This window comes from Salvelinus namaycush, chromosome 3 (genome assembly GCF_016432855.1).
Source record: "Salvelinus namaycush isolate Seneca chromosome 3, SaNama_1.0, whole genome shotgun sequence".
NCBI classification, from domain to species: Eukaryota; Metazoa; Chordata; class Actinopteri; order Salmoniformes; family Salmonidae; genus Salvelinus; species Salvelinus namaycush.
This window is the reverse complement of record NC_052309.1, coordinates 72,085,530-72,146,972: the sequence shown is the minus strand read 5'-3', so window position 1 is coordinate 72,146,972 and position 61,443 is coordinate 72,085,530. Positions and strand designations below refer to the sequence as shown.

Below are 61,443 nucleotides of genomic sequence, written 5' to 3'. Positions count from 1 at the left end.
GTTAGCAAAATGAACTGCAGTGCCATCGACAAAATACAGGCCATCGCACACTCACAGAAGCAATCACACCCCTCCCTCTACTCAATGTCTGCATGCAGGTGCACGTGGATACAACTGGTTCCAAGCAGAAGCACCCCTTTAACTCAATTATATTAAATAAACTGTCATTACAACTGTCATTACAAATTCTCTCCCTCTCCTTCTGCATCTCTCTCACACATTCTCACACACACACACACACTCTCCTTCTGCATCTCTCTCACACATTCTCACACACACACACACACTCTCCTTCTGCATCTCTCTCACACACACACACACACACACACACACACACACACACTCTCCTTCTGCATCTCTCTCTCTCACACACACACACACACACACACACACACACACACACACACACACACACACACACACACACACACACACACACACACACACACACACACACTCTCCTTCTGCATCTCTCTCACACACACACACACTCTCCTTCTGCATCTCTCTCACACACACACACACACACACACTCTCCTTCTGCATCTCTCTCACACATTCTCACACACACACACACACACTCTCCTTCTGCATCTCTCTCTCTCACACACACACACACACACACTCATTCTGCATCTCTCTCTCTCTCTCTCACACACACACACACACACACACACACACTCTCCTTCTGCATCTCTCTCACACATTCTCACACACACACACACACTCTCTCACACATTCTCACACACACACACACACACACACTCTCTCACACATTCTCACACACACACACTCTCTCACACATTCTCACACGCACACACACTCTCTCACACATTCCCACACACTGTCAACCAAATAGCTGACAGGCTGAGGTCGAACCAACAAACAGGGGCCAGTCAGTCCGTCCTTCAGTCTGTCAGTGCAGGTGGGATGAGGTGACGGACGAACGGTCCCCCTGGGTTGTGTGTGTAAAAGACTTTGCAGTTGGTTTCTCCGCTTCCTTTATTTGTGTCTGGGGTGACCTTGGACTAAAGACTAGAGTGTGGGATATCAGCAAACCGGTTGGCAATCGTTAGAGCAATAACTATGAAAACATGGGGTCACATGGAGCATTATGTGCTTTGTGTTTACAACCCTCCACCAGACCGCAGAGGTACAAAGACGCTAAGAAGACAACGTCACTTCCTGTTGAATCTGCAGACGTGTTGCTGTGCGTTTTGTTGCTGTGCGTTTTGCTGCTAACTTTACTTTACTTTGCTAGCTGACAACTTTACGTTTTTTTGTTTTGTTTTTGTTTTTAATTACCGTTTATATTTTTAGTTTTTCCATCGCAACTTTTTTCCCTCATTCAACTTTTTCACTCCGGACGCTTTATCTGGACATGGTTCGTCAACACCTTCAACAGCCGAAGCTAAGTAGTAACATTAACATGATGTCTTCTAATTGCAGTCGCTGTACTCATAATATACAGGAGAACGATCGCCTTACGGCGAGAATAGCTGTGCTACAAGCCCAGCTTCAGACGCAATCGTTAGGCAAGGGTAATTTCAGTGTAGGAAAGGATGAAACAGCGTCTGTGCCACCAGTAAGTACAGATAGTAACGTTAGTATAAATCCCCTCGCACAGTCCCCGCAGCCGGACAACTTTCTCATGGCTTCTGGAGGGAAATGCTGTTGGAATGCTCAACCGGTGTCGCTCATTCAGCCGACAGAAACTTTCAACCGGTTCTCCCCATTATGTAGCGAGTCGGAGTCTGAGTCTGAGTCTTCTCTTGTCTCTACTCCTCCCGTTACGGGGTCTGAGACGCCGAAGGCTCCCACCATTAGCTCTGACAAATTGAAAACCCTAGTCATTGGCGACTCCATTACCCGCAGTATTAGACTTAAAACGAATCACCCAGCGATCATACACTGTTTACCAGGGGGCAGGGCTACCGACGTTAAGGCTAATCTAAAGATGGTGCTGGCTAAAGCTAAATCTGGCGAGTGTAGAGAGTATAGAGATATTGTTATCCACGTCGGCACCAACGATGTTAGAATGAAACAGTCAGAGGTCACCAAGTGCAACATAGCTTCAGCGTGTAAATCAGCTAGAAAGATGTGTCGGCATCGAGTAATTGTCTCTGGCCCCCTCCCAGTTAGGGGGAGTGACGAGCTCTACAGCAGAGTCTCAGCACTCAATCGCTGGTTGAAAACTGTTTTCTGCCCCTCCCAAAAGATAGAATTTGTAGATAATTGGCCCTCTTTCTGGGACTCACCCACAAACAGGACCAAGCCTGACCTGCTGAGGAGTGACGGACTCCATCCTAGCTGGAGGGGTGCTCTCATCTTATCTACCAACATAGATAGGGCTCTAACTCCTCTAGCTCCACAATGAAATAGGGTGCAGGCCAGGCAGCAGGCTGTTAGCCAACCTGCCAGCTTAGTGGAGTCTGCCAATAGCACAGTCAGTGTAGTCAGCTCAGCCATACCCATTGAGACTGTGTCTGTGCCTCGACCTAGGTTGGGCAAAACTAAACATGGCGGTGTTCGCCTTAGCAATCTTATTAGGATAAAGACCTCCTCCATTCCTGCCATTATTGAAAGAGATCGTGATACCTCACATCTCAAAATAGGGTTACTTAATGTTAGATCCCTCACTTCAAAGGCAGTCATAGTCAATGAACTAATCACTGATCATAATCTTGATGTGATTGGCCTGACTGAAACATGGCTTAAGCCTGATGAATTTACTGTGTTAAATGAGGCCTCACCTCCTGGTTACACTAGTGACCATATCCCCCGTGCATCCCGCAAAGGCGGAGGTGTTGCTAACATTTACGATAGCAAATTTCAATTTACAAAAAAAAAAATGGCGTTTTCGTCTTTTGAGCTTCTAGTCATGAAATCTATGCAGCCTACTCAATCACTTTTTATAGCTACTGTTTACAGGCCTCCTGGGCCATATACAGCATTCCTCTCTGAGTTTCCTGAATTCCTATCAGACCTTGTAGTCATAGCAGATCATATTCTAATTTTTGGTGATTTTAATATTCACATGGAGAAGTCCACAGACCCACTCCAAAAGTCTTTCGGAGCCATCATCGACTCAGTGGGTTTTGTCCAACATGTCTCTGGACCTACTCACTGCCACAGTCATACTCTGGACCTAGTTTTGTCCCATGGAATAAATGTTGTAGATCTTAATGTTTTTCCACATAATCCTGGACTATCGGACCACCATTTTATTACGTTTGCAATCGCAACAAATAATCTGCTCAGACCGCAACCAAGAAGCATCAAAAGTCGTGCTATAAATTCTCAGACAACACAAAAATTCCTTGATGCCCTTCCAGACTCCTTCTGCCTACCCAAGGACGTCAGAGGACAAAAATCAGTTAACCACTTAACTGAGGAATTCAATTTAACCTTGCGCAATACCCTAGATGCAGTTGCACCCCTAAAAACGAAAAACATTTGTCATAAGAAACTAGCTCCCTGGTATACAGAAAATACCCGAGCTTTGAAGCAAGCTTCCAGGAAATTGGAACGGAAATGGCGCCACACCAAACTGGAAGTCTTCCGACTAGCTTGGAAAGACAGTACCGTGCAGTACCGAAGAGCCCTCACTGCTGCTCGATCATCCTACTTTTCCAACTTAATCGAGGAAAATAAGAACAATCCAAAATTTCTTTTTGATACTGTTGCAAAGCTAACTAAAAAGCAGCATTCCCCAAGAGAGGATGGCTTTCACTTCAGCAGTAATAAATTCATGAACTTCTTTGAGGAAAAGATCATGACCATTAGAAAGCAAATTACGGACTCCTCTTTGAATCTGCGTATTCCTCCAGGGCTTAGCTGTCCTGGATCTGCACAGCTCTGCGAGGGCCTGGGATCGGGAGAGACACTTAAGTGTTTTAGTACTATATCTCTTGACACAATGATGAAAATAATCATGGCCTCAACCTTCAAGCTGCATACTGGATCCTATTCCTACTAAACTGCTGAAGGAGCTGCTTCCTGTGCTTGGCCCTCCTATGTTGAACATAATAAACAGCTCTCTATCCACTGGATGTGTACCAAACTCACTAAAAGTGGCAGTGATAAAGCCTCTCTTGAAAAAGCCAAACCTTGACCAGGAAAATATAAAAAACTATCGGCCTATATCGAATCTTCCATTCCTCTCAAAAATTTTAGAAAAAGCTGTTGCGCAGCAACTCACTGCCTTTCTGAAGACAAACAATGTATACGAAATGCTTCAGTCTGGTTTTAGACCCCATCATAGCACTGAGACTGCACTTGTGAAGGTGGTAAATTACCTTTTAATGGCGTCAGACCGAGGCTCTGCATCTGTCCTCGTGCTACTAGACCTTAGTGCTGCCTTTGACACCATCGATCACCACATTCTTTTGGAGAGACTGGAAACCCAAATTGGTCTACACGGACAAGTTCTGGCCTGGTTTAGATCTTACCTGTCGGAAAGATATCAGTTTGTCTCTGTGAATGGTCTGTCCTCTGACAAATCAACTGTACATTTCGGTGTTCCTCAAGGTTCCGTTTTAGGACCACTATTGTTTTCACTATATATTTTACCTCTTGGGGATGTTATTCGAAAACATAATGTTAACTTTCACTGCTATGCGGATGACACACAGCTGTACATTTCAATGAAACATGGTGAAGCCCCAAAATTGCCCTCGCTAGAAGCCTGTGTTTCAGACATAAGGAAGTGGATGGCTGAAAACTTTCTACTTTTAAACTCGGACAAAACAGAGATGCTTGTTCTAGGTCCCAAGAAACAAAGAGATCTTCTGTTAAATCTGACAATTCATCTTGATGGTTGTAAAGTCGTCTCAAATAAAACTGTGAAGGACCTCGGCGTTACTCTTGACCCTGATCTCTCTTTTGACGAACATATCAAGACTGTTTCAAGGACAGCTTTTTTCCATCTACGTAACATTGCAAAAATCAGAAATTTTCTGTCCAAAAATGATGCAGAAAAATTAATCCATGCATTTGTTACTTCTAGGTTAGACTACTGCAATGCTCTACTTTCCGGCTACCCGGATAAAGCACTAAATAAACTTCAGTTAGTGCTAAATACGGCTGCTAGAATCCTGACTAGAACCAAGAAATTTGATCATATTACTCCAGTGCTAGCTTCCCTACACTGGCTTCCTGTTAAGGCAAGGGCTGATTTCAAGGTTTTACTGTTAACCTATAAAGCGTTACATGGGCTTGCTCCTACCTATCTTTCCGAGTTGGTCCTGCCGTACATACCAATACGTACGCTACGGTCACAAGACGCAGGCCTCCTAATTGTCCCTAGAATTTCTAAGCAAACAGCGGGAGGCAGGGCTTTCTCCTATAGATCTCCATTTTTATGGAACAGTCTGCCTACCCATGTGAGAGACGCAGACTCGGTCTCAACCTTTAAGTCTTTACTGAAGACTTATCTCTTCAGTAGGTCATATGATTGAGTGTAGTCTGGCCCAGGAGTGTGAAGGTGAACGGAAAGGCTCTGGAGCAACGAACCGCCCTTGCTGTTTCTGCCAGGCCGGTTCCCCTCTCTCCACTGGGATTCTCTGCCTCTAACCCTGTTACAGGGGCTGAGTCACTGGCTTGCTGGTGCTCTTTCATGCCGTCCCTAGGAGGGGTGCGTCACTTGAGTGGGTTGAGTTACTGACGTGATCTTCCTGTCTGGGTTGGCGCCCCCCCTTGGTTTGTGCTGTGGTGGAGATCTTTGTGGGCTATACTCGGCCTTGTCTCAGGATTGTAAGTTGGTGGTTGAGGATATCCCTCTAGTGGTGCGGGGGCTGTGCTTTGGCAAAGTGGGTGGGGTTATATCCTTCCTGTTTGGCCCTGTCCGGGGGTTTCTTCGGATGGGGCCACAGTGTCTCCTGACCGCTCCTGTCTCCAGCCTCCAGTATTTATGCTGCAGTAGTTTATGTGTCGGGGGGCTAGGGTCAGTTGGTTATACCTGGAGTACTTCTCCTGTCTTATCCAGTGTCCTGTGTGAATTTAAGTATGCTCTCTCTAATTCTCTCGTTCTCTCTTTCTCTCTGAGAACCTGAGCCCTAGGACCATACGTCAGGACTACCGGGCATGATGACACCTTGCTGTCCCCAGTCCGCCTGGCCTTGCTGCTATTCCAGTTTCAACTGTTCTGCCTGCGGTTACGGAACCCCTACCTGTCCCAGACCTGCTGTTTTCAACTCTTAATGATCGGCTATGAAAAGCCAACTGAGATTTATTCCTGATTATTATTTGACCATGCTTGTCATTTATGAACATTTTGAAAATCTTGGCTCTCTCTAATTTTCTCCTTCTCTCTTTCTTTCTCTCGGAGGACCTGAGCCCTAGGACCATACGTCGGGACTACCGGCCGTGGTGACTCCTTGCTGTCCCCAGTCCGCCTGGCCTTGCTGCTATTCCAGTTTCAACTGTTCTGCCTGCGGTTATGGAACCCCTACCTGTCCCAGACCTGCTGTTTTCAACTCTTAATGATCGGCTATGAAAAGCCAACTGAGATTTATTCCTGATTATTATTTGACCATGCTTGTCATTTATGAACATTTTGAAAATCTTGGCTCTCTCTAATTTTCTCCTTCTCTCTTTCTTTCTCTCGGAGGACCTGGGCCCTAGGACCATGCGTCGGGACTGCCGCCCGTGGTGACTCCTTGCTGTCCCCAGTCCGCCTGGCCTTGCTGCTATTCCAGTTTCAGCTGTTCTGCCTGCGGTTATGGAACCGCCACCTGTCCCAGACCTGTTGTTTTTCAACTCTTAATGATCAGCTATGAAAAGCCAACTGAAAATTATTCATGATTATTATTTGACCATGCTTGTCACTTATGAACATTTTTGAACATCTTGGCATAGTTCTGTTATAATCTCCACCCGGCACAGCCAGAAGAGGACTGGCCACCCCTCATAGCCTGGTTCCTCTCTAGGTTTCTTCCTAGGTTTTGGCCTTTCTAGGGAGTTTTTCCTAGCCACCGTGCTTCTACACCTGCATTACTAGCTGTTTGGGGTTTTAGGCTGGGTTTCTGTACAGCACTTCGAGATATTAGCTGATGTACGAAGGGCTATATAAAATAAAATTGATTGATTGATTGATTGATGAGGAGGAAAAGGGAAAACAGAGAGAAAACGGAAGAATAGAAAAAGAGGGGGAGCGAGGAGGAATGGAGGGAGAGAGAGTGGGATAGAACGTCTGCAGAGACAGCAGGTGGAGAGGGGGACCTACTCTATGCAGTGGTTGGTAAGTGGGAGAGAGGAGGAGACTGGGGAGGAATACCAAAAAGAGAGGAGTGTGGAGAAGAGGGGAACATAGTGCAGCACACAAGCTAAAAGCAGTGAAGAGAGGAAGAAGAATGTCCCTGGTTGTCTTCTCCCTCACCATGCATTTCTCTCCCTACTGTTATAACCTTCATCTAAATTCAAACATTCTATTTCAATGTTCTGAGGCATGAACTTTCCCCTCTTCTCCTCTTCCAGCCCACATATCAGTGTGTACAGGTGCAGCTAGCCTGGCGGCAGGTAGGGATGGCTGTTCTGAGTGCAGGTTGATAAGCAGCCAGGGCCGGAGGAGGTGGAGGAGGTCACTGCATTGAGACGTACCGCTGATCAACTCCATTTCCTCAAGGACACATCCCAGTACTGCAATCTGAGCATTTCATATATCAGCTAACTGCTCTAGGCCCTTTATCTCACCAGGGGAAGAGGGGAGAGGAAGGGGAGTGGTGGGAGGGGATAGGGAGAGGGAGAGATGTGGGGGGGGGGGGGGGGGGGGGGGGGGGGGGGGGGGGGGGGGGGGGGGGGGGCGGGGGGGGAGGGGGGGGGGGGGGGGGGGGGGGGGGGGGGGGGGGGGGGGGGGGGGGGGGGGGGGGGGGGGGGGGGGGGGGGGGGGGGGGGGGGGGGGGGGGGGGGGGGGGGGGGGGGGGGGGGGGGGGGGGGGGGGGGGGGGGGGGGGGGGGGGGGGGGGGGGGGGGGGGGGGGGGGGGGGGGGGGGGGGGGGGGGGGGGGGGGGGGGGGGGGGGGGGGGGGGGGGGGGGGGGTGGGGGGGGGGGGGGGGGGGGGGGGGGGGGGGGGGGGAGGGTGGGAGGGGGAGAGGGAGAGAGGAGGGGGAGAGGGGAGGGGGAGGAAGGGGAGTGGGGGGAGGAGGGAGTGGGGGAGGGGGGGGAGGGGAGTGGGGAAAGTGGGGTGGGGAAGGAGAGGAGAGGAAGAGAGGAGGGGAGTGGGGGAGAGGGAGGGGGAGGGGGGGGAGAGGAGGGGGAGAGGGGAGAGAGGAGGGGGACTGGGGGAAAGGATGGGAGGGGGAGAAGGGGAGAGCAAGGATCTGCAATGGGCTGGAAAATCTTAATTTCCTGTTTCTGCGATTGTAACCACTGATTAAACTGCTGCGTCACCTCAAGAGAGAGCAAAGGGGGAGGGTCTGGGAACATCAGAGAACACTTTCACAAACAAAGGACTCTGGGAGAATGAGGCTGTAGCACTCCATGACTGAGAGAGAGACAGAGAGAGAGAGAGAGAAAGAGAGAGAGAGAGAGAGAGCGATGGCAATGACAGGAGAGCAGGACCCCTGTGGTTACCCGTCATCCAGGAACAAAATGAAAGATTTATCGTCCTGGCCTACTTGTAGCAAACACAGCCAAGCATTTCCTTGTTATTTTAACGGCTCCAGTTAAATTTTTAATGCGGGCATATGGTCACACGAAATTCAACCCTCTTGCTCACTTTCTCTTTCACTGTACACACAATTTCTGTCTCCGCCTCCCCCTCTATCTCTCTGTCCTTCTCTTTTTTTCTCTTTTTTTTTCTTTTTTCTTTTCTCTCTAAAAGTTGTTCATGTAGAGTTGCTGCTAGTGCCACGCCTGCTTCCGCTCTCCCTCCCTGACGCTCGAGGGCGCCAGGCTGCCCTACATTACCCACTCCTGCCACCATCATTACGCACACCTGCTTCCCTCGTCACGCGCATCAGCGATTCATTGCACTCACCTGGACTCAATCCCTGTATTATTACCTCCGCTATATCTGTCTGTTCCCCAACTCTGCCCCCACTTCTGCATTCATTGTCATATGTCCTTGTCTTACCCGGTTCTGATGCTGTTCCTCTCCTGTTCCATGTCTGTGCTACATTAAATGTTCAACTCTCCGTACCTGCTTCTCATCTCCAGCTTCGATTCTGACAGCTGGGCTTTGATTAGGCCGCCTGTAGCAATGGCAGTAGTGTGCTGATCATTCAACTTGTGACTAGCCCATTATCAAGGCCTGGAATGAAAAACAGAACAGTGATGACGGGTCAGAGAGAGAGAGAGAGACGTGAGCAACACATGCAGTTGGAACAAAACAAGTGTATTTCTCTCCCTGTGGTGAAGACTTGACAAAGAGGAGAAAATCAATGTACAATCCACATAACTACTTCTACAACTGCTATCAAACTGTACTGCCCATAATAATCACGCCAGGGTTTATTGATGTTGCAAATGGAATGCTAATAGAACATGAACATTGGTGCAGTCATTTGGTTGATTAATGAATCAGGTGCATACAGCGGTTTATGTGCTTGTTGCATAATCAATACTTGGAGAGTTTTGGCAGCCCACGCAGACAAGCCATGCAAGCCAATGAAGAAGCTCAAATGAACGTGTGTTTGGATGGAGTGAATGTAGGACTGGGAAAGTGGAGGAGGGGCTAGGAGGGACGGATAAAGAAACGAGCGAATGTTGAAAAGAGGGAAGAAAGGTAATGATGAGCGGCCCTGCGGAAGAGAAGAGAGGTTGATGAAATGATTGCAGGGTTTATAGAGGTAGAGAAATAGAAGAGATGGACTCGCAGTGAAAGAACCACAGCTCTTTAGGAAATCACTCTTTTCACTCACTAATTTCCTTCTATTCAACAGTTGGACCGCTGGTGCAGGACAACATCGATACTACTCAAGCAAATGGCAAGAATATGTTATCATAAGCATCTTTTTCAAACACACACAGACACACACATTATGATTAGTGAAGTTCACCCAACAAAAAGCCAGCTGGGGAGTTGGAAGACATAAGGCCTGTGGTTACTATGGAGATCTAGCATGGATCACTGATAGGATGGCAGGCGCAGGCAGTGGGGTTAGAGGTAATGCTTTATTATATTTCTCAGACAACTGTCATCCCCTTGCTCTGACTCACAGAGTTCACACCACGTCACTCAGTGTGTGTGTGTGTGTGTGTCCATGTGTGTGTGTGCGTAGGTCAGACAGGAGGGAATTTATGCAGAACTGTGTGTACCTGGTTGCATGGAGTGTGTGCCTTGTGTAGGAATTGAGAGAGGGAGAAAGAGAAGGAGGGAGAGAGAGGGGGAAGGAAAGAGGGGGAGAGAGAAGGAAGGAAGGAAGGAAGGAAGGAAGGAAGGAAGGAAGGAAGGAAGGAAGGAAGGAAGGAAGGAAGGAAGGAAGGAAGGAAGGAAGGAGGGAGGGAGGGAGGAAGAAGGAAGGAGGAGAGAGAGAAGAGAGGAGAGAGAGAGAGAGAGAGAGAGGAGAGAGAGAGAGAGAGAGAGAGAGAGAGAGAGAGAGAGAGGAGAGAGAGAGAGAGAGAGAGAGAGAGAGAGAGAGAGAGAGAGAGAGAGAGAGAGAGAGAAGGAAGATAGAGACGGAGAGAGAGGCAGCCAGACTCTAACAATGTCACTCAGATATATCCTCTAGAGGTTTATTACCCAGACAGTAACAACAACTCAGCCATGAGAAAGCAAACATTCTGCACAGGTTTTTCTCCCTTGCCTCACTTCAACCTACCTCCTCCTCTCCTTCCCCCTCTTCTTCTCCCTCCCTTCCTCCTACTGCATCCCACCATCTTTCTCCCCCCACCTACCATCCCTCCCTCCCTCCCTCATCCTCCCCCTCCCTAGCCTGTAGAGTTTTCTCCCGTGTTGTCAGTGCTGCTGTAACCCAGTAAGGGTCACTGCTCAGAGGATGAACCACAAACCTCTGTCAGCCTGGCTGACAGGTGAAGGGAGAGAGGGGAGAGAAAGGGAGAGAGAGGGAGAGGACGAGCTAGCGATCCTTCTTGCCCAGCAGGAGATGGAGATAGAGGAGGAAGAAGGGAGGGAGGAGGAGGGCAGCATGGTGTCTGACAGCGGGTTTTATACTCTGAGGTCTTCACAGAGACAGAGTCTGAGTTCCTACAGTACTGTACACATTAATAGCAGATTTTTACTCTGTCACAATCCTCTGCTTCACTGAAATACTGTACTGACTACAACTGACAAGAACTACAGACATGTGTATGTGTTTAGTGTGTGTACATATCATGCATGAAATATGGTTTACAGACCTTACTAGGCTAAGTATGTCTCACATGTTACTTCGGTCATCATGCTATGGTTTGAATTAGGGTGTGTCCATATGATTTTGTTTGTGTTTGTCCATGTGTAAAGGGCGTCACACTGCCTGCTTAGCTCATACCGCTTCCCCCTGATTCAGCTCATACCCGAGACTCCAACTATACCCATTTGTAGGAATCTGAAGGTGATATTATCCAAACACTGCCGTGGAGGTGTGAAGTGTGTGAGCACAGTAGACATGACAATGGGAAGGTGTCCCGGTGCTGTGGCTGAGTGAGAGATTGAGGTCGTTCTGCCTCCTGATCTTCAGGAGACGGAAGGAAGGAGGCTGTCAAAGCCTGCCACACGCACACACACATGCACATGCACATGCGTACGCGCACGCGCACACACATTATTATCTATGCATAGTCACTTTGATAACTCTACCTACGTGTACATATTACCTCGACTAACCGGTGCCCCCGCACATTGACTCTGTACCGGTACCCCCCGTATATAGTCTCACTATTGTTATTTTACAGCTGCTCTTTAATTACTTGTTACTTTTGCTCTTATTCTATTTGTATTATTTTTTTTAACTGCATTGTTGGTTAGGGGCTCGTAAGTAAGCAGGTTGGTTTACTGGTTTACTAGTCAGATACACACTCACTGGTATGGGAGGAACAACTACATTACTGTAGTATCATCAGAACTATGGCAACATGATACACAGTGATTCTTTTAAAATTAAAATGTAATATATGCATCCACGCACACACAAATGCCCTGAGGTCTCTACACTTGTATTCGGCGCATGTGACTAATAAAATTTGATTTTATTTTATTTGACACACACAACCATGCACACATGTACACACATGCACTCACGCACAGATAAACACACAGCAAACCATCTAATCATCCTCTCCCCCACACGTCTGAACACTGAAAGGAGATGACATTACTGGGACAGATTCCAATGAAAACAGTTTAATATATAAAGACCTTTTTAATCCTGTTTATCTGACACACCCAGGGGTGAAAAACAACAAACGATGTTTCAATCATATATAGCTATTTGAATTCTCTACATAAACTTTACTCTCCACTGCCACTGGCTGCCATCTCCATGTCATTAACTTTGTCAGTTGTGTAATGCAATGAAGTAATGTGAAGACGGAGGCCGATAGAACAAGTCCTAATAGGAAGTATTTATTCATTATCTCCTGATCAATGAGTCTGCTGTGTGTAAAGTTGGCGCTTAAAGATCCAGGTCTGGGTCACAGCACAAGGTTGTTCTGGGCTAAAGGGGGAGAATTAAATGATGTGTCGAACTCAGCTTCTGTCCCTGAGGGAGTTCAGAGGGGCAAAGCTGTGATTTAAACATGAGCAGCCACTTACATCTGCTTACTGTAGTCATTTACATAGAGTCCAGCACTAAGCAGGTCTGAGACCTGTTGGTACCTGCTGTACAGCACCGAAAAGGGCTGGTTTACTAGTCAGATACACACTCACTGGTATGGGAGGAACAACTACATTACTGTAGTATCATCAGAACTATGGCAACATGATACACAGTGATTATTTTAAAATTAAAATGTAATATATGCATCCACGCACGCACACACACATGCCCTGAGTGGCGCCGGTCTCCAGTAATGCAGTAATGGATGACAGGTATGCTAGATTTCAGAGTGCCTCCCGGGACGCAGGAAGCTAATTAACCTCCCAGCTGGCCTGTTCCCTCCACGCACATCAGCCGCTACACACCAATATATATAAATATATCTAAAACACGGGCGTACAGGCTGCCGCTCTTAAAGACACCTTCATGGAGAATAAATGACACGCATGGGCTTCTGGATGTCAGCACAATAGAGCTCACTGTTCCTGTTGGGGACAATATAGAACAACATGCAGGACAGCACAAGGGCCCTATCCTGATCTCATTTCCTTTGTGGTTAGCTGATATGAGGAGACTGATACACACACAATAGTAGAACAGTCCACATTCCATTACTGTCCACCAGCAACGATCAACACCAAATGAAAATGGGAATGTTAGGAAATATTGTTAGGTCATATATCTTTCTCCTCCCTCTTCACTTAGAGAAGCCAGCAAGTGTATCAGCCTGAGACATTATGGAAAAGAACCTACAGCCTTTTCCCCAGCTACAGTACAGAGCATATTGCTCTCTACTTCCACACACATGATTAGAAATCATAGTAGCACCAGTTATTGATGATAGCCATTTGTATTTGTGCTCCTGTGAGCAGCCAGCTAGCAGCACATGCCTCCTCGCATGCAGGCAGGTGATTCTAATTGATTCTGCTTATAAATTATAGATAAGAGCTTTCTAATTATTCCGGTTTGTTCCATTCTTTATAGGACCACAATTGAATTGAATGGAAATGGGACATTTCATCAGGAGTTTGAGTTAGGGCGCTTCGCCACAGGCACCGAGGAGAATAGGGATACCAACAGAACCTACCAGAGAATACATCTCTCCAGACCTGGTGTTGGTAGATAGAGATATTGAGGCAGAATAGTAGCCAAAGACTACCTGATCACTCCTTAGAGGTGATGATACCTTATTGTTCAGTTTTGAAACAACCATCCACTGGCCCATATTCATGTTTCAGTCAGTACTGGGACGCTGGCCTGGCTCACTGCAACTGATGTGATGTGTGTTAATGTCAGCAGTGGGGATGGAGAAAGGGAATAGGGAAATAGTCATATGCAAATGCAAAGGGAGTCTTTATGGGAGTTTGAATGGAGTAGGTGCTTGGCCAATAGGACAGCAAAGCAAGAGCTAACATCAATTTTCCATCTCGTCTCTCATCTCATCTAAACTTTGTGTTTCTAAATCTCTTAAAATAATTTGGCAACAGCACACTGTTTGTTGTGTGTACCAATGCACCTTATTTTAATTCAAATTTGGGGCGAACAAAGGGAGAGCAAGGAAGGCAATACGAGTAGCTGTAGCGAGAGGAGTGAGAGAGAGAGAGAGGAGAGAGAGAAGGAGAGAAAGATGGAGAGAGAGAGAGAGAGAGAGAGAGAGAGAGAGAGAGAGAGAGATAGAGAGAGGAGAGAGAGAGATAGAGAGAGGAGAGAGAGAGAGAGAGAGAGAGAGAGGGAGAGAAAGATGGAGAGAGAGAGAGAGAGAGAGAGGAGAGAGAGAGAGATAGAGAGAGAGAGGGAGAGAAAGATGGAGAGAGAGAGAGAAAGATGGAGAGAGAGAGAGAGATAGAGAGAGAGGGAGAGAGAGAGGAGAGAGAGGGAGAGAAAGATGGAGAGAGAGAGAAAGATGGAGAGAGAGAGAGAGAGAGAGAGATAGAGAGAGGAGAGAGAGAGAGAGAGAGAGAGAGAGAGGAGAGAGAGAGAGAGAGAGAGAGGGAGAGAGAGAGAGGGAGAGAAAGATGGAGAGAGAGAGAGAGACAGAGAGGAGAGAGAGAGAGAGAGATAGAGAGAGGAGAGAGAGAGAGAGAGGGAGAGAGAGAGAGATAGGAGGGTAAGGGCGCAGCAGCAGCAACAAGTCCAATCAGTCACAGAAGAGAGTAATTTGTCTCAGTCAGAGAGGCACTCATTCAATTATTCTGTAACTGTTTACTTTGGTGGAAACAGAGATGCGCCAGCAAGGCACCTATTGATTAATTAGATTTTTATACGCTGCTAGACTAGGACCAAGCTGGCGTGAATAAACAGTTCACACCTAAGACAGTTTGCAACAAGAGAGTGCCCTTAGATGTGGACAATATATGAATATATGGCTAGTAGGTGTAAGTTGAAAGTAAATGAGAGACAGAGCGAGAGAGAGAGAGGGAGAGAGAAAGAGAGGGAGAGAGAAAGAATGAGAGAAGGAGAGAGAGAGAAAGCGAGAGAGAGAGAGAGTCTCTGTTTCCTCTGCGTGCATGAGTCATACACTGACTGTACAAAACATTAGGAACACCTTTTCTTTCCATGACATAGACTGACCAGGTGAATCCAGGTGAAAGCTATGATCCCTTATTGACATCACTTGTTAAATCCACTTCAATCAATGTTGATGAAGGGGAGGAAACAGGTTAAAGAATGATTTTTAAGCCTTGATACAATGGAGACATGGATTGTGTATGTGTGAAATTCAGAGGGTGAATGGGCAAGACAACATATGTAAGTGCCTCTGAAAGGGGTATGGTAGTAGTTTGCCAAGAACTGCAACACTGCTGGGTTTTTCACACTCAATAGTTTCCCGTGTGTATCAAGAATGGGGGGGGTGAGGTGCAACTCAATATTAGGAAGGTATTCCCAATGTTTAGTATATTCAGTGTATACAATATTGTAAATGTGCATTGTCAAGAGGTACATAATGATGCTATCTGTGTGTTTATGAGAGAGAGCGAGAGAGAGAGAGTTGGGAGATAGAGGGATAGCAAGGGATTGCAGTAAATCGTTAACTTTGAGTACACAGTAAATTGCTGACTCATGGAAAGAACAGGAGCCCAATTACACCCTAGGAATGCCTGGCGCCCCTCCGCCCCTCTGGTGATTGAATTGCTGCTTGGACTTCTCACAGCCATTTGTTATTTCAAGGATTTTTTTGACGTGTACAAACCCAAAGCAAAACGTGGTCGGTTGTGATGCAGAAAGTAGTGCCGTGACAACCGGCATTTACAGTCCAAATGAAGTCCTCGCTCAGGTTGGCAGTTCTGTGTTTTCTTTGTGTTTGTGCCCTTGTGTTATCTACAAGCTTTTCCATCACATATTCCTCTCTGCAGTAAATAGGTCTCCATCCAAAGCGCCCAACTCGCAAGGTATAACAACTGTAATAATTTAGAAGGCCAGTGCTGGGGAAAGACGACAGAAGCCATTTATTGTGAAAATGGGGACTCCAGTATCGAGATCCCTAATAGCAGGAGAAGGACAGGGAGGAGACTTAAAGTGTAGGAGTGACTGATGACCTTGGAGAAAGGGTTTGTGTCGGGTGAAAAGACCAAAATGTCTGTTTGAGAGAAACATGCTAATTGTATATATTTTTGATCCTTTCCAACAGTGGGGAAGCACGCCAGCTAAAAGTGAAGCAGAATTAGTAGCAAAAGAGGAATAATTGAGTTTTTATGTTTAGTTTTACAAAGGGGAGTGCTGATTTCAATGGAGAGGCTCCTGTGCTGAGATGACAGGTTGGAGGGAGTGGAAGCGTAGGAAAGTAGGTTTGTTCTATGCCAAAAGGAATAAAGAGAGATAGAGGAGAGGATATGGATTTAAAGTGGCTGAATGGGGTATACAGATTGGTCCCACTTTGACACAAACAAAATACTAGTTCTGTATTCATCCACAATGATAACTCCATGCCTGAAATTCAGAAACTGCTAGGGTGTGAAAGCTGTGAGTGAGCCCAGATAAGAGCATTGGCTAAAGTCCTTTAAGATGGAGAGTAATGTAATCTGTTGAATGGGACAAAGCCTTAACCTAAAACTAATTTCTCCCTCCATGGCATTGTGCTTTGTCTGCAGAAAAGAGGATTTGTAGTGAGTTCCCGGACACTATGAGCTAGTGGTGAAGATGAGAGCTATAATTCACATCACACCAGATGCCCAGCCCAGTCAACACACACGCACGCACGCACGCACGCACGCACGCACGCACACACACACACACACACACACACACACACACAGGCTGAACCTCAAATCACCCCCTTCACCATTTGCACAAGTGTCCCAAAGCTGAGGGAGTGAAAATTATCAAGGGTGTAGGGGCTAATTAACCCCCCAGATAGACATGAACCAGCAAGGCTGCAGGCTTCAGAGCGAAGTACTATCCTGACATGCACTGCGATATGTTTGGAGTTTATTCAATGACATTTTTTAAAATTGAGAGGCGTGCCTCTCGATTATATTCCACATGTGTTTGTTTATGTCTGATTTCGAAACTTGACACAAATACCTCCCAAATTAAATATTTAACTCTTACTGAGGTTTATATCTTGTAAAACGACAGGAGGGATTTGTTCATTTGACTTTCATGCTTGTTTTATTATTTAAAAGTGGAACATGAATTGCATCATTCAAGTCAGGAGTGTGTCCAGAAGTTGATGGGTTTATTCATCTCCTCGCCACTCTCTGGAAGTCACCCTCAGAGTTTCATCAGCAACACGTGACAACGGAGCGAGTTGGTAGGGGGAAGGGGGTTGTTTGGGATTCTCCGTCACACCAAGAGGTCCCTCACCTCTGGTCTACTTCCTCATTAATTGCTCTTCAGCTGCTGCTCCATATCAGTTTCTTTAGGACACCCAGTGCAGCTCTTAGGTAGTATGGTTACAAGTGGCACAGACCTTGCTGTATGTTCAGAGACACAGGAACAGTGGAGGAGGTAGGGAGAAGGGAGTAGTTAGTTAGGCAGTGGGTAGACACAGTCTTCATGATTCACTGACTCAAGACCAGACCACTGAGAACACAGACAGAATGGAAGCAGAACAGAACAGTTAAAGCCAGACTATCAAGGACAACTGGACTAAAGCCTCATACGGTCTAGGCTGTAAGCTGCCTTAAATACATACTGCTATTATATAATTGTACTTTTCACTATTGAGAATAAATGTGTAATTACATGTATCCACACAGTACAGGGTAATGGAACAATAATAGGTAGGAAATGAGAAGGACGGCCACATTCATGAACTTGCTAATAACTTCCTGACCTCTCAGCAGCAGAAATAACATATACAGTGGTTCTGTCCTTCCTCCATCCCTGAGGAACAAAGGAGGTGTGCGTGCGTGCGTGCGTGCGTGCGTGCGTGCGTGCGTGCGTGCGTGCGTGCGTGCGTGCGTGCGTGCGTGCGCCTGGGTCCTGGAAGTGTAGTGGAAGGTGGACATAAATTATAGGACATTTGATCAGAAGTGATGGAATGCTGAATATGAGATGAATCATTAATGTTTTAAAGGACTCTAATGAAACATTCCAATTATTAATAGTAGCTATTGCTGAAAAGTTCAAAGCATGACGAGGAAATATTAAACTTTCATTTGGATTTTGGTATTTGGTAATCCATGTAATCATCAGGTTTACTGCAGCAGGTATTTGCTTAATGAATGTATAGCTGTTTCCAGATGTGCTTAATAATGAAACAATAATGTCATTTCAGATAGCCCTTTCTGTCAGACTTCAGTCCTAGCCCTGAGGCTTAGGGGACTCACCACCCCTTATACAAAACTGAGCATTAGGCTATGCATATTCTGAGCAGAGGCAATAGCAGCCACATCACTGTGGAAACCAGACTTGGCTGGGAGGGGATCTATCAGCATGGAAACCAGACTTGGCTGGGAGGGGATCTATCAGCATGGAAACCAGACTTGGCTGGGAGGGGATCTATCAGCATGGGAGCAGGGGAGGAAAACAAACTCATATGCAAAACAGAGGCGGGCAGAAATAAATATAAAAAGTCACAGCCAGTAAATCTTTGATGAGTCTCAAACTATTCCTCTTTCGGCAGGAAGGCTTTGGGTTATTTTAACCAGTGTGTTGTTGTTGTTTTTCCGTCTTGGTGAAGGCCTGGGTTGATTTACTTTATTAGATGATGGGAAAATGAAAAGAATGAATAGAAGAGTTTGGAGGCAGAGGAACTGAGGGAACAAGGGGATGTGTAGGGGAGAATCATTCACAGCAGGAGACAGACGCAAAGTGTGTGATCACGTGGGTCTGCATATCTCTTCTCTCTCCCCCCCCCCCCCCCCCCCCTCACCCCCCCGTAACATGATGGAGCTCATTGGCAAGGTAAAGTGGCAGCCATGTTTAATTTCTGCGTATTAACTGAAAATTGAACACAGTGAGAATGGAGAGCGACATGGCTTTCATCAAGAGCCCCAGACAAATAAACACAGTAGAGCTAATATACTACAGCAAGACTCAGACACATTCTGTTTTCTCTGGCAGCTACGCCCCATAAACTCTACATGGAATCTTATACAACAATGTGAACTGCAATAAGTATAGAAATGTCTTGAATCTGTCACGTTCCTGACCTGTTTTCCTTTGTCTTGTATTTATTTTAGTTGGTCAGGGCGTGAGTTGGGTGGGTTTGTCTATGGTTGATTTTCTATGTTGGGATTTTTGTGTTCGGCCGGGTATGATTCTCAATCAGAGGCAGCTGTCAATCGTTGTCCCTGATTGAGAATCATACTTAGGCAGCCTGGGTTTCACGTGTGTTTGGTGGGTGTTTGTTTCCGTGTTTGTGTTTTCACCACACGGTACTGTATAGGTCTTCTGCACTTCGTTTATTTGTTTTGTAATTCAGTGTTCAGTTTTCGTTATATTAAATCATTATGAACACTAACCACTCTGCGTATTGGTCCGATCCGTCTCGCCTCTCCTCGTCCGAGGAGGAGGACGAATATGAAAGCCGTTACAGAATCAATTATTTTGTTCGGAAACTATAGAGGACAGAGACTATGCCTTCATATCAGTCAAACAGCATAGAAGATGTTGCCTTTTGCAGTTACAGTATCTTGACAACCAAGGCTTTATCCTCTCATGTACTATTTCATGTGGGCCAGTATTCCCATAAACCACCATGTACTGTATATGCCTGTAACATGAATAAAGACCCCGGTAACAGTGACAACAACTCCGTTCCTTATCAAGTCTCATGGTTGTACAGTTGCGGATCCTGTCTGCTGTTTAGAGCAACACCCAGATCTATTTTCTGAACCCCGGAACGCAGAGATGAAAGTATGTCAGCTTGTTGACGCAGAACAGTGAGGATAATTATTTATACCCAGGCACATATGGGACTACTTCACTCAGCAGCTCCAAATGCAACCGACTCACCCATCTCCCTCCTCCAGTCCAAACAAACATCCTCTCACTCAACCCCCCACCAAACACACAACGCTCTATCTGCTCGTTGTACTGTAGAATGCCATGGGTCCTTTACTCATCTTTCAGCAGCCCTGATCTAGTCCTAATATCCGCTCTCCCTCCTTGAAAACGTTATTTTTGTAGTGTCAGAATGGGTCTCTCCATCCAACGAGTGTGAGTTACATAAAGCCCAGTGCATTCAGTGGATATTACACAGCTTTGGTGTTTATCCTCGGACAAAGAGGCTGCAGAATAAGAGGGAAATTGAAGTGCTTAGTGGGTCTACTGAGAGGACCCTTAGCCAGGACACAAATTACCTCACTCTGCTCTGAACTAACATGGAGAGAGCTGTCCTGAAATGAGGCATAATTAGAAGCCACTTCATTACAGTCCATCTCTAACTGAAATACTAGAACTTCTCTGATTGGGTGACATATATGAATGTGCTTTACTCGAAAACATGTGGGATTTGATCGGTTGACAAACGGTTGGTGTCGGAAAAGTACATGAATTGACTGGCATGTACCATTTTCTGTAGTCAGAAGCATAAACACTGAGTTGACCACAGTCTAATTTCCTACATACAGTGAAAGTGCCCAGATATACTGTAGGTCTGTCTGCAGTGCTACAAGGCAGATCACAGCACACACCTGCTGTCCACTCAAAATAATGGTGAGTTTGATGCTTTTCACAGTCCAGCTTGCCAAGCAGTTTGTCTAATATGATCACTTCATGTTCATTAAAAAAACGAAATAGCCGAGACGTTTTGAACAACTGTTTCACTCCCTTCCCCATGCAGTCCCTTTTCCCAGAAACAACTTAGGTCTGGGCATCCCTCCATCCCTCCTGACATGCATTCCCTCACACACACACAGAGATACAGACAGAGACACACACTCACACACAGAGCCACAGCACACGTCCAGTCACCCGCCACTCTACCCAGACTGCTCTACTCCCCTCGCCATCGCTGCCAGACAAACTAGTCCTCCCCAGGCGAGAGCTGGCCTGTCTCATCAAACTAGCTAGCAGTAGAAATCTCTGCCCTCTCGTTCCATCTCAGGGAACAACCGCCAGCTAGACAACATCATCTACATCTGCAGAAGATATTTTATGTCACCGCTTCTGCAACCTTTGATGGAACCATAGCTAAAAAAGTTTTTTTTCCCGCCCCAGTGATAATAAAATGATGCTATGTATGTATGACAGGCTGCTTGGGGGACTTTAAATGATGGATGGCAGTCTGTGCACTAATTTATGCTAAGCTGGTTCACATGTTTTCTTCAACAGAACAGTAATGGGTCCTCCAGCCCCTGGGTGGTTTGCGTGCATGCATGTACGTGTGCCATTGGAACGGAGGTTACTGTATGACTAGAGGAGAGAGCGTAGAGTAGCTAAAGGCTGAGTTTACACAGGCAGCCCAATTCTGATACTTTTTTCACTAATTGGTCTTTTCACCAATCAGATCAGAACTGACAAAGATCTGATGTGAAAAGATCTGATGTGATCGGCCAAAAGACCAATTAGTGAAAAACAGATTAGAATTGGGCTGCCTGTGTAAACGCAGCCTAAGTGTGTGGCCAATTAGTAATTTCAGCAGCTCCGTGTTAAATTGCCACGGTGCAGAGGTCGGTTTTAAACACTGAAACAATCAACAGCTTAAACCAGGTACGTAGCTCCTCTAACAAGAGGCCAACTGGTAAATCACATGACATCTACATTCTACACAGCATATAATTGAAATTATGCCCCAGGAAAAGAGCAGAGAGACGTCAAACGTTGGCTTGATGAGATAGAGGCGTATTGGAAAACAAGCCGTATAGCCTGGTCCTCCAGAGACGCGGGTGGCAGGCTCTACGCTACCCTGTCTAGGGTTAGAAAAACACACCGATTCAGGTCCTCCAAAAGTGAATTTCTGATGTGATTTCTTCTTCATAGAGTTTTGTTTGATAGCCTTTCATGAGGGAAATCATCCTGCCTGGGGGCAAATGAGCAGAGACAGTACTCTCCCCTATATCCTATCCAAACACACACATTCTCTGTGGCCCTCTTGATCTATCGTTCTCTTTTTCACTGTCACCCCATCTCTCATCTCTCCCCCAAATCTCACTCTCTGCTTTCTCGTTCAATTGAACTTGGTGTCAGAAAATAACACATTTACCTTCTCGAAAAACGTCAGCTCCTCAATTTACACTATATATTCAAAAGTATGTGGACACCCCTTCAAATTAGTGGATTCGGCTATTTCAGCCACAACCGTTGCTGACAGGTGTATTAAATCGAGCACACAGCCATGCAATCTACATAGACAAACATTGGCAGTAGAATGGCCCAATGTGGCACTGTCATAGGATGCCACCTTTCCAACAAGTCAGTTCCTCAAATTTCTGCCCTGCTAGAGCTTCCCCGGTCAACTGTAAGTGCTGTTATTGTGCAGTGAAAAAGGTAGAGGAGAAACAACAGCTCAGCCGCAAAGTGGTAGACAACACAAGCTCACAGAATGGGACCGCCGAGTGCTGAAGCGCGTAGCTCTTTGGTTGCAACAGTCACTTCCGAGTTCCAAACTACCTCTAGAAGCAACGTCAGCACAATAACTGTTTGTCAGGAGCTTCATGAAATGGGTTTCCATGGCCAAGCAGCCGCACACAAGCCTAAAATCACCATGTGCAATGCCAAGCGTCGGCTGGGGTGGTGTAATGCTCGCTGCCATTGGACTCTGGAGCAGTGGAAACGCGTTCTCTGGAGTGATCATTCACGTTTCATCATCTGGCAGTCCGACAGACGAATCTGGGTTTGATGGATGCCAGGAGAATGCAACCTGCCCCAATGCATAGTGCCAACTGTAACGTTTGGTGGAGGAGGAATAATGATCTGGGGCTGTTTTTCATGGTTCAGGCTAGGTCCTTTTGTTCCAGTGAAGGGAAAATCTTAACACTACAGCATGCAATGACATTCTAGATGATTCTGTGCTTCCAACTTTGTGGTAAATGTTTGGGGAAGGCCCTTTCCTGTGTGGAAGAATTTGACTGGCCTGCACAGAGCCCTGACCTCAATCAACCCCATCGAACGCCTTTGGGATGAATTGGAACGCCGACTGCAAGCCAGGCCTAATCGCCAAACCTCAGTGCCCAACCTCACTAATGCTCATGTGGCTGAATGGAAGCAAGTCCCCGCAGTAATGTTCCAACTTCTGTTGGAAAGCCTTCCCAGAAAAGTGGAGGCTTTTATAGCAGCAAAGGGGGGACCAACTCCATATTAATGCCCATGATTTTGGAATGAGATATTTGACAAGCAGGTGTCCACACACTTTTGGTCCTGTAGTGTATCTTTCTTAAACACCGCTATGTTGCACTGCAGCTCTTCCCAGTGTGAGGATAGAGGGAGGCGTTAAACGAGATGGATAAGATGGGCAAAGATTTGAGAAAGATATTTAGTGAAAATAAAAAGGCGGTTATTAAGCCAACAGTGCTGGAGACACGGGCCTCTCCAGCAGCAGCATGGAGCCAGAGAGTTGGACTACTGAGTAAGATAATGTTGGCCTAAATCCACATTTAGTGTAAATATGCTGATGTGGATTCTGTATTCGTGTTCTCTGTAACGTCTTGTTCGTGTGCCTGGGGATGGCAAGTCCAAACACATTAAGCTTGTTAAGATAGACAAGCAATTTTGCTAACAAATTGTACATTTAGCACCGTTCTGGAGAAGCTGAAACACATGTTGGGTCGAGCTTAGAGTGATCAGCCAGATGCACCAACTCTCTGTGGTCAAATCTTGACAAAAACCGGCAGGGAGAGTTTTGTGCTGAAGCTTGAAGAGCAGTGACTGCAGATAAGGTTTGCTGGATCAGAGTTCTCCAACTTATCTCACCTTGTATCTTTGCTCTCTCCCTCTCTCTGGGACTTCTGCAGCAGGCTTTGCAGCCAAGAAGGAAGTCATTTTCTGATGATTCATCTTTCTGTCCCTCTCTTTCTCTGCTTTCTGTCTGAAAGCAGTGGTCCTCCTGGCCCCTGTCACTTAAAATCCGCTCCCTCTCCCTCTCTCTTCCTCCCTCCTGGGTGAATGACCCCTTCATTCCCTTTCTGCTTGTCCATGACTGCTGAAGATAGAGCTGGTGAAAAGAAACAGACCAAGCCAGGATGAAGGTTGCTGCTGCGTCTCCCTACCAGGGGCTGACATTTAATCCATGCAAATGTATAACAACTTTGGTCCACCGCAGCACACAATATTGGATGGCAGGCAAGTCAAAATTGACTGCAACCACAGACATATTGCGGATGAGAAGCTGTGTGTGTGTGTGTGTGTGTGTGTGTGTGTGTGTGTGTGTGTGTGTGTGTGTGTGTGTGTGTGTGTGTGTGTGTGTGTGTGTGTGTGTGTTCGTGTGAGACGTGGGTGTTTTGCATTTGAATCAAAAATACAGGAGCCTCTTCATAAAGAGCTGATTCTTGTAACTGTAAAAGGAACAAACAAAGTGGCCGTGGTTAACCCCGGTACTAAGACATATTTATGAATCTATTTGAATAGCAGGATGTAATGTCGCAAAGTTCCCTCCATCAGACATTTGTTAGCATATTCTTTGCTGCGTTGAGGAAATTGTCAGGAGATCCCTTGGGACTTCATAAATAGTGCAGCAGGTCACTGTGGAAGCATCTATAATGTGTTTATCAGAGGTGAAGTCAGCACTAACAGGCAGTACGACTCCAACAAGAGCTAGGTGTTTATGTACACAGAGCTGGAACTGTCAGGACTAATACAGTACCTCCCACCAAACTCGTCTCAGAGCCTAGGGAGTGTTTTCCACTCCATCTCTTGAGATAATAAAAACACAGATTATATTAATTTTCTGTCAGGTTCTACCCACACTCTGTGCATCACTGTGATTGATTTTCAGCTTATTCGCTACAGTGATACGATCAGCCCGGGGCTTCAGAGAGGAGGAATCAGAGGTGGTTCTACCAACAGATTAATGTCTGTGTGTGTGACAGTGTGGATTCTGTCTCTCCCACACAAAGCAATGTTCCGGCTGATGTTGACATTCAAGGCGTCACGCATTCACTGAGAAAAGCTCATAAATCCCCCCCCTTTTCCTCCACATCCCTCCCTCCCCCTCCTCCCCCTCTCCTCCCCCTCTCCCAGGCAGGCAGGCAACAGTGGGCTCTCTCTCTCAGGCCCGTGGCCCATCAGTCCAATCCAAAGCATAGCTCTGAGGGGCCATCCATCACAGGGCCCGCCCCGCAGCCAGGGGATAGATTTCCGCTTCCTCGGCCCACTCATCAATCACCACGGGCTCCCCTGCATACCCAAGCAGCACAGAGAGGATAGGGTGGGAAAGACCAGGTAATGTCACAACTACTAGTACGAACCTGCCAGGCAGCTTCCACTAAGGTGATAAACATATACAGTACATACAGAACACTGCTTCTGAGGAGACCTCCATGAAAAACGGGATAAACCAGCATCTGAAGAGGACTTGCATTTCTGTACACTATTCCATTTTTGCTTTGGACTAAATGAATACCAAGTATTTATACTGTCAAACTCCACCACGGTTGGAGATCTTCTCGCTAACTGTCCAAAATGGGATTCTGTGATCAATGCAGTGAGTGAAAACGGGTGGAACCAACTGACTGATGCAAGGAAGAGAGAGACCTGAGACAGTGCACACTACAGTGATGATAAGAAAGAAAAGGAGGGCGCTGACGCAACAGGATAGAAAGAGCAAGATATGGGGGCAAAAAAACAAAGCTGCTGTGGGGGTGTGTATTGTGGGTTACACCACTTCAGCACATCAACGGTAGTGGAGGGAGAGGGAACATATAAACAGTACTTACTGTATTGAGTATGAGTCCAGCTGCTTCTGGTACTGCTGCTGCTACAGGCACACTTGCAATTAAAACCTCTAATGAATCAGAGCTATTTAAAGAATCACATTCATCCCCCTCGGCAGGCAGAGCAGGCAGGCAGACAATCAGAGAGCAGGCAGGCAGACAACCAGAGAGCAGGCAGGCAGACAGACAACCAGGAAGCAGGCAGGCAGACAACCAGGCAGGCAGACAGACAACCAGAGAGCAGGCAGGCAGACAACCAGGCTGGCAGACAGACAACCAGGCAGACAACAAGGCAGGCAACACAGAGCAGACAACACAGAGCAGACAACACAGAGCAGACAACACAGAGCAGGCAAGAGGGAAAGATGAACTGAATGTTCTCTCTAATTTACCTTCTCTCCCTCCATCCCCCACTTTTTAGTTCTGCTGTTCTTGGTTTTCTTTCAGAGGCCTAGCAGCTGCTTTCAGAATGATTGCATAACGAGAGATTGTATATGGATTTGTTTGAGGAAAGGGCTGGCCCAGAGCATAAAGATGTGGACTATTATAAGCAGAGCAAAGTTTGATGTTTGTTTGTTTACAGATCCAGCATAGCATTCTCAGAATTGCATAGTGTTCTGGAAATCCATCGTGCAATACAGTACATGGTCTCTATGATTGAGAATCCACTGACTGAAGTTCCAACCCCACACACAGCTGTACCAAAAACCTGAAGCTTTTCTATATTTTCTCCAGGAAAATGGAACTGATGGTGGACCTGGTTGTTGAATCTTTGATCACCAGCGCTGTGCTCGACACAGACATAATATCTTGTTTTGTTGGAACATGCAGGAATAAAGAGCGAGTGCGATAGTAACAGGCTGATGGTGGCTGACGGAGACAGATTTCTACTGGAGATAGTTACAGAGGATCAGCTTGTTACTCATAATATCTACAGTGTATATATTCCCATGTAGCTCTACATTTACAGTGACTGATCAATAATCGTCAGTTATCGGTTGTTTAATGGATACTCCGATATTTAACAGCTACCGACAAAACCACAGGACATCTCAGTTGGGAGTTGAGGTTGTACTCTTTACCTATCAATTCAAAAGCTCCTGTGGGTGATGCTCCATGATCTGCCCTGACACAAACACTCCCTATCTATATAATGAATATGAACTGGGTGGGTTGAGCTTATTAAATATAAAAGCACTAAACCTCTCTCTAAAAGCTTCACTTATACAAATGTTTTACTTGAACCCTAAATGGTCCTCAAGTAGGTTACTAAGAATAGCTCATCCATTGTTTAAAAATTGCCTTTTTGCCTTTGTGCAGATTGACATGTCTCATTTTCCAAAGTATCTCTCTTTTTCAAACAATCATTGCAGGACTGGCTACAATTTCAATTTCCTCCCCCTGAAAAGATAGAACAAATATTATGGCTGAACTCAAATGTGCTGGTTGATAAAATACCTGTATTTATGGAAAAGGGTATTTTGTTGTTAAATGATATTATAAATTGGAACGGTAGAGATGTCTTTCATGGAGTTATCAGAATTATATGGGAAGGTCTGCTCAATCCAAGATTACAACCAATTGTTACAGCATTTACCCCCAAAATGGAGGAGGTAGGTGGCAGTGGGAGGAGGTACGTGACAGTGGGAGGAGGTAGGTGGCAGTGGGAGGAGGTAGGTGGCAGTGGGAGGAGGTAGGTGACAGTGGGAGGAGGTAGGTGACAGTGGGAGGAGGTAGGTGGCAGTGGGAGGAGGTAGGTGGCAGTGGGAGGAGGTAGGTGGCAGTGGGAGGAGGTAGGTGACAGTGGGAGGAGGTAGGTGGCAGTGGGAGGAGGTAGGTGACAGTGGGAGGAGGTAGGTGGCAGTGGGAGGAGGTAGGGAACTGGTCTGTCTGCCCAGTATAAAGGATCAAAGCTGGCGGAGGAATAAAAATAGCAGAAATAGGAAAGTATACCAGTTTCATCTGAGGACCAGGATGTTGAGAGCTGTCGTACAGATTGCAAAATAGTTGGGAAGAGATTTTTGGTGTACTGATTCCATGGCACAGGGTGTATGAGTCGATATATAAAACGACGCAAGAGTCAAGACTTTGTGCTTTTCAGCTAAAATGATTGTACAGAATTCTTGTCACCAACAAAATGTTGAATATCTGGGGCATCGCAGCTCTGCAGATTTTGTTGTGAGGATACAGAATGAATAGACCATTTGTTCTGGTATTACCCTCGGGTAGCCTGTTTCTGGTCTCAGGTTCAGGAATGGCTGAAAAAGCATAATATTAATCTAAATTGTTGGCAGATCTGGAGAGAGCTAGATGTTAAACATCACAGGATAGTTGAAAGATATACATTGCGAAGAGGGTGGCCAGCTCTTGGGGAACTGTGGGGGAACTTGTAGGGCTGGTGGCCTGGCGATCGGGAGTTTGGGCCGGTGGCTGAGAGTGACAAACATCTCTAGAGAGTGACAAACATAGTAACCATGGCACAATACACTTATTGAGTAGGTATCTTCACATGTACCTAGGGTTTCCTCGTAAGTGAAGCCTGTTTTGTTAATTTTCTCTGACAATTCAATCTACATCCTAACATGAAACTAAATCTATTGAATTCCCATGAAGAACTCATCCATCTCAAGGAGAGCAAACATCTACGCTAATGCACACATGGACATCTGAGAGCATGAACATCAGTGTTGACATTGAGCCCAAGTACATCAAATGCACACACATCGATACAAATCCCTTATGCAAGCAGATCGCCTATCATACATTACCTAGTAGATCTCCAGCTATCTCTGGTCGTGTCTCTCCTATTTACTTTTCCTCTGCCTTGCCACTACATCTCTTGTTCCATCAGTCTCACATGCCTGTTGAGGAATCCACCATCCATTCCTGTCATTTAGTCGTTGAACATCTTATTTTTAGAGGAAGAAGGGATCATTCAGTTTGTTTTAAGCACAGGAGCTTTTCCTGCTCTCCCACCTTATTGATTGATTAATAATGTCTTGAGTAGATGTGTTGTTAGCACCTTTTCATAGAAAGAGCAGTACAGGGAAATAAGATTGATAGGATTTTGTTGACTGTTTGTCCAGATGCATTGGTGCAATAGGCTTAGGCTACATGAGAACACAGACTACAGGTTGGCACTCTGCCCATGTCGCGCACCCTTATCTCTGACAAGCGCTGCTGCATGCAGGGAGAGATTTTAAATAACAGAAGTTTTAAAATATTAGGCTATCCCTTCACATTCAGAGGGCAAACAACCGGATGTTCCTTTCTGATTGGAGGATGCCTACACCGTATAGCTTATCTGCTTGGTTTCTTAAAGCCACAGTCTAAGTCTTCCTGTGCCTAGTTTGAACAAAGAAAATAAACTTGCACCATCCCAAAAAATTCAGAGCACAGCCCAAAGTTTCCAACCTAGTGGAGCGATTCAACCTCCCACCTCAACAGTGAGGACAGTCATCATTAATGCATCAGTAATGACAACAGAGGAACCATCGGACCGTTTATCAGTCGCGGTGAGGATGGCTTCTTTACAGGAGCGGCTGATGCCGTTACCCAGGCAACCCCAATGCGAAGACAGGCAGTTTTATGGACCATCTGACCTTTATCGTTCCGGAGAGTAAGACTAGTGCATACAAATGACCAAGCTCAATCAACTGACCGGTTAACGCTGCCCGGTGGTCACTTGGCCTTGAGCAAAGCAGCAAGCCAATTAGGTGTTAGAAAGGTATCATTTCCTCTGTGAGGGCCCCCATACAGAGCATCATTATTATTTTTGTTAAAAACTGACAGATCGAAACCCCCCAAAAAATCTATCAGTTGTTGAAGGACTTTTAGATCAGTGAAAAAGTCCTCGTTTTGATCAAGCAGAGGCCAATGTTCGGAATGAGCGCACTGTGATTAGTAGGACATGCGTGAAAATCACCTCTGTAGCTTGTATGTTTTCAAGTGAATAGGTGTTAATGATGCATGTAAATGATTGTACATAATAATAAACAGGTTTAGGAAGGCTTAATAAATTGTTTGAATACCCTGCTCAGAGAGCAGGATAGAGGACAAGGCTGTTTGATATCAGATCACAAGAAATTATACACTACAGCAATAGTGCCATCTGCTGTGACTCTGCTATACACTCTAAAAATGAGGGGTTCTCAAAGTCCTTTGAAGAACTTTAGTGTTCTTGACACTGAAAATTGCCCCCAAATGTTTCTTCCAGGAACCCTATAGGAGGTGGGGTTCTTTGAGGAACCTCCTTAGTTGTTGGGGGTTCTTGCAGGAACCTAACTGCCCAACAGAAACATTTTGATTTTAATTTGAAAGGACAAGGGCAGTCTGCAGTCTCCTCAATTTAAGGTAAGGTTTGTCCCCTGTATGTTCTAAATTGATATTGTTTTATGATTATACCATCTATCTTTTTATATTTGTGCAAATCTTTCTAAAACAGAAAATGGACAATTTAATGGATATCAATCAACAAAGAGGTAAGAATATGTAGGCTATAAGAATATGTTGAAGGCTAGCTGTATTGGGTGCAGATGACTGAACTGCTAATTTTTGTGTCTGCAGGAATACAGACGAGGAGGCATACAAAGGTATGTCAATTGGTATGCAGATCAAATGTGGCATCCTCCTCCCTTACCTCTTTAATGAATACCCCATAGGCCTCTACATTATGGACAAGGTATGTGTATGAAAACCATTAACACAAGTTTTTTAAATTCACATTTACCACAAACCAAGGTATGAATACCTGTCATTTGCATGTTTTGTTAATCATCTGTATAATTACTATTTTGGAGATTCACAGACTTCTCCCTCCCTACACCTCTGATGAATATAACAGGAAACCTGTTCGATCACCATGCACTGAAAAATCATTCTGGCTATGGATACATCAACACATTAACCATTTGGGGCGGCAGGTAGCCTAGTAGTTAGAGCATTGGGCCAGAGACTGAAAGGTTGCTGGATTGAATCCCCGAGCTGACAAGGTAAAAATCTGTCATTCTGCCCCTGAACAAGGCAGTTAACCCACTGTTCCTAGGCCGTCATTGGAAATAAGCATTTGTTCTTAACTGACTTACCTAGTTAAATAAAGGTTATAACATTAACACGCCAGAGGACTTGGGGTTCTGCTGAGTTTGCCTCATTTACATTTTTTTATTCTGCTTTGCCACTAACATCATAATAAACACTGTTAACAATATTTTAGTTATGTGTATTATTATTAATAATAATAATAACAGGGGAGGGGAAGGGGGTAGTTAAAAAATGTACCCCAAAAGGTTCTTTGAGGATCTTATAGGGCTTCCCCCAGTTTCAATTTGAAGAACCGCTAAGGATACTCCAACAGCCTTTCCCTTTAAAAGTATGTACATGCACTTGATATTTCGAGACATTTTCTCATCTCATTCAACTGCATCTTATTTCTTGGGGACCAACTTGCTCGCTTATAAATAATACAACGGTTGGCTCTACGCCAGACAAACATTAGCAATAAAAAAAATCCATGAATAAATGATACAACCACTTGAAATTTGAAATGCGTGTTACATTTATTAGTCTTAAAAACTGAAGACATTTGCATGTTAGGTATATACACAATGCTTTCAACCAGAAAGGCACCTGGACATACGAGTGAGATTTTACATTAGGAATATTCCCGCGTGGCTCAAAACTGGAGCGTCTATTAAACTCCAGACAAAATGGACACATTCACCTCACGAAGAAACACATCTGCTCTCAACTTCTCAATCTTTATTCATCAGGTTAAAAAGCTAATAAGACAATAGTGGTGTAGTGATAGCTAAAATATATTATTTTATAACATAAATATGATAGTCTTAACGTTGCACATATTCTGTCTGCAACTATTTATTGGTATCGCTCTCACCTCTGGATACAGACAGTCCACCGTGTTTGCAGGGAAAAGTACAAATGGGAGTTAACTCCTATGATATAAACCAAAACATGCCTTAAACTTTTTTAAATGTAGCAACTTACACATACTTAATAAATTATATTCTCAATACAAACAACTCATTATTTACCATTCAGAATCAAGAGCTATAAAAGAGCTCTCGTATAGGCCATTTATGTCGATGGCTTGAAACTGAGCTGTAGTGAAGATACGGCTGTGATTGTCTGAAACATTTCTTTATTGCCATCAGTATGTGCGTGTCTCTCTAAGGGGGCTTTACTGTCAGTCTTTGGCCTTGTGGGTGGCTAATCTATTTATACATCAGAGCACAAGGAAATAAAGTCACGCAAACTGGTGAGTATATCTGATCTGAATAGTGGCTGTCAACAGGGCTTTCCTACTGAAATGTAGTGCCCATAGACCTGTGTTGAGACCCTTCCTTTATCTGAGCAAATGTTCTTTGTCCAAAACGCCATGTGCAAGTATGAAGAAGAGCAAGAATGTGATCAGTTTACATTCTGGCTGCATGGGAGTGATAGAGAGAGCAGGTTATGCTTACTAATGTGTCAGATAAACATCCTCTTAATCCTGGCTCCTGTTCAGTAGGGCACACTGTAGCACTGTGTTCTCATTGGACAAGTTCAGGTAGTACCTCTGTTTCACTCGGTTTCAAAATGTTTTATCCTTACTGAACACAACCCTGATATCAAATGCTCCAGTACAGCACTTCTAATCCTTCTCTCACTGTGAAAAGGAGAAGCCTTCCCACAGTGAGGTGAGGGCATATGGACATGTTGGTTGGTGCCTCATTCTAATCTATATCATCAGTCCTGCTATGATATCCACTACTAAACCACAACCACAAACGCACTGTGATAATATCAAGGAGAACTACGATGAAAATGTGTGGCTTGTGGTAAGTATAGTGACCTGGTACAGACATGCAAGCCAGGAGGAGCCAAAAGCACAATTGACTGCATCTTCTCTGGCCAGCAGGGGAAAGAAATCATGGGTGCGTATCTGTGAGGAAATCAAAGTGACTCGATTGGCCCTAGTAGTCTCCTTACGGACACCCAGATGGTCCTGCCCACAGTGCTTTTTTTCTCTTTCTGATTGGTCCCATGAGAGAGCTGCCACAGTATTTTGGAATCATCATCAGTGATGATTGGCCGTTCCCTCAGGCCTCGTGTGGGTGGGATGGGTGTCGGGTCACTTGCTGATGCTGATGCTGACGTAGGATGTTGGGATGTAGCCCTCGTTCCCGTTGGCCCTGCGGACCCTGGTCCAGCCGTCACCTTTATCCTCCTCCACTACAGACAACACCTCCCCCTCCTGCATGGTGATGGTCCCCTCACTGGCACCTAGCAGGGACATGACAGCATGTTACACTATCGCCATGTACAAGTAAGTGTGTTATACAATATTAGTGTTGAGTACATTGGTGTCATTGTGACCCATCCACAACTACCTGGAAAGTTGTACATGGCTGTACATTGGCCGATGGGAGCGGCAAGTTCCTCCTCCTCCTCCTCAAAGTCGTCGTCAAACTCGGCGTAGATGGCTTGAGAGGGATCCGGGGTGCCTTCTTCAGAGTGGGTTCCGTCAGGGCTGGAGGGAGAAACACACATATGCTTAATAATAAATATAGATATATGACTACAGTACATTTACTGACAGCCATAAGTGAAGTCTCAGCGTCTGGTTTCTAACCTGTATGGTTCGTTGTTGTTGGAGTGAGACCTGTAGCTCAACGCATCCTCTCGTAACGTATCTCTCCTGAGCATCGAATCCCCTCGCCTTCCTGCCTCTGTCAACCATGACTACGAAACAAAGCATGGAGGAAATATGCCATTGTTTCCTATAGATTGTGCTCGTGACAGATAGGATCACAACTTTATTTTAAGAATGTGAAATGTCAGAATAATAGTAGAGAATGATTTCAGCTTTTATTTCTTTCATCACATTCCCAGTGGGTCAGAAGTTTACATACACGCAATTAGTATTTGGTAGCATTGCCTTTAAATTCTTTAACTTGGGTCAAATGTTTTGGGTAGCCTTCCACAATAAGTTGGGTGAATTTTAGCCCATTCCTCCTGGTAACTGAGTCAGGTTTGTAGGCCTCCTTGCTCACACATGCTTTTTCAGTTCTGCCCACAAATGTTCTATGGGATTAAGGTCAGGGCTTTGTGATGCTCACTCCAATACCTTGACTTTGTTGTCCTTAAGCCATTTTGCCACAATTTCGGAAGTATGCTTGGGGTCATTGTCCATTTGGAAGACCCATTTGCGACCAAGCTTTAACTTCCTGACTGATGTCTTGAGATGTTTCTTCAATAAATCCACATCATTTTCCTACCTCATGATGCCATCTATTTTGTGAAGTTGCACTAGTCCCTCCTGCAGCAAAGCACCTCCACAACATGATGCTGCCACCCCCGTGCTTCACGGTTGGGATGGTGTTCTTCAGCTTGCAAGCCTCTCCCTCTTTTTCCTCCAAACATAACGATGGTCATTATGGCCAAACAGTTCTATTTTTGTTTCATCAGACCAGAGGACATTTCTCCAAAAAGTACAATCTTTGTCCCCATGTGCAGTTTCAAACCGTAGTCTGGCTTTTTTATGACGGTTTTGGAGCAGTGGCTTCTTCCTTGCTGAGCGGCCTTTCAGGTTATGTCGATATAGGACTCGTTTTACTGTGGATATAGATACTTGTGTACCCGTTTCCTCCAGCATCTTCACAAGGTCCTTTGCTGTTGTTCTGGGATAGATTTGCACCTTTCGCACCAAAGTACGTTCATCTCTAGGAGACAGAACACGTCTCCTTCCTGAGCGGTATGACAGCTGCATGGTCCTTTGGTGTTTATACTTGCGTACTATTTTTTGTACAGAAGAATGTGGTACCTTCAGGCGTTTGCTCCCAAGGATGAACCAGACTTGTGGAGGTCTACAAAAAATATTCTGAGGTCTTGGCTGATTTCTTTTGATTTTCCCATGATGTCAAGCAAAGAGGCACTACGTTTGAAGGTAGGCCTTGAAATACATCCACAGGTACACCTTCAAAAGCCATGACATCATTTTCTGGAATTTTCCAAGCTGTTAAAAGGCACAGTCAACTTAGTGTATGTTAACTTCTGACCCACTGGAATTGTGATACAGTGAATTATAAGTTAAATAATCTGTCTGTAAACAATTGTTGGTAAAATTACTTGTGTCATGCACAAAGTAGATGTCCTAAACGACTTGCCAAAACTATAGTTTGCTAACAAGAAATTTGTGGAGTGGTTGAAAAACAAGTTTTAATGACCCCAACCTAAGTGTCTGTAAACTTCCGACTTCAACTGAATGTATTCTAGCTTGCATATGGGAACATGGCATGCAGTACATGACTGTGGCCAATAGAGGGGAGTCCATTACCTCATACTTGTTGAGCTCTCCTCTCAGTCTCTCCATGTTCTGGGCTGTCTGGTTGATCTGGGGAGACAGGCTGGCAGGGTCTCCCATCTGGGGGTTCTTCTCATACACATCCTTCATCTTCTCCAGGGCCTCACTGGAGACACACACAGAGACAGAGCAACAGAGAGGGAAAGAGAAGAGATGAGAGGTGGATTGATTCTCTGTGGAAATGCATCCCCTGTGGAATGCAGTAATTGGTAAACAACACACACACACACACACACACACTGTTGGGAGAAGTTGTCAGTAGTCACAGAGATGGTTGTCAAAGCAGTCAGTCAAACTCCCCCACACACCTCTGGTCCACTTCTTTCTGCAACTCCTTCCCAATGTTATCTAGTTTCTGTTGTAACCTCTTCCTGCGCTGCTCGGGGGGGAGATGGCCAAAGTCCTCTGTCACCGTGGGCTGAGAAAATGCACAGGGAGGAACAGTCACTTTAACACGGACGCACACACACAGACACGTTCTCCATCCCCACGACACGTGGTAGGAGAGGAACACACCCCGCCACCCACAACCACCTCTAGAGGAAACGCCGGTCTGTGGTTATGGTTCAGCTCAAGGGAAACGGTTGATGACAAGAAAAGATATTTAACCTCTAGTAATGACATTGTTTTTGCTTTAGAGTGGACAAACAGATATGCTTTGTTTTTACAGTGAGCTGAACCCAAGACCACCACCATTGTCACCCATGTAATCATTCCCAATACCATCCCATTGGCAGCACACCCACCCAAATAAGAACCTGTTTCTAGGAACTCTTCCATTGGGTTTTGTAGTGAACGTTTAAAGGAAGGAGTTTATCATAGTGACAGACCAGTAAAACAATGGAGGTAAACTGAAGCCAATATATCGGTCAAATTAGATAATTTTGCCCCATTGCTGAAGTGACTTGAGTTAAGTGTTGTTACACCCCTAATCCACCAGGTGGCCACCTCTTCAACTCCAAACAGACAGACAGGCCATGTTATCAGCCCTCTGCTTTGCATCCAATGTTGAATTTGAATCTGGCTGTGTTACAGTTCATGTGCTAGCAGCTAAACTAGAGCGTGAACATTCCAGCATTGATTTGAGAAGGTAAACAAGAAGACTTTAGTGTGACGTTTGAGACCAAGATGCTTGTACAATTGTACTGATGGAGAGGTGGTCATGTGTGAGATTCCCTGTCGATGTGAGAAGCTTGAGACACCCTTTAACACCCCACACAGACACCACTCTAGTATTACCATTACTATGATCCTCTCTGGAGTGAGCCTCTGAGGGAGAGAGAAATAGACAGACAATGTGTGTGTGTGTGTGTGAGAGAGAGAGAGAACTGGGTGGTTCAAAACCCTGAATGTTGATTGGCTGAAAGCCGTGGTATACCATGGGTATGAAAAAAACATTTATTTTTAACTGCTCTAATTACATTGGTAACCAGTTTATAATAGAAATAAGGCACCTCGGGTGTTTGTGGTATATGGCCTCGGCTAAGGGCTGTATCCAGGCACTCTACGTTGTGTCGCGCATAAGAACAGCCCTTAGCCGTGATATATTGGCCATAAACCACACCCTCTTATTGCTTAAATATACAGTCGTGGCCAAAAGTTGAGAAAATATACATTTTCACAAAGTCTGCTGCCTCAGTTTGTATGATGGCAATTTGCATATACTCCAGAATGTTATGAAGAGTGATCAGATGAATTGCAAAGTCCCTATTTGCCATGCAAATGAACTGAATCCCCCAAAAAACATTCCCACTGCATTTCAGCCCTGCCACAAAAGGACCAGCTGACATCATGTTAGTGATTCTTTCGTTAACACAGGTGTGAGTGTTGATGAGGACACGGCTGGAGATCACTCTGTCATGCTGATTGAGTTTGAGTTTGAATAACAGACTGGAAGCTTCTAGAATCATTGTTCTTCCTCTGTCAACCATGGTTACCTGCAAGGAAACATGTGCTGTCATCATTGCTTTGCACAAAAAGGGCTTCACAGGCAAGGATATTGCTGCCAGTAAGATTGCACCTAAATCAACCATTTATCGGATCCTCAAGAACTTCAAGGAGAGCTTTTCAACTGTTGTGAAGAACGCTTCAGGGCGCCCAAGAAAGTCCAGCAAGCGCCAGGACCGTCTCCTAAAGTTGATTCAGCTGCGGGATCGGGGCACCACCAGTACACAGAGCTTGCTCAGGAATGGCAGCAGGCAGGTGTGAGTGCATCTGCACGCACAGTGAGGCAAAGACTTTTGGAGGATGGCCTGGTGTCAAGAAGGGCAGCAAAGAAGCCATCTCTCTCCAGGAAAAACATGAGGGACAGACTGATATTCTGCAAAAGGTACAGGGATTGGACTGCTGAGGACTGGGGTAAAGTCATTTTCTCTGATTAATCCCCTTTCCGATTGTTTGGGGCATCTGGAAAAAAGCTTGTCCGGAGAAGACAAGGTGAGCGCTACCATCAGTACTGTGCCATGCCAACAGTAAAGCATCCTGAGACCATTCATGTGTGGGGTTGCTTCTCAGCCAAGGGAGTGGGCTCACTCACAATTTTGCCTAAGAACACAGCCAATAATAAAGAATGGCACAAACACACCCTCGAGAGCAACTTCTCCCAACCATCCAGGAACAGTTTGGTGACGAGCAATGCCTTTTCCAGCATGATGGAGCACCTTGCCATAAGGCAAAAGTGATAACTAAGTGGCTCGGGGAACAAAACATCGATATTTTGGGTCCATTACCAGGAAACTCCCCAGACCTTAATCCAATTCAAATCAAATTTTATTTGTCACATACACATGGTTAGCAGATATTAATGCGAGTGTAGCGAAATGCTTGTGCTTCTAGTTCCGACCATGCAGTCGGAAGTAATCCCATTGAGAACTTGTGGTCAATCCTCAAGAGGAGGGTGGACAAACAAAAACCCACAAATTCTGACAAACTCCAAGCATTGATTATGAAAGAATAGGTTGCCATCAGTTAGGATGTGGCCCAGAAGTTAATTGACAGCATGCGAATTGGGCGAATTGCAGAGGTCTTGAAAAAGAAGGGTCAACAATGCAAATATTGACTCTTTGCATCAACTTCATGTAATTGTAAATAAAAGCCTTTGACACTTATGAAATGCTTGTAATTATACTTCAGTATTCCATAGTAACATCTGACAAAAATATCTAAAGACACTGAAGCAGCAAACTTTGTGGAAATTAATATTTGTGTCATTCTCAAAACTTTTGGCCACGACTGTAAATACAAAGTGCATTCTGAAAGTATTCAGACCCCTCAACTTTTTCCACATTTTGTTATGTTACAGCCATAATCTAAAATGTATTAAATAAAACATTTCTCATCAATCTACACATAATACATCATAATGACAAAGCAAAAACAGATGTAGACATTTGCAAAAATGTTTACATAAGTATTCAGACGCTTTGCTGTGAGACTCGAAATTAAGATTAGTTGATTGGAGTCAACTTGTGGTAAATTCATTTATTGGACATGATTTGGAAAGGCACACACCTGTTCATATAAGGTCCCACAGTTGAAAGTGCATGTCAGAGCAAAAAACAATCCATGAGGTCGAAGGAATTGTTCGTAGAGCTCCAAGACAGGATTGTGTAGAGGCACAGATCTGGGGAAGCGTACAAAAACATTTCTGCAGCATTGAAGGTCCCAAGAGCAAAGTGGCCTCCATCATTCTTAAATGGAAGAAGTTTGGAACCACCAACACTCTTCCTAGAGCTGGCCGCCCGGCCAAACTGAGCAATCGAGGGAGCAGGGACTTAGTCAGTGACCAAGAACCAGACTGTCACTGACAGAGCTCGGGAGTTCCTCTGTGGAGATGGGAGAATCTTCTCGAAGGAGAACAATCTCTGCAGCACTCCACCAATCAGGCCTTTATGGTAGAGTGGCCAGAAGGAAGCCACTCCTCAGTAAAAGGCACATGACTGCCCACTTCGAGTTTGCCAAAAGGCACCTAAGGGAATCTCAGACCATGAGAAACCAGATTCTCTGGTTTGATGAAAACAAGATTTAACCTCTTTGGCCTGAATGTCAAGCGTCACGTCTGGAGGAAACCTGGCACCATCCCTACGGCGAAGCATGGTGGTGGCAGCATCATGCTGTGGGGATGTTTTTCAGTGGCAGGGACTGGGAGACTAGTCACAATTGAGGGAAAGATGAACGGAGCAAAGTACAGAGAGATCCTTGATGAAAACCGGCTCCAGAGCGCTCAGCACCTCAGACTGGGGCAAAGGTTCACCTTCCAACAGGACAAAGACCCTAAGCACACAGCCAAGACAACGCAGGAGTGGCTTCAGGACAAGTCTCTGAATGTCCTTGAGTGGCCTAGCCAGAGCCCAGACTTGAACATCTTTGGAGACCTGAAAATAGCTGTGCAGCGACGCTCCCATCCAACCTGACAGGCTTGAGAGAATCTTCAGAGAAGAATAGGAGAAATTATCTAAATACAGGTGTGCCAAGCTTGGTGCGTCATACCCAAGAAGACTTGAGGCTGTAATCGCTGCCAAAAGGTGCTTCAACAAAGTACTGAGTAAAGGGTCTGAATACTTATGTAAATGTAACATTTGCAAACATTTGGGTGTAGATTGAGAAAAAAGAAAAGAAAAAAAAAAGTAATTCATTTTAGAATAAGGCTGTAACATAACAAAATGTGGAAAAAGTCAAGGGGTCTGAATACTTTCTGAAAGCACTGTGTATTCAGAGTATAAAAAACATGAAGGAAACCTGCTCTAAGGTTAAATAAGGATTTTTAAGCCTTGAGACAATTGAGACATGGATTGTGTAATTCTCTCCTTCTCTCTTTCTTTCTCTCTCTCGGAGGACCTGAGCCCTAGGACCATACGTCAGGACTACGGGGCATAATGACTCCTTGCTGTCCCCAGTCCACCTGGCCTTGCTGCTATTCCAGTTTCAACTGTTCTGCCTGCGGTTATGGAACCCCTACCTGTCCCAGACCTGCTGTTTTCAACTCTTAATGATCGGCTATGAAAAGCTAACACATTTATTCCTGATTATTATTTGACCATGCTTGTCACTTATGAACATTTTGAACATCTTGTCCATGTTCTGTTATAATCTCCACCCGGCACAGCCAGAAGAGGACTGGCCACCCCTCATAGCCTGGTTCCTCTCTAGGTTTCTTCCTAGGTTTTGGCCTTTCTAGGGAGTTTTTCCTAGCCACCGTGCTTCTACACCTGCATTGCTTGCTGTTTGGGGTTTTAGGCTGGGTTTCTGTACAGCACTTCGAGATATTAGCTGATGTACGAAGGGCTATATAAAATAAACTTGATTTGAGTATGTGTGCCATTCAGAGGGTGAAGGGGCAAGACAACAGATTGAAGTGCCTTTGAACAGGGTATGGTAGTAGGTTCCAGGCACACAGGTTTGTGTCAAGAACTGCAACACTACTGGGTTTTTCACAGTCAACAGTTTCCTGTGTGTATCAAGAATGGTCCACCACCCAAAGGACATCCAACCAACTTGACACAACTGTGGGAAACACTGGAGTCAACATGGACCAGCATCCCTGTGACACGCTTTCAACACCTTGTAGGGCCTATGCCCTGACAAATTGAGGCTATTCTGAGGGCAAAAAAGGGGACGCCGGGGGGGGGGGGGGGGGGGGGGTGCGCAACTCAATATTAGGAAGGTGTTCTTAATGTTTGGTATATTCAGTGTATGACACCTCCAAAGATTCAGTTTCCACTCTGAAAGGTCAACACCTGAATCATGAAACATTTTGATCAATAATTTAGTCCGTTTTGATTGGACATATTCAGTCATTTCCTGGAACAATAAGAAAGAACAGGTTGATCCACCAAACAGGTTAGCGGAGGCCTTTGTGAGGAGACGTTGTGGCCCCTGAACCTGATGACTCACCGTTCGCCCGAGGGTCCGGAAGGAGGATATTCTGGGTTTGACTGTCTTATTGATCTCCTTCAAACAGTACGACAATGGGTCCCGGCCGAACTTGGGGGAGGGGGGTCCATTAGCGGGCGAGGGGGCGGGGGGCGTGGACAAGGGGGTGAGTGAGGAGGGGGAGAGCTGGGACAGGGTGAAGCACAGACACCCAGGGAGAGGGTGGCATGGAGGGAGAGAGGGAGGGGAGGACAAAAACAAAACAGATGACAAGGGAAAGAGAGAGAGAGACACCATCAACACCTTAAGCACACCACACAGAGAAGACAACACTGCAGCAGTTACCCCTGCAGAAGCCCACAGTCACCGGATCATTCACATAGCGCCACAACAGCCGCGCCACAACAGCCGCGCCACAACAGCCGCGCCACAACAGCCGCGCCACAACAGCCGCGCCACAACAGCCGCGCCACAACAGCCGCGCCACAACAGCCGCGCCACAACAGCCGCACCACAACAGCCGCACCACAGCCCCAACACCAGCAATTAAACACCAACAAAACACAAGCCACGATGAAGGGTAGAGTAGAGTGAGCCTACGTGAGGAACAAGGTTGACAGATTGGAGCGGACCAACGGGAGGTTCCATTGGTTAACCTCAATCTGGACACAGATACATAGGTAGACTGAAATATGTACAAAGGACACCCTACAGGTCTGGGCCTGGTATACGTGCTTGTAATACGGGTAACAAGAAACATGGCAGGTCTCTAAGCTGGTGGGAACTACTGAACGTTGGCATGATGGTGTAACCACATGACCAAGTGAGGGAGAATATAGTCAACTCTACAGGCTGGTTTCTCAGTCACAGATCAGCCTAGACCTACAGTAGTCTTGGACTAAAAAGCAGTTTAACTAGGAGCTGTTTGAATCAGTGTTGTGCAGTGGGGAGGGGGTAGACTTTTTACAAATGACATCCAAAGCTCTTTCTCACAGGCCAATATGAAAATTAACTCTGATCATTACTGAACCACCTCTTTGGGGAGAGCAGGAGCGATGACACAGAGCGGTGCACCACACAGACAGGACGGGAGGTAGACAGGGTGTATTAGAGGAACAGGATTGGACAGCAGTCAGCAGTGTAGCCAATCAGACATGCAGCAGGAGGAAAGTGCTGGAAGAGACTGGAGAGAGGAGAGAGGAGAGAGGAGAGAGAGAGAGAGAGAGAGAGAGAGAGAGAGAGAGAGATGCAGCAGTGGGTAGAGGCCGGCCATGATGTAGGTTAGCTAGGTGTTAGTTTGCTGTACTCTCAACATTCATGTGTAGTTTATTTTTAGTCATTTCAGACTGGCTCAGGAGGCCTGTTTAAGGGACATCCGATATATTCTAGATCTAGACGGCGTCTAGTGGTCCAACGTCATCCATGATCTCCAATGACAGTGTAGAGAGAACACAGCAAAAATGAGTTCACCTGGAACTAGTCATCCCTCCCTGTCCCAGTATCAACCCTGATTGTTGGCATTTCCCAAAGATGTCATTGTGATGGTTTGACTGCTAATGTTATAGTCTAGGCCAGTATAATAGCAGTGTGTTTGTAGCGGAAAATTCAATGTGTTTGTGCCCGTCTGTGCTGATGAAAGCACAAGCTCTGCAGAACGCTGCCTGCCAGTAGAGTTGACCTATTGGAAACCACAGTCAGTCACACGCTGCAGAAAGTCAGAGGAGGCTTATTCACAGACAGGCCAGGGACACAGCCATGCACATACCAGTTCTAGAAAGGTGTGTGTGTGTGTGTGTGTGTGTGTGTGTGTGTCAGAGAGGGGGGCCATGCAGTATGTACATGCAGAGCTCTGGGAACAGGGAAGATTGTGTGTGAGACCACAGCTTCAGGACCATAGTGACAGATGGAACGTCCCTCTGGGGACCCCCAGACGCTGTCTCCCTGATTCAGCCCCTCTGCTTCAACACTGACACATACTGCTCATGGTTGATCTACCTGCACCTTGGAGCACTGATCATTTCAAACACTAAGAAATCAACTCGGGGGACTAGTCATTCATAGGAGGGAAATAACCTGATTTGGGCATGAATTGTAGATTAGGATAATAATGTCTATTCCTAATTCAGAAAGTTACTCAGTCAGAACTGAGTCATGGGAGTGGGATGTACCAGGGGTGTAAACTAGTCATTGTGTCTGAGGAGGACTGGTGGTACTAGCAGCCTACCTTACTCTTCTTGCTGAACAGCCAGAACGGTTTGCTCCTGTTCTTGCCCAGCAGCTCCAGGGGGCCTTTGGGGGTACCGAGGGTGCCCAGGCTGCTGTCTGAGGAGGCACGGTTGATGCCCTGACTGTAGTCCTCAAAGTCCAGGTCGCCAGGACGCTCAAAGCCTGACTTGTACTGCTCTATAAGAGCTATGGAGTCCTGCAGGGACAGTAGGTTAGATTATGACAGTGAAACACAGACCAACAATACCAAAACGTTTCAAAGCATTTGTGTTTCATACCCATTTCCCTCACATTCTTTTGAACTTCATTGGACCACATGTATCCACGTACGTTACGTCTGGGTTTGTTTTGTATACATGCAGTACAGTACGGCCGACTCACATTCCTCTCATTGACATTAGTGCCCGCTTTAGTGACGCCCTCCAGACACTTCCCGATAATGGGCATCACGTGCCTCTCCGTGTCTGAGAACAAGACGTAGCCCTGCGCCAGCTTCCTCACCCGCCTCTCATCCATGTCCTGGAGTTTCTACAGGGAGAGGAGGCAAATACAGGATGTCACTCAACCAGATCTGCCATGTCTTGGTGCCTGATTATAGAATAACAACCTGCATCAAGTGCAGCTTCAAGTGTCTCCTGAAACTTGACCCCAAAAAACCATCTGGGTCAGCCGATTTAGACCCTTTCTTCTTTAAGGCTGCTGCCCCTATCTTCGCCAAGCCTGTCTCTCCTCTCTGGGGAGGTTCCCATTGCTTGGAAGGCAGCCACGTTGCATCCTTATTTAAAGGGGGAGCTGATCCTAACTGTTACAGGCATATTTTTATTTTGCCCTTTTTATCAAAAGTGTTGGAAATACTTGTCAATAATCAACTGACTGGCTTTCTTGATGTCTATAGTATTATCTCTGGTATGAAATCTGGTTTCCACTCAGGTTATGGATGTGTCACTGCAACCTTAAAGGTCCTAAATTATGTCACCATTGCCCTTGATTCTAAGCAATCTTGTGCTGCTATTTTTATTGACTTGGCCAAAGCTTTTGATACGATAGCCGGCCCACAAGAATGGAATGGTCTAAGGAGTAGTGGTGTCTGAGGGGTCTTTGGCCTGGTTTGCTAACTACCTCTCTCAAAGAGTGCAGTGTATAAAGTAAGAACATCTGCTGTCTCAGCCACTGCCTGTCACCAAGGGAGTACCCCAAGGCTCAATCCTAGGCCCCACGCTCTTCTCAATTTACATCAACAACATAGCTCATCCATTACTATGAAGATTATACAGTCATACTCAGCTGGCCCCTCCCGGGATTTTGTGTTAAATGCTCTACAACAAAGCTTTCTTAGTGTCCAACAAGCTTGTTCTGAACACCTCCAAAACAAAGGTCATGTGGTTTGGTAAGAAGAATGCCCCTCACCCCACCGGTGTGATTACTACCTCTGAGGGTTTAAAGCTTGAGGTAGTCACCTCATACAAGTACTTGGGAGTATGGCTAGACAGTACACTGTTCCTATCTCATCACATATCAAAGCTGCAGGCTAAAGTTAAATCTAGACTTGGTTTCCTCTATCGTAATCTCTTTCAGCCCAGCTGCCAAACTAACCCTGATTCAGATGACCATCCTACCCATGCTAGATTACAGAGACGTAATTTATAGATCCGCAGGTAAGGGTGCTCTCGAGCGGCTAGATGTTCTTTACCATTTGGCCATCAGATTTGCCACCAATGCTCCTTATAGGACACATCACTGCACTTTATACTCCTCTGTAAACTGGTCATCTCTGTATACCCATCGCAAGAGCCACTGGTTGACGCTTATTTATAAAATCCTCTTTGGCCTCACTCCCCACTATCTGAGATATCTACTGCAGCCCTCATCCTCCACATACAACACCCGTTCTGCCAGTCACATTCTGTTAAAGGTCCCCAAAGCACACACATCCCTGGGTCGTTCGTCTTTTCAGTTCGCTGCAACTAGAAAGAGCTGCAACAAACACTCAAACTGGACAGTTTTATCTCAATCTCTTCATTCAAAGACTCAATCATGGACATTCTTACTGACAGTTATGGCTGCTTTGCGTGATGTATTGTTGTCTCTACCTTCTTGCCCTTTGTGCTGTTGTCTGTGCCCAATAATGTTTGTACCATGTTTTGTGCTGCTACCATGTTGTGTTGTCATGTTGTATTGCTACCATCTGTTGCTGCCTTGCTATGTTGTCGTCTTAGGTCTCTCCTTATGTCGTGTTGTCTCTCGTTGTTATATATATATATATATGTTTTAATCACAGCCACCGTCCCCGCAGGAGGTCTTTTGCCTTTTGTTAGGCCGTCATTGTAAATAAGAATTTGTTCTTAACTGACTTGCCTAGTTAAATAAAGGTTAAATAAAAAAGTCAGCTGTGTTTTTAGTGTCTATTGAACCAAATGTTAGCATTTAAAATAGTTCCAGCATAAGGAAGGGAAGCTAGGCTAAGGTCAGGATGGATGGGTGAGAGGCTCTGCCGCACGTTGAAGATGAGAGGCACGTCGCTGAAGTAGAACTGGCTCTGCTCCTGGTTGTATTTCTGCAGCTGGGCTGCGTAGTCGTTCTTACACTCCTCCGCTATGTGTGTCCTCATGTTGGCCTGCTGTTTGGCCTGGACACAGGTAACAAAACAAACACACAGGTCACACACAGGTCAGTCTGGTGGCTCACATTCCACTGTTTAAAGGGGAAACAGGACAGCTGGATTGTGTTCAGTAGGGCACACCGTAGGAAAACCTTTCGCAACGGAAAATGAAAACCTGTGTTCTTTTTAATTCTGTGTTGGTGTCCTACTACCTTCTCTACGTCGGCCTTTGTGGCGTTGATGTCCTGGTCAGTTTTCTCTGCATATTGAGCAGCTTTGTCCGCTTCCCGCCACTCCCTCTCAAAACGTTTCTTACTCTAAAACACAGAGAGAGACAGAAACATATCCATGTTGATCTTAGCTAACACAATACTGTGCTCTGTGGGCATTCTTTGAATGGAATAGAATAGACTCTACTATTGTGTAGAAGAAGCGAGACCTCTGCTTCACCCAAGGGTAGTGAACACTTGCCCAATGGCCACTAGCACCTGACTTTACTGAATGGGGCTGGAACATCAGTGGTTTAAGTCAATGGTGCTGACCCATACAGCGACGAGCAATGCGCTGGAGTGCTGCTGGTTTCTGGTTCCCTACCCCTGCTTTAAAAAGGAGCTCCTCATCTCTTTTTACTGTATATTACAAATACTGGTCACCTGAGTCACCACACACACACACACACACACACACACACAACTAGAGAACAAACGTCCCTTTCACTGATGTAACAATGACCCCACTTACAGCAGACAAAAAGCAGACAATATGAGAAAGCATTCAGAAACATTTGACAACTTTCACCACTATAGACAATGGAGGACAGTGACTGGACAAAACATTGCCCTTTGACTGAACAGAAAGAATAAACAGACAAGTTGTTCCCTGACAAGCAAAGTATAGGCCTACTGTATAGAGAGGATGTATACATTAGTATTCTACCAACAACGTAGATGTTCCCTTTGGAAGAGAGGAGCTATTGGCAGACGGCCTGACATGTAAACAAACTTACACTGTCGAGCTGCTTATAGGTGCTCTCCAAACTCTGCTGGGCTTTCTTGGCCTCCGACAGATGCTGCAAACAGACGAACAGAGAGAGGACACATGAGACACCAAGAACACTAGGATGATGACATGACGGTCCCTACTTAGACAGGGCCATTGGCATTGGGTACAGAATAAACAACAGCCACCAAAAACCACTGAACAAAACAGATGGTAAACAAATAGCAGTCTGTCTGTCTGTGGGTCATGTCTACTGGGAGAGTTTATAGTGTTTGCATGTGTTCTATATTCCATTGGGGATGGGCCAAGGCATTTCTCTCCTTTCAGAGGATAACATGACAGTTACCACCCCCCTACGAGACAACCCAAGTAAGGCTACCTTCGTGCCATAACAGAGGAACCTACAAATCTCTGCTGGTCCTTCCTGTCTCCTTCATACTCTCCCTCCTTTTCCCTAGCTCCCACCCATCTTCCCTCGCCCTCACTATAATAATGTGAGTTGTGAATTCCATCCTTCCCTCTCAGTGTGGATCTCTCTCTCACCGTCTTACGCTCCATCTTGAGCTCCTGCAGGTACTTGGTGAGTTCGATGCAGATGTTCATCATCATGTTCTCAGCAATCAGCTCCCTCTGTCCTGCGTAGTCATTCATCTCATTCAGGATGTCCAGGAAGGACTGGTGGTTGGAGAACCTATGGGAGAGGAGGGGGAGTGAAGGAGGAGGGAGGGAAGAGGGAGGAAGGGAGGGAAAGGATACAGAAGAGATGAGATCTGTAATGGATTTGGGCATTGACAGGAAGTTACATACACTGTTGCTTAAATAGCTGTGTTAGCCAGGTAATGATAGGTCCATTACTTCCTTATTCCCGTTTCCCTCTCAGGGGGTATAGTAGCAGTCATTTGCATTGCTCTGCAGGTGCTGGCATAGCCTCTCCAACTACAGTACTATAGACAGGAAAGCAGTTTGAAAACACGTCATTGAAATTACGTCATGTATTGTTGGTGTATTATTTTAGTCTAGCTTTGTTTTCCTTCTCTTTGTCTGATTAGGAACTGAAAGTCATGTTGAAGATCACAGCTGGCCTGGGCAGGTACAAATAAAGCACATTTATTTTATGCACACACACACATTCATTCACACACACACACACACATTCATTCACACACACACATTCATTCACACACACACAAAAGCCCACAATAGCTCACCTGCATTCCTGTTCCTCTCTACAGCCTCGTTTAGGATTGTATTTCTTTGTTAGATTTCTGTCAATATTAGGAGAGGGGGAAGATATGGTAAGTAGTCTGGAAGATAGAATATGTCAAAAGCACAGATGCAAACTTAATTATCCTAAATGATAGGAAAACACAATGCATCAAATTAGGGTGTCTATTCAAATCTCAATAAACAAGTTCAAACCTAAGTTGGTTACAGTTCGCCTTTAATAGAAATGATTCAATTTAAAATCAATCCACACCTCTAAGAAACAATACACACAAATATTTGCTTCTTGTAGGCAAGACTGCCCCGGTCCACTGGCACAGTTGATCTTTCCTTTTTGCCGTTTTTATCTCAATATCAAATCATTTCTAGGTAACAATTAATTACCTTACTGTAAATGTTTTTAATTAAAATGGTCAAAAAGAAACAAGCAAGAATTCTGCTAAGACTGTGAGTGGTCTGTCTGGGAGTGGTCAGAGAGGAGCCTAATGGGAAGGATGTGTAACCTGAAAGCTAGCTGTTATTGGTCTTCTATTAACATCTAGGTCTAAAGAACCCACCGAGCCAAACAAGCTGAAATGTCAGGCAGCTCTTACACTAAAAGGGCATTATCATAATTGTCACAATTTCACCGTATTCTTCCAACCTCAGTGTGGAGATATATATACACTGCTCAAAAAAATAAAGGGAACACTTAAACAACACAATGTAACTCCAAGTCAATCACACTTCTGTGAAATCAAACTGTCCACTTAGGAAGCAACACTGATTGACAATACATTTCACATGCTGTTGTGCAAATGGAATAGACAACAGGTGGAAATTATAGGCAATTAGCAAGACACCCCAAATAAAGGAGTGGTTCTGCAGGTGGTGACCACAGACCACTTCTCAGTTCCTATGCTTCCTGGCTGATGTTTTGGTCACTTTTGAATGCTGGCGGTGCTTTCACTCTAGTGGTAGCATGAGACGGAGTCTACAACCCACACAAGTGGCTCAGGTAGTGCAGCTCATCCAGGATGGCACATCAATGCGAGCTGTGGCAAGAAGGTTTGCTGTGTCTGTCAGCGTAGTGTCCAGAGCATGGAGGCGCTACCAGGAGACAGGCCAGTACATCAGGAGATGTGGAGGAGGCCGTAGGAGGGCAACAACCCAGCAGCAGGACCGCTACCGCCGCCTTTGTGCAAGGAGGAGCACTGCCAGAGCCCTGCAAAATGACCTCCAGCAGGCCACAAATGTGCATGTGTCTGCTCAAACGGTCAGAAACAGACTCCATGAGGGTGGTATGAGGGCCCGACGTCCACAGGTGGGGGTTGTGCTTACAGCCCAACACCGTGCAGGACGTTTGGCATTTGCCAGAGAACACCAAGATTGGCAAATTCGCCACTGGCGCCCTGTGCTCTTCACAGGTGAAAGCAGGTTCACACTGAGCACGTGACAGACGTGACAGAGTCTGGAGACGCCGTGGAGAACGTTCTGCTGCCTGCAACATCCTCCAGCATGACCGGTTTGGCGGTGGGTCAGTCATGGTGTGGGGTGGCATTTCTTTGGGGGGCCGCACAGCCCTCCATGTGCTCGCCAGAGGTAGCCTGACTGCCATTAGGTACCGAGATGAGATCCTCAGACCCCTTGTGAGACCATATGCTGGTGCGGTTGGCCCTGGGTTCCTCCTAATGCAAGACAATGCTAGACCTCATGTGGCTGGAGTGTGTCAGCAGTTCCTGCAAGAGGAAGGCATTGATGCTATGGACTGGCCTGCCCGTTCCCCAGACCTGAATCCAATTGAGCACATCATGTCTCGCTCCATCCACCAACGCCACGTTGCACCACAGACTGTCCAGGAGTTGGCGGATGCTTTAGTCCAGGTCTGGGAGGAGATCCCTCAGGAGACCATCCGCCACCTCATCAGGAGCATGCCCAGGCGTTGTCGGGAGGTCATACAGGCACGTGGAGGCCACACACACTACTGAGCCTCATTTTGACTTGTTTTAAGGACATTACATCAAAGTTGGATCAGCCTGTAGTGTGGTTTTCCACTTTAATTTTGAGTGTGACTCCAAATCCAGACCTCCATGGGTTGATAAATTTGATTTCCATTGATAATTTGTGTGTGATTTTGTTGTCAGCACATTCAACTATGTAAAGAAAAAAGTATTTAATAAGAATATTTCATTCATTCAGATCTAGGATGTGTTATTTTAGTGTTCCCTTTATTTTTTTGAGCAGTGTATATATAGAGAGAAAAAAAAAACAGGAAATCATGTTTGACTACACTACCCCTTTAAGGGAAAGCCAATGCAAAACTAGTCAAGAAGAACATCTATGTTAAAACAGATCCACTTCTCCTATTCTTCCTTCTTTCATTAGAGCTCTCTGACCACATCCTGTCCATCATGTGCCAGTCTGCTCCCACTTCCTCTCCTCTCCACCAGAGCCCATCAGCAGATACTGACAGACACACTCGGAGTGAGAGTGAGGAAGAGAGAAAAAGGGAGGCAGTAATGCAGGCTCAAGCTTGAGAATGAGGGCAGTGTTTCTGGGACTGTCTGGGCTGGGGCAATGCCAACAGGGAGAGACAAGTTCAATTCTGCCCCAAACTAGTCATAAGACACCACATACATTTCATAAAACAGCTTTTGAGCACAAACATCAACTGCTGTGGACACACGCAGGAATGAGGCATGAGGAATGAGGCCTACCTCAGCTGCTTGGCATAGTTCTGCTCTATCTCCGTCCTCTCCTTCACAAACTTGACATACTTCTCTACCAGTTCCAGCCCGGATTGCGTGTGCTTGTCGATGATGTCATATTGGTCCTGGGGAGAAGGAACATGAAAAGAGAGAGAGAAAGAGATTATGCACGATACACACGAGATGGATGATAGCTCATCACCATTAGATAAGAATGACAGGGCACGTTTCATTGGATGAGTGACGTCATCTAAAAGAATGCTGGATATTAATCAGTCTGAGGCAACATTTAGTTTACAGACTGTTGATAGTGAATCTCAAGTCACCATATCTACCCAAATGTTATGCCTTCCAAGAATTCTCTACATATGCACAACCCTTGACCCCCGGCCTTGAGATGCTAAATCATGCTGCGTTCTGCTGCTAAAGAGAGGGGGAGAGGGAGAAAAAGTTGGAAAAGGGCGAGAGAGCGAGAGGACACAGGGAGGACAACCTTTTACCGACAGGAAATAGGAAGCGCCCCACTCTTGCACTTCCTGTGGTACGTAGACTCAGTAGAAACATCCCAAATATGAATTGCATATAACACTAAACAGCCAATTGATTGCTGCATTAATGTAAAATTGGAGGCGGCAAGTGGAAGGGAGCGAAGGTAGGGAACTTGTTTGTCGACCCTTTACAAGGCCAAAAATTGGCTGAAAGAAATCTTCATAAATTGAAAAAAAACACCAGTTTCATTTGAGGACCAAAATGTTGGCAGCGGCGCATACAGATTGTAAAATAGAAGAGATTTGATGTACCGATTCTATGGCACATGGTTTATGAACTGATACAAAAAAACAAACACTTGATTCAAAAACTTAAGAGTTTTTCAATAAAAAATGATGTATAAAATTCTTGCCACCAACAGAATGTTATGTATATGGGGCATACAACCATCTCAGCTCTGCAGATTTTGCTGCGAAGAGACAGTATCATTAGATCATTTATTCTGGTATTGCCCCTATGTAGCTTGTTTCTGGTCACAGGTTCAGGAATGGCTGAAAAATCACAACATTTACCTCAAATGAACCCTACAAATAGCACTGTTGGGAGATTTGGAAAGCCATAGTCAATCAATCAACAATATAATAGTTTCAATAAAATTATTAATCTTTAACTTACAATCTGTAGATACTATGTGATTAGGAAGGTTCAGAATCTATGTGAAACATCACAACACAATTGAAATCAAGTTGAGGGCGCATGCAATTGGCATGCTGACTGCAGGGATGTCCACCAGAGCTGTTGCCAGAGAATTTAATGTTCATTTCTCTACCATAAGCTGCCTCCAACATAATTTTAGAGAATTTGGCAGTACGAGTCTTCTAGTCTCTCTTCTCTTTAGTTCCTTTTTTGGCTGCGTGCTTTATGGCCACTTCAAGCACAGACAAGCCTGTTAGAGAGTGATGATGATGATATCAAGGAACAGCCAATCCTCCCCCCGAACACCTCCAAGCCCTCTGTAGTTACAGTATGGAGGAGGGCCGTCTATGGGAAGAGATTCCTATCATGTTGGGCCATGTTCTTGACCCATCCTACCCCTTCAAAAGGGCACACGAAAAGAGAGTGAACAAATAACACCTAAGGCCTTTAATTTGAGAAGAACACGTAACACATGAACATGTGGGCTTGTATGAGACATTGCGAGCGACTTGCTGTATGTGTGCATGTGTATAACAAGGAGGACTTTTAGAAGTCTGATCAAATGTTTTGGGGCAGGAAAATGGAGGGCCACAGCACACAGTGTGCTCTTTTTGTGTTCACCCTAAACACCACCAAGAGACAAGGAGAGAACATACCAACTGGTTGATTTTCATTCCAGTTTAACAAAGTTCTCCTGTCTTAGCGGTTAAATTGTAAATAAACCAAGCTGATTGTTGTTTCACAACCATTAGGCCTACTGGCTGGGGGGGGGGGGGGGGTCTTCCACCGCACGAACAACCTTGTTTGCCCTCTCCATGAGACAATTTTGTTTAGAAATTGGTTCCAGTTTAAAGTCTCAGTAAGCTAGGACATTCAGTTGGGCTTTTTCATTAGCATACTGTTGGCTTCATGATAGCATTTAGGACACACGGACACGGCAAAGAACAGTAATCTTCCAAAGACTGTAGGCCTAGCCATCCATGTTGGCCCTGCCTCAACCCAGCAGCCTGTGTCTTCTACCTCCACCCCCCAACTCCAGACAGATTAACTTGTAAAGGCATCACCCTAGGCATGGGAAGTCATCCTGCTCAGTGGTGGAAAAACTACACAATTTTCATACTTGAGTAATAGAAAATGACTCAAGTAAAAGTCACCCAGTGAAATACTACTTGAAAAAAAGTCTAAAAGTACTTGGTTTATCCAAAAGTATCAAAAGTAAAAAAATTCATTGCTAATTCTTTTATAAAGCAAACCAGATGGCACCATTTCTTGTTTTTTTACTTACAGATAGCCAGGGGCATGCTCCAACACTCAGACATAATTTACAAATGAAGCATGTGTTTAGTGAGTCCTCCAGATAAGAGGCTGTTCTCTTAATAAATGTGTGAATTAGTACTTTTGGGTGTCTGGGAAAATGGATGGAGTAAAAAGTATATATTTTCTTTAGGAATGGAGTGAAGTAAAAGTAGTCAAAAAAATAAAAGCACAGATACCTCCAAAAACTACTTAAGAAGTACTTCCAACTATTTTTACACCACTGATCCTGCTCCACGACCATGGAGAATGTTTCCTCCCTTAGTCACTGTCTTTCATGAACTTTATAAAAAGGGCCCGTCTGCCATGCTACATTTTTTACAGTCCTGGATTGTGGAACACACACAGAGCCTATCCTCACTCAGTCACACTAGCAGCCAGGGCTAATGCCCATACACTGATCTTGCACACTGAACACTAGGTGCCTAAAATAACTGCTGGATTAACGGCAAGGAAAGCAGGGGACAGATGCCACAGAGCAGGCAGCACAGTTGGCCATGAACGTTACTGGCCAAACACAATCACAACCAATTAGGCAGTCTGGACATTGTGGCGAGAGAAGGAATGAATGTATGTTTGCCAATAGTCTCCCTCACACATAAATACAAACATATGAAAACCTGGTTAGATCTGTGTGTAAATTGAAGTCATTCTCTCACAATCAATTTCACTAGTAGTATGGTCTAAACCTGATAGAAGGTACAGTAAACTACCAGCTAATAAAATCTGTTTGATTTTGCATGTTCTCAGAGAAAAGTAGAGGTTTGAAGAAATGTCTCTTGGGTTAAAAAGTGAAACAGATGTGGCAAATATATCCATATAAATAAATACAAGAGCATGGATAGATGAGATGTTTTGAGTTCATTAAACGAGGTCAAACCTAATTAGGTTGCTGGTGCTCCATGCAGCGCAGCACTGAGGATGGAAAGGGGACAGGAGGAAGAGAGAGAGAGGCCCAGGGGGAACATGGATAATGAGGTCAAAACCTACCGTCCCACCCTCTCTGTAACGCTCCATTTACATACTCACTATGTGGGTGGGTGTGTGTGTGTGTGTGTGTGTGTGTGTGTGTGTGTGTGTGTGTGTGTGTGTGTGTGTGTGTGTGTGTAGGAGGTCAGATCACTGGGTGGGTGGTGGAGTAGCCATAGCCTAGCTCTCAGATAAACAGCGTAGCAACATTGAGGGGCAGTGTGTTCTTGGTCTGACTTTCTAGTGAAAAGACTGCTTGTTTCTCTGTTGGTCTTGTCCATTGTGTCGCCTACCAGCTACCACTGTAACTCACTCTTGTGCACATTGGCTGGGGAATCCATGACAACCGGTGGCAGACAGAGGTTGAAATAAACTCATACTCATTAAAACCATGTGAGATCGATGAGTGAGAGCAAAGATCCATCCAGCTATCCATGTTAAAAAGTAAGCTATTGCTTGTTGTCACACGGTACTCTAGTGGACAGCAATCCTGGTCCTGGAAAGCAAGTGTACACTACAGTGTTTCCCCAGGCTATTTTAAACTCCTCAATGAAGGTATTGGTGGTCAGTAATTAGCCTAGTTGACAAACCCTCTCTCCAGGACTAGAGTTGGGTTGGTGACCTCTGGCATGTTGAAATGTTGAAAACATTGAAGGATCTGGAGTAAATGTGCCATCATGTAACTGATATCATTCAATATGTCAACTTCAAGTCAATGGTGGGTGACAATATAAGTTGCAAAAGAAAATGTATTTGGAGCAAAATTACTACAGGGTAGCAAGCAAGTGATGAGCTTGGCTCAAGTAGCCATGCCCATGCCCTTGAGACTGTGCTCCATCCATGCGCGCATTGGGCAGCAAGAGGCAAAAGTGTCCTATTTCTGGGAATCAAGTAACGCCCAACTGTGTGACAACTTGTTGCGGGCATGGCCCTCCCAAAAGTGGATCCTTCCTTAGGACAAAACTAGTCTTGGGGCAAGGAATGTCAATGAAATTCACGTGAGTTTAAAACATCAAAGTCCTAGGCCCTAGACATTCTGAATGTCTGGCAGTTTGTGCACAACAATCTGGGTCATAAGCTTTTTCTTGAGAAATTAAAACATTGACTTGAACTTGGCTAGCTAGCTAATAGCATAATGATCTGAGAGACAAGACACCAGCACAAGCTGCTTTGTTCTTCAGCGTCCCCAATGACAGCACTTTGATTTGAGTTACAAATCGTGCTACAACTTATGTACCTGCTACAATGGCTGTGTTTACACAGACAGCCCAATTCTGATCTTTTGCCCATTTATGGAAGGGTAACTCAATCCCATTATGTAACTCAAATCAAAGTGCTGTCATTGGGGACGCTGAAGAACAAAGCAGCTTGTGGGGGGGGGGACTTATATACAGATTCGGGAATGCCCACATGCAGGAACGCAACAAATTGCGTGCTGCAATCACACACTATTAAAATTATGGGCAAAAAAAACTAACTGATCTGATTGGGCAAAGGACAAATGAGTGAAAAATATCAGAATTGGACTGCCTGTGTAAACAGCATCACATTTGTATCTGTTCAGAGAGTGACATGCTGGTCCAACTCAAGGTGTCAAAAAAATAATATGGACCCATCCAATTGGCGACAGATTTTCATGTGAATATTCTAAAATCTTAGTCATTTCAGAGTTTCCTTTAGGAAAATCTGGCGCCGGACAACATAACAGGGAACATTTTTATTTACCAGACATTTGAGAAATTTAATGGACATCCTCATGCATTCAGATCCAACCTGACGCAGCATCAATAAATGAGGGATGCTGGCCAAATTAGCCACATTTACAAGTCCTTAAAAACCACCCTTAAGCAAATTACAAAAACACTATTCCTTGTTTTGATGTGTAGCATATGCAAAACTTTATAGACTAGTTTCCTAAAACAATTGTACACCTCACGGTTGACCTGTCAGAGATGAGCACTAAATGCATCAGGGCATTGCATGCAAAGGCTTCGGTGTCCATAGTATGATTTTCATATTTTAACAGCTTATTTCTCTAAATTGTTGTGCACAAATTTGTTAACATCCCTGTAAGTGAGCTTTTCTCATTTGCCAAGATAATCCATCCACCTGACAGGTGTGGCATATCAAGAAGCTGATTAAACAGCATGATCATTACGCAGGTGCACCTTGTGCTGGGGACAATATAAAGGCCACAAAATTACTACAGTGGAGTATCCAGCAACTTCGCACAACCATTGAAGAGGAGTGGGACAACATTCCACAATCAACAGCCTGACGGAGATATGTCACGCTGCATGAGGCACGCTGCCTAGTTAAATAAAGCTTCAATAAAAATGTATAATCACACCAGATACTGCCTGGTTTTCTGATACACGCCCCTACCTTTGTTTTTAAGATATGTGACCAACAGATGCATATCTGTATTCCCAGTCATGTGAAATCCATAGATTTGGGCCTAATTTATTTATTTCAATTGACTGATTTCCTTATATAAACTGTAACATGTTTGAACTTGTTGCACGTTACATTTATATATTTTTGTTCAGTATGTATGCATGCGTATGTGTACATTGTATACAAAGTATTCAGACCCCTTGACTTTTTCCACATTTTGTTGCGTTACAGCCTTATTCTAAAATTGATTACATTGATACGGAAAACAAACAATCTGCACACAATACCTCAATCACAAACAAAAACAAGTTTTTAGAAAATGTTGCTAATTTCTAAAAAAAAATATATATATTACATTTACATAAAAGTATTCAGACCATTTACTCAGTACTTTGTTGAAGCACCTTTGGCAGCGATTACAGCCTCGAGTCTTCTTGGGTATGACGCAACAAGCTTGGCACACCTGTATTTGCGGAGTTTCTCACATTCTTCTCTGCAGATCCTCAGTCAGGTTGGATGGGGAGCGTCGCTGCACAGCTATTTTCAGGTCTCTCCAGAGATGTTCGATCGGGTTCGGGCTCTGGCTGGGTCACTCAAGGGCATTCAGAGACTTGTCCTGAAGCCACTCTTGTGTTGTCTTGGCTGTGTGATTAAGGTCGTTGTCCTGTTGAAAGCTGAACCTTCACCTCAGTCTGAGGTCCTGAGCGCTCTGGAGCAGGTTTTCATCAAGGATCTCTCTGTACTTTGCTCCGGTCATCTTTCCCTCAATCCTGACTAGTCTCCCAGTCCCTGCCGCTGAAAAACATTCCCACAGCATGATGCTGCCAACACGCTTCACAGTAGGGATAGTACCAGGTTTCCTCCAGACGTGATGCTTGGTATTCAGAACAAAAAGAGTTCAATCTTGGTTTCATCAGACCAGAGAATCTTGTTTCTCATGGTCAGAGAGCCCTTTAGGTTCCTTTTGGCAAACTCCAAGCAGGCGGTCAAGTGTCTTTTACTGAGGAGTGGTTTCCTTCTGGCCACTTTACCATAAAGGCCTGATTGGTGGAGTGCTGCAGAGATGGTTGTCCTTCTGAAAGGTTACAGAGTAACTCTGGAGATCTGTGAGAGTGACCATCGGGTTCTTGGTCACCTCCCTGACCATGGCCCTTCTCCTCCGATTGCTCAGTTTGGCTGGACGGCCAGCTCTAGGAAGAGTCGTGGTGGTTCCAAACTTCTTCCATTTAAGAATGATGGAGGCCACTGTGTTCTTGGGGACCTTCAATGCTGCAGAAACGTGTTGGTACCCTTCCCCTGATCTGTGCCTTGACACAATCCTGTCTCGGAGCTCTACAGAGAATTCCTTTCGACCTCATGGCTTGGTTTTTGCTCTGACATGCACTGTCAACTGTCGGAACTTATATCATGTTCAATCAATTGAATTTACCACAGGTGGACTCCAATCAGCTTGTAGAAACATCTCAAGGATGATCAATGGAAACAGGATGCACCTGAGCTCAATTTCGAGTCTCGTAGCAAAGGGTCTGAATACTTATGTAAATAAGGTATTTCTGCTTTATATTTTTTATATATTTGCACCATTTTTTTTTCTTTTCGATTTGTCATTATGGGGTAGTGTGTGTAGATTGATGAGGAGAAATTAATTTAATCCATTGTAGAATAAGGCTGAAATGTAACTTAATGTGAAAAAAGGGAAGGGATCTGAATACTTTTCGAATGCACAGTATCTGCTTCCATTAATTTCTTTCAACTGGACCTTCAGATGAGTCTTGTGAGGCCCGTGGGCATCCTAGAGCAAAACAACCCACATGTACATGTTCTTGAGTCTAACCTTTCCACAGAGGGGTCATATTATTGTAGCCCAGACTGTTTGGATGCTACAGACAGAAGTTGGCAGATCGCCTGTACCAACTTCAGACGTGTCCCATGGAGTAATCTTTCCATAGAGGAGTCATAATAGTTTGAAGGCCAAACCGTTTGGACGCTACATACGATTTTGTGAGAAGAAAGATTTTCGGGATGTCTCATGGTCTGACAAACCCTACTCTAGTTCTGCCGCCTTTTACCACAGCTGCGGAACTGCGACATCAGCGGATGCGGTGGATTGAGATGCATCCAATGCAACAAAAAAAGCTGACCTCTTGCTTGAATTGACAGATGTATTATTATGCTAATTAGAGTTCCGCAGGGCGCGAACATCGACTCTAGGGGTTTCTAAAGCAAACTTAAAGCAGACTCAGAGCTGCCAACTCTCACGTATTGGCCCTTACCATGTAGGTCCATTGCTTGGTCAAGAGTTGTTGATATCTGAGAGAGTTTTGCATAATACATCCCATGCCTCAACTGGATTTGCCTGAGCTTTATTTATCACAGCCACTGATCGCTCTATACGAACAACATCTTGAAAATGTTTGAGGTGAGAGGATTGTAGGGGTAATCCAAGCACTAAGGATAACATTTTTTGCTGATGTCAACCCCACATAAATGATTCATTTTCTGAACCAGTTGCAGTACAAATGCAGAGTCCTCATTCAACAAAAACAAAGGTGGATCTTTGTTCACAGGGGAACCCAAAACTGTAGTAAGGCAATTTAAAACATGTGACCAGAACTGGGACACCACAGGACATTCCCAAAACATGAGCATTAGTGTTCCAACAGCATTCATGCGGCATCTATCACATATTAGGAGTAGGAATCAGCTTCATAGAATTCAGCCTTTTGACAGCATATAATAAAGTCGATTTCATCCACACTTGCATTAGTCCCTTCGTTTGGTGACGAATAATTTTGTCAAACAGATTGTGAACCGAAAACTGTATGTTTGATTCTAGAGGGAGGGCAATGAATAGAACAATTGTTTGGTTAGGGTGTAGGGTCAGATTTATGACATCTTGTCTTCAAGAGATTTTATTATCAATTTACTTCAGTATGATCTGTGGAACAATTCTCATTCTCAACAATGGGCTAAAATATAGGGTAATTACTGTGCTTGTCAACACTGCCCGCACATTTTATTATTCCACTTCTTCCCAATTTTGCCAGTGTAATCACATATTTGAAGTCTGATATGGCTACTTGTGTCTTTGAAAATGAATGATGAGGCTATGTATTATTGCAGCTATTCATGGACAGTTTTGAATAAATTATACAAATAAGCATTGATATTCAATGCTCCAGGAATAAAATATTTTAGTATTGTGCACAAGCTAGGCAGAGATGGTAGGGGGACTATGTAGAGTAAGATGACAGCAAGGATCTTCAACTATATAGTAAGCATAAGTCGTAAGTATCATTGCACGAGCCTTGGCTTGCACGAGCCGGAACGGCTCATAGGGCAGGAGCCCATCTCCTGTTTCTGTTGCGTGAGGCAGCTTGATGTAAAGTACACCCCCTGGATAGGACGCTAGTCTATCGCAGGGCCTTACCCCCAATCTATATCCTTAGTAGGCATAAACCACCTGAATATTGATATTCATTCGATTTTTCATCAAGTTTGGGTGATTTTAAGACATTTTTCAAACACCCAGCACTTGGGAAACATAGATCAGGTGTGGCCAACTCTCCTGTAAAGCAAGTAGGATTTTCTTCCAGACCCATTTAGAAAAAAAAAAAAAAAAAGTGTTACCCACTTCCATTAACCATTAACATTAAAAATTCCTGTGCTGAGCATACAACTTTCCACATGAGAACAGGGATCAATCCCTGCTTACAGCCTTCCCACTGTTTCTAGCATTTGCCTGTGTCCCGATCTCATTTCACTACTGTCTGAATAAAGTGTCAAACCACAAACAAACAAAAAAAAAAAACTTTATCCCCAAAAAATCTCAAAGTAACAAAGTCATCAAATTGTGAGCGTTCATTTAATGTTCAAAGCATCCTAAATACACCTAACCTGTGGTTTACATTTTTCCCCACCCCGGTCATAGGCCTACGCCATGTCCAAATACATAGAATTGCAGAACATTTGTTTTAAAACAGTAACAAAATAATTCTAAATAATTCTCAGCATTGTTTGACTACCTCCATCAAACCCCGTCTCGTGTTATGCTCATAGTCATAGAAGAACCTACATGAAACGTTACATTAAAAGTGGCAAAAACAATACTTTGCAAAACTTCACGAGAGCTAAAGCCCTTGGCAGATCCCAGACAGCTCGCAAACTCACCCAGAGATCCGTGCCCCAGTCCATGTTTAACGTCTTCTTATCAGCGGATCCCTGAATACAAAGAACTTCTTCAAAGTTATCCCAATTTGGAGGACGCCTCAATCCTGAAAAATGATTTCCGAGGACGCTCAAATACCCCTTCTGGTATCCTTTCCGTTTCTAAACAGTGAGAATCATTTCTCCCTATAATTTAGCTAGTTATCGCTAACTAGTCTAGTTAATCTAAACAATATTCGTTGCAAAGGAAAGAAGAATAAACTAGCTTTCATATCCGCGTCACTCCCAAATCCTAATTCTTAAAGGGACAGTTCCCTAATGTATTTGCCTTCAATAAAATGTTCACTGGCGACAGACTGGCAGTGGCATGTCATAAGCAGTGACGCTTGTTTATTTACTTTTAAAAACAGTTTTGAAAATAGTTTTTCTTCAATAAAATGTTCACTGGCGACAGACTGGCAGTGGCATGTCATAAGCAGTGACGCTTGTTTATT

The 61,443-nt window shown here is 44.9% G+C and overlaps 1 protein-coding gene across 5 annotated transcripts; it reads right to left on the bottom strand.

The window, feature by feature from the left end:
* Positions 1-31,486: 31,486 nt before the first annotated feature.
* LOC120037191 (cdc42-interacting protein 4 homolog) lies at positions 31,487-61,234 on the bottom strand. Of its 5 annotated transcripts, none has more exons than XM_038983370.1 (15): positions 60,953-61,234; positions 50,927-51,042; positions 48,215-48,271; positions 47,550-47,697; positions 47,014-47,076; positions 46,220-46,324; positions 45,906-46,034; positions 43,790-43,936; positions 43,407-43,604; positions 41,204-41,368; positions 35,620-35,729; positions 35,285-35,417; positions 33,581-33,690; positions 33,336-33,478; positions 31,487-33,231 (listed from the first exon to the last, which is right to left on the bottom strand). In XM_038983370.1, exons 1-15 carry the CDS (start codon positions 60,974-60,976, stop codon positions 33,080-33,082), a joined length of 1,800 nt encoding a protein of 599 aa, XP_038839298.1. In that variant the 5' UTR covers positions 60,977-61,234; the 3' UTR covers positions 31,487-33,079. The 5 variants fall into 5 exon arrangements, with proteins under 5 accessions (XP_038839298.1, XP_038839305.1, XP_038839318.1 ...); XM_038983377.1 differs by having other exon boundaries at positions 33,339-33,478; XM_038983390.1 differs by lacking the exon at positions 41,204-41,368.
* Positions 61,235-61,443: the final 209 nt, after the last annotated feature.

What these genes read in the sequence shown, in the direction of transcription:
- LOC120037191 (XM_038983370.1), bottom strand. Translation starts at nt 60,976, where the DNA reads ATGGACTGGGGCACGGATCTCTGG. An exon ending in ACTGGGGCACGGATCTCTGG is followed by an intron (nt 51,043 to 60,952) that starts GTGAGTTTGCGA and finishes CCTTCTCCCCAG; the next exon opens with GACCAATATGACATCATCGA. An exon ending in AACAACAACGAACCATACAG is followed by an intron (nt 33,479 to 33,580) that starts GTTAGAAACCAG and finishes TTCTCCCTCCAG; the next exon opens with CCCTGACGGAACCCACTCTG.